At 35.7% G+C, this 62,357-nt stretch overlaps 5 protein-coding genes and 4 pseudogenes across 6 annotated transcripts; 4 read left to right on the top strand and 5 right to left on the bottom strand.

The window, feature by feature from the left end:
- Positions 1-3,211: 3,211 nt before the first annotated feature.
- LOC147291059 (uncharacterized) lies at positions 3,212-7,388 on the bottom strand. Its single transcript, XM_086235495.1, has 3 exons — positions 4,706-7,388; positions 4,469-4,566; positions 3,212-3,649 (listed from the first exon to the last, which is right to left on the bottom strand). The coding sequence occupies exons 1-3, from the start codon at positions 7,386-7,388 to the stop codon at positions 3,347-3,349; spliced, it is 3,084 nt and encodes a 1,027-aa protein (XP_086091621.1). The 3' UTR covers positions 3,212-3,346.
- A 6,480-nt stretch (positions 7,389-13,868) lies between these two features.
- On the top strand, positions 13,869-14,792 carry LOC147291058 ((-)-germacrene D synthase-like; annotated as a pseudogene).
- Positions 14,793-16,083: 1,291 nt separating this feature from the next.
- On the top strand, positions 16,084-17,239 carry LOC147291057 (3-hydroxyisobutyryl-CoA hydrolase 1 pseudogene; annotated as a pseudogene).
- A 1,233-nt stretch (positions 17,240-18,472) lies between these two features.
- LOC147291056 (uncharacterized) lies at positions 18,473-21,693 on the bottom strand. Its single transcript, XM_086237651.1, has 2 exons — positions 19,008-21,693; positions 18,473-18,873 (listed from the first exon to the last, which is right to left on the bottom strand). The coding sequence occupies exons 1-2, from the start codon at positions 21,691-21,693 to the stop codon at positions 18,473-18,475; spliced, it is 3,087 nt and encodes a 1,028-aa protein (XP_086093777.1).
- A 2,881-nt stretch (positions 21,694-24,574) lies between these two features.
- On the bottom strand, positions 24,575-28,068 carry LOC147291055 (10 kDa chaperonin 1, chloroplastic-like). The gene is made up of 7 exons (XM_086237130.1): positions 27,831-28,068; positions 27,659-27,717; positions 27,396-27,446; positions 25,942-26,007; positions 25,798-25,845; positions 25,572-25,601; positions 24,575-24,898 (listed from the first exon to the last, which is right to left on the bottom strand). The coding sequence occupies exons 1-7, from the start codon at positions 27,913-27,915 to the stop codon at positions 24,830-24,832; spliced, it is 408 nt and encodes a 135-aa protein (XP_086093256.1). The 5' UTR covers positions 27,916-28,068; the 3' UTR covers positions 24,575-24,829.
- A 915-nt stretch (positions 28,069-28,983) lies between these two features.
- On the top strand, positions 28,984-31,569 carry LOC147291054 (uncharacterized). The gene is made up of 2 exons (XM_086238367.1): positions 28,984-29,267; positions 30,781-31,569. Exons 1-2 carry the CDS (start codon positions 29,186-29,188, stop codon positions 31,389-31,391), a joined length of 693 nt encoding a protein of 230 aa, XP_086094493.1. The 5' UTR covers positions 28,984-29,185; the 3' UTR covers positions 31,392-31,569.
- A 9,006-nt stretch (positions 31,570-40,575) lies between these two features.
- On the top strand, positions 40,576-42,107 carry ATL4 (TOXICOS EN LEVADURA 4). Its single transcript, XM_086237848.1, has one exon. The coding sequence runs from the start codon at positions 40,591-40,593 to the stop codon at positions 41,641-41,643; it is 1,053 nt and encodes a 350-aa protein (XP_086093974.1). The 5' UTR covers positions 40,576-40,590; the 3' UTR covers positions 41,644-42,107.
- A 9,417-nt stretch (positions 42,108-51,524) lies between these two features.
- On the bottom strand, positions 51,525-58,242 carry LOC147291052 (putative disease resistance RPP8-like protein 2; annotated as a pseudogene). The gene is made up of 2 exons (XR_015121095.1): positions 57,099-58,242; positions 51,525-53,265 (listed from the first exon to the last, which is right to left on the bottom strand). The product of XR_015121095.1 is annotated as a putative disease resistance RPP8-like protein 2 (transcript).
- A 3,860-nt stretch (positions 58,243-62,102) lies between these two features.
- LOC147291051 (putative disease resistance protein At1g50180 pseudogene) overlaps positions 62,103-62,357 on the bottom strand; it is a 932-nt pseudogene continuing 677 nt past the window's right edge.

The raw sequence follows: 62,357 nt of genomic DNA, 5'->3' as shown, positions 1-62,357 counted from the left end.
GAATTAGTTTGAGAATTTCTAATTTTCTGAAAAATCAATTTATAATTTGACTTTATATAAAAATAGTAGTAATCTAGACGAGTCCGTAGGAATTTTTGAAATTTTTTTTCGTATCCCGAGCTATTTTTGGCGAATTTTCAAAGTGTGTTTATGGACCAAATTGATGTTCGATGGCAAATATAAGGGATTAAATTGATTGAAAATGCACTTTATGGACCAATTTGATGTTTGAGTAAAAGTAAATGGACTATTGGTGATAAAAAGCTTTTAAATAATTAATTAAATCTGAAGATTAGCTAAAATATAAAACATTACTGGGGTAAGATTTTAAAAATAGTTAGCTAAAATAGATTTCTAATTTTTTTTGCACAAATTTAGCTAGAATATAGGTAAACTTGTTGGAGTTGCTCTAAAGACTTAAGTAGCAGTTTAGAACTATTATCTCTATTAAGTTGACTAACATAATTAGAATTTTGACTGACGGAATTAAAATTTGGTACTTATTAGATACAAAATAAAAGATTTGATATGCAATGTGGATAAATTAAAGTTTAGGTATCAACTTGGGACATAGCCTAAATTCCGGCACCAAATTTGAAAAAAACCCAAAAAAAAAAAAAAAAATTATAAATGAGATGAGTAACAAGACCCAAGTGGCAAGTGCTGTACATGATGGTTCATTGCCTCATCGGTGCTTTACTCACGGCATCAGATGACCCACTGACTGACTAAAGAAAACTTAGTCCATGGACTGGGCAAGGGTAGCAAGAATTCGGGCTGTTTATAATGGCCTTCATGATTACTTAGTCTCACAAATGGAGAAGCAAGGAGTATAGATTTCTAATTTTTTTTTTGCACAAATTTAGCAAGAATATAGGTAAACTTGTTAGAATTGCTCTAAACGACTTAATTTGCACTATCGTTTATCCGTATTAAGTTGACTAACAGAATTAGAATTTTGACTGACGGAATTAAAATTTGGTATTTATTAGATACAAAATAAAAGATTTGATATGCAATGTGAATAAATTAAAGTTTATGTATTAACTTGGGACATAGCCTAAAATTCTGGCACCAAATTTGAAAAAAATCCAAAAAAAAAAAAAAAAGAAATGAGATGAGTAACAAGACCCAAGTGGCAAGTGCTGTACATGATGGTTCATTGCCTCATCGGTGCTTTACTCACGGCATCAGATGACCCACTGACTGACTAAAGAAAACTTAGTCCATGGACTGGGCAAGGGTAGCAAGATTTCAAGCTGTTTATAATGGCCTTCATGATTACTTAGTCTCACAAATGGAGAAGCAAGGAGTATAGATTTCTAATTTTTTTTTTGCACAAATTTAGCAAGAATATAGGTAAACTTGTTGGAATTGCTCTAAAAGACTTAATTTGCACTATCTTTTATCCGTATTAAATTGACTAACAGAATTAGAATTTTGACGGACGGAATTAAAATTTGGTATTTATTAGATACAAAATAAAAGATTTGATATGCAATGTGAATAAATTAAAGTTTATGTATTAACTTGGGACATAGCCTAAAATTCTGGCACCAAATTTGAAAAAAATTCGAAAAAAAAAAAAAAATAGAAATGAGATGAGTAACAAGACCCAAGTGGCAAGTGCTGTACATGATGGTTCATTGCCTCATTGGTGCTTTTCTCACGGCATCAGATGACCCACTGACTGACTAAAGCAAACTTAGTCCATGGACTGGGCAAGGGTAGCAAGAATTCGGGCTGTTTATAATGGCCTTCATGATTACTTAGTCTCACAAATGGAGAAGCAAGGAGTATAGATTTCTAATTTTTTTTTTTTGCACAAATTTAGCTAGAATATAGGTAAACTTGTTGGAATTGCTCTAAAAGACTTAATTAGCACTATCATTTATCCGTATTAAGTTGACTAACAGAATTAGAATTTTGACTGACGGAATTAAAATTTGGTACTTATTAGATACAAAATAAAAGATTTGATATGCAATGTGAATAAATTAAAGTTTAGGTATTAACTTGGACATAGCCTAAAATTCCGGCACCAAATTTGAAAAAAATCCAAAAAAAAAAAAAAAAATTTAGAAATGAGATAGTAACAAGATCCAAGTGGCAAGTGCTGTGCATGATGGTTCATTGCCTCATTGGTGCTTTACTCACGGCATCAGATGACCCACTGACTGACTAAAGCAAACCTAGTCTATGGACTGGGCAAGGGTAGCAAGAATTCGGGCTGTTCATAATGGCCTTCATGATTACTTAGTCTCACAAATGGAGAAGCAAGGAGTCTTCTTATTCTTCAATCCCTAGGGACCACAACAAGAAGAAAAATATAAACAAATCCGTACAGGGAATCGAGAAAATGAGGCTTTTTGTTTGTTTTTGTTTTTTCTCTTTTCTTTTCTCTATGGTCGCTGTGAAGAAGCCAAGAAAAGTTGAAGCAATTTCCTGAAGCCAATTTTGAAAACTCAATGTGAGCCCACAGGTGAGGAGGGTTGAAGAAAAGGGGTTGTCTTTTCTTTTTCTTGGAATGCGGCAGAAGACAGTCCTAATTAATGCTTGGTCCCCTGGATTCAATCAGGGCCCAGTGTAGGAAATGCCCACATACACATTTCCATTGATATATTCATCAGATTCGGGCAAGCTGTATTTAATTTATAACAGTACAACCAGCCAAAGTAACTTTAACTGTTTCTAACAGCGGAATGATTCCTAATTTCCTATCCATTCTCTCGAATTGCTGACGTGCATGGGAGGCTGATCTGGAATCTCATCTGGCAGTTTTGCAGTCACTATGTCATCCCCACTCCAGATCACGCCAGGGGATCCAAGCATGAAATTGTTAATTTGGAAGTAAAAAGAAGTGAGTGGAAGGAAGACCTTTTGGTGAGAATATAAGGTACTTACTCACCACTTGACACAAACTGAACCAACAGATCACCTCTGAATAGCACTAAAACCTAGTGGTACTGTGGTAGCTATAAGTAAAAACTTACGGATATTTGCTGGAACTAAATAGAACTTTTAGTTACAATATCCCTTTGGGGTTAGTTCAAATGGTCAGGGAGGGTGGGGAAATGGATTAAGAGTTAAGCTTCATTCTAATGATTCTATACCCCAATATATTGAACCTTGTCAAAAATAGAATAAAAAATGACAAAAGTCATAAAAAAGTCCATGTCGTTATTTATTTAGAATGTCTTACATACATAAAAATTATATATATATATATATATTTACTGATAGCGAGATCACTTACAACACCAATATCAGATTGTAGATAGGGCTCCAACCAAGGAGGAGCCGCTTCTACGACCCAAAGTCCCAAACAACAAGCTAGCTCGATCATCTAGGCAATTATTCTATCATCTTGAAGTTTGTTTCTGATCATGCACATCTCAGCCACAACATCACTTATGTCCATCCGTTCTCTAGGCAATTCTGCAGAGCAAGCAACTCCAATTTCCAAAACCGCAATCAAGCTTTCTTGAATTTTGATGCAAATCCTTTTGTTATCCTCATTAAAACCATTATTTGTGCTCATCTCTCCTTCCAAGTTTTCTTGAACAAGAATTGGATCGACAATCTCTACCACTTTCTCAGGCAGAGCTTCCTTCACAAAGTTATGAACGTTTGAAGTTCCTTGAAACATGTTATCTGTTGGTCTTTTTCCAGTAAACACTAGTATATTGCCCGCGCGATGCTGCGGGTATAAATAATTATTGAAATTGAGTGAACAATTAAGATATGTAAGTGCAAGTGTTGGCAGAACTTGAAAACAAAAACACAGTTTTTAAACATAGTACTTTTTGTACGCATACATGACTTACCCAGGCAATATAAAACATTTGTAGCCATGGTTTAATTCCAAAAGCCAAACTGATGAGGCAATTTTTATGCTGATTAGAATGTTAAGATATTGTTAATATCTTAATATACCAAGCATCATTCAAAAGAGGGTTAAACAACAAAAAGGATTAAACAACTTAGTAGTAAATTTGTTTGTGTTCATAACGAAAAGACTTGCAGAACCTAGTTGCTAATGAAAACATTTTGGGACAGGTGTTATAGGGAGGTCAGTAAACATCGTCGTCCAGACTGTCAGTGGGGTCTTCAACTGGTTTTGCAGCAGATGAAGTGGTATTCTTGCCTTCCTCACTTTGTGCAGCGGTGGGATTATCTTGTAGAGTGGTGTTGTGCTATTGTTGGCTGCAAGTTAACAAAATGTTAATTTGTAAATGAAAAGAGTAGTTTAATTGATATTGATGAGATGGGGAAAAATGGGGGCAGGGAATTAGGCAACTGTATGGAATTTGAAGTTATGTGTTCAAAAGAAGGGCATGCTATAATAATTTTATAGTTGTGCGGTTGTACTTTATTGAATTGGTTTGCCATTTATAAAAATTGGAATAAATTATATTTGTCTAGCCAACCATCAGTATTTTCCTAATAGTTCCTGCCCAGTATACATGTTATCCGTTGGTCTTTTCCCAGTATACATTTCCAACAGGAGGATGCCATAACTGTACACGTCACCTTGTGTCCAGACTTCATGTCCCATTCCATACTCTGCAATTGGAAAATTCAAAACACCAGATTCTAATTTTTAATCAAGTGCTCAAAAGCCCCACTTTCATGTTTGAAACTATTAATAAATATCAAGAAAAATTAAATTGAATTAATAATATATGTTAATGAAATTATTCACCTGGTGGAGCATAACCAATTGTTCCTTTTACTCCGACGGAGCTTGATTGGTTAACAGAATGACTTTCAGAAGCTTTGGGAAGGAATCTTACCAACCCAAAGTCACCAACATGTCCAATCATATCATCATTGAGAAGAACATTGCTTGGCTTCAGATCGCAGTGAACTATTGACTTATGGCAATGGTTATGGAGATAATCCAATGCCATAGCAACATCAATGCCAATATTCAACCTTTGAGAAAAAGTTAAACTCCTTGGTCTCTCATTCATCTCAGCAATTGTCTGCGGTGGATGCAACCATTCCTCTAAGCTCCCATTAACCATGAACTCGTAAATTAAGGCCTTGAAATCAGTACCTTCATAATCCACACCGGAACATGCAGAGAGTACCTTCAGAAGATTACGGTGTCTGATGTTTTTCAAGGCCTCGCACTCAGCAGCGAAACTTTTGGAAGCTCCACGATGAACGAGGTTGAGTACCTTGACAGCAATAGTCGTTTCACCTTGGTCAAGTACACCTTTATAGACAGACCCAAAACTGCCCGCACCAATCAAATTAGAAGAGGAGAATCCATCAGTTGCTTTTAGAAGAATTTGGTAAGACACCTTAAGAAAGTTTTCTGATGAATCACTTGAAGTACGCTCCTTTCTCTTCCTCCGTAAGCAACAAAGGAAGAAGAAGGAGAATGCAAAAATGACTCCAAGAAGACCACAAACTAGAGATATTATCAATTTCAAGGTTGGCCTCAATCCTCCCTCTTTGCGATGTTCAGATTTGCATTTTGGCAAATGAAACCCAGGTATGCCCCCACAAAGTTTACTATTTCCTTGGATTGATGTGGCAGTTGCATTCTTGAAAACTCCTTCGATTGGTACCTTGCCCTCAAAATTGTTATCGGATAGATTCAAAACTTGCAGAAATTCAAAATGCTCCAAGAATTCAGGAATTGTGCCTGACAAGTTGTTGTGAGAGAGAGACAATTGTTGAATACCTCTTAGTGAACCCAAAGACGATGGAATTGTCCCTTGGAAGAAATTTCCATCCATGTATAGATATTCCATTCTCACACAACTGCCAAGGCTTGCTGGAATTTCGCCAAATAACATGTTTCCAGAAACAATTAATAGTTCTAGATTTATTAAGTTTCCTAATTCTTTGGGGAGGAAACCGGTAAAATGGTTTTGAGATAAATATACTTGAGTATATGAAGCCGACAAACCAATGACTTGGGGGGAAATGGTACCACTGAGATTGTTATTTTCAAGAATTAAGACTTCCAACTTGTGACAGTCACCTAAACTTAGAGGGATATTGCCTTGAAGGCTGTTGTTATGTAAATATAATTGAGTTAACCAACTGAAATTTCCAAAAGACGATGGAATGTTGCCAGAAAGAGAGTTTTCATACAAACCGAGTCTGTATAACTTCTCAAGTTTGCCTATATCAGGGGGGATTTGACCTGAAAATTGGTTGGATGACAGAACTAGGCTCTGCAAGTTAACCAGATTTCCAATCCCATTTGGGATTTGACCTGATAATTTATTTTGGTAGGCATGGAAGTATACAAGAGAAGATAAGTTAGCTGTGCACTGAGGTAGCATACCCCCAAAATTGTTTTCCATAATATATATTTCGCTTAAATGGGTGGCATTCATCAAATCACAAAGAAAGGTCAAGTCACCAACTCCCCCACTTCCTAGATGGTTGACACCAAGAACTAATTTCTCAAGCCTATGTAAATTTAGCAAAGAAGGGACCTTTCCATCTAGTTTGTTTTCAATCATCCAAAGACCTTGTAGATTTGAGGCATTAGATATTGAAACAGGAATATGTCCAGTAAAATAGTTAGCTTGAATACTAAAGAATTCAATCTTTGGAAAGACAATACCAAGGTTTGAGGGCAAAGTCCCTTGGAGTTTGTTACCTATCACAGAAAAGCGAATAATAGAAGAGAGATTGAAGATTGATGGAGGGAGCGGACCGGAAAACCTATTTCCACCCAACTTAAGATACGATAAATTGATCATTTGGCCAAAAATATCCGGAATACTCCCACTCAAATTATTAATAAATACAGAAAGCAGTTGAAGAGATGATAAGTTACTAAAAGAGGATGGGATACTTCCTGTAAGGCTGTTGTTGTCAGTATCAATTTCTCTTAGCTTCGACAAGGAGCCAAGCTCCTTAGGAATTCTTCCTACCAAAACATTGAAAGGAAGAGAAAGTTTGAGAAGTTGAGAGCAAGCTGATAAGTTAGAAGGGATTTCACCACTCAGTAAATTATTGTTCAATAGTAGAACTCGCAATCTGCGCAGACGGCCAATTTCTGGAGGGATTTCATGGCTGAAGCTGTTGTTTTGGAGACGAATCTCTCTCAGAAAACTCAAATTTCCAACATGTGGTGATATAGAGCCCGCAAGTTTCAAGGACTGCAGGTGCAACACCGTGACCCTCTGGTGGCGGCGACCACATGTAACTCCATGCCAATGGCAAAAGTGGATGGTTTCATTCCATGAAATCATGACTCCGAAAGGGTCAGTTATCCTGGCCTTGACTTCAAGCAAGGCCAGTCGATCTGTCTCATTTCCGGAGAGAGGCAAACAAAAGCATGAGTGAAGAATAAGAGTATGCATGGAAAAATATGAGAAGAATAGAGGCAAAATGAACTTGTAAAGCACCATGATATCAGATTATCAGGTTTGTGAAGCTTAATTTTTCAGTTAAACCAGTGACCCTTTAAGAACAAGTTGAGGAGGATCTAATTTATAAGCACTATTCTGCATAATGAGTGTGGACCCACACGCACCCCGTGAAGAATGTAAACGCATAATTTGGAGGGTCACTTATTATAATAAATTACTTATAAACTTAGTTTTTGAAATATTTTTAACTGGAAATCCAGTCAAATAAAAAATTAAGTTTTAGTCCAATCTGTCCGTATATATATAAGCGGAGAGGAAAAATTGCACTACCGAAGGCTCGGCAGCCTACTGAGAGTTCGGTGCTTACAGATGCAATTTTTTTACTTGTAGATACATTTTTTTGCTTGCAAATACATCTTTTTTGTTTGCAGATGCTCTGCAAGCCGCCGAGCACTCAGCAAGGCCCACTGAGCGCTCGATGGACAGTTTGAGTTTCTATTTAAGTTTTTGACCGGTTGAGATTTGGCTTAACTTTATTTCTCATTTTAGGCTGCTAATTAAAGGACCCCATTTATTAATTCTTTCAACAATATAGTCTAGCTTCTAAAAATGTAATTCAGAGAAATGCATCTAGTATCAGACAAAAATTCTTGACGAAATTTGGCAGCAAATTTTTAGATTTTTTCCGAGTCTCCTTCTATGTTCTATCAAAGTTAGAATCCTATTGGTAAAGTTGAGAAGTCTGGAAAATTAGTGAAATGGGAACGAAAGAGACTGGGGGAAGATAAAGACTGCAATAGACATTTCAAAGAATACTTTTCATTCAGTAATATCAATGAGGTCGTATGGTGTACAAATATCTACAAAATGCAAATAGAATTTTTCTACAGAGACGTCCCATAGAGTATAATTACGTACTGTCACAAGTTTTTTTTTTTCACAGAATGCTCAAAGTTCAGCCATGGTGGCAGGTTGTTACTACGCACACTACATACAAGAAATTTGGGACGGAAAAAAGGCATCGCAAGCCGTGTCGTATGCCCCCCCACAAAGTTTACTATTTCCTTGGACTGATGTGGCAGTTGCATTCTTGATCAAAACTCCTTCGATTGGTACCTTGCCCTCAAAATGGTTATAGGATAGATTCAAAACTTGCAGAAATTCAAAATGCTTCAAGAATTCAGGAATTGTGCCTGACAAGTTGTTGTGATAAATATATATACTTCAGTATATAAAGCAGTCAAATTAACCAATGACTTGGGGGAAAATGGTACCACTAAGATTGCTATTTTCAAGACTTAAGACTTCCAACTTGTGACAGTCACCTAAACTTGGAGGGATATTGCCTTGAAGGTCACTGTTATCTTGGTATTATAGAAGAGAAGAAGATAAGTTAGCCGTGCGTTGAGGTAACATACCCCCAAAATTGTTTAGACTAATTTCCAGTATATTTCCAAACGGGGGGCACTAGTCAAATCGCAGAGAAAGCACAAGCCACCAATTCCCCCACTTCCAAGATAGATGGAACCAAGAAAGACGCTCAAGCCTATGTAAATTTTCCAATGAAGGGACTTTCGCATGTAGTTGGTTTCTTGTCATTCCAAGTTGAATTAGATTTGAGGCATTGGATATTGAAAAAGGAATAGGTCCACTAAATTGGTTACCATCAAAACCAAAGAACTCAATATTTGGAAAAGCAATCCCAAGGTTTGAGGGCAAAGTCCCTTGGAGTTTTGCTATCTCTCACAGAAAAGACTCTAATAGTGTTGGATTTGATTCCTAACTTACAAGTAATATCACACACACACAATGAATGAAAGATTCAAGTTAAGCACAACACGCACAAGAGAAGAGCAAAAGGTAGAGAGAGTTGAGAGAGAATTTTCTAATGTGAGTAGTGAAATCTATATTTGATCTCATCTACAACTTGTGATATATATCAAGTTACATAAAATATCTTAATACAAAATATCTAAGGTAATGATCTCAGCCATCAATTGTGAGCTTGAGTGTACGTCAAACCTTCCAATATATAAGTCATAATATTTAAGTTAAAGCATAAAGCAAAAAATAAAGATATTTTCTGATATTCTGCCAAAGTTGGCTTGACGATTGATTGTTCTCCTACGTCCAAATTTCTGATGAAGTTGGCTTGAGCCACAATTTTCAGAAATTTTGCCTTTGAGCAAAAGTAGGTAGAATTTTCTGAAAATGTTGGCTTGAGCCACATTTTTTAGAACTTTTATCTTATGCATAAATCAACTTAGATATTAACTTCAACAAATAGATGTGGGTGGACATAGTTACTTTGTTCATTTTTACTGAAAAATAGACTCTAATAGTAATAGAGGAAAGATTGAAGATTGAGGGAGGGATCAGACCGGACAACCTATAATTTCCACCCAAAGAAAGAAATGTAAGATTGGTCAGTCAGCCAAAAATATCTGGAATACTCCCATTTAAATTATTAGAACGTGCAGAAAGCGTTTGAAGAAATGATAAGTTACTAAAAGAGTATGGGATGCTTCCTGTAAGGGTGTTTTTGTCGATATTAATGATTCGTAGTCTTGACAAAGAGCCAAGCTCTTTACATTTACCACCCAGACTTAGCACTATTTGTGCAAATACCATCCATATAAAAAAAAAAAAAAAAAATTGGCCAATTGCTGGGCAAGACAATAGACATTGACTAATGTTTGACGTACATCAAATACTTTTAAGAAAATAACTAGCTTGATGCTTGCCCTTGTTGCTCCTTCATTGAAGCATTTCAACAAACAAGTTGCCCCCATCTTGAAAGCAAAACAAGAAATTCATGAACCATAGTCCATATTATGTTTATAGCACAATTAACACTATTATAGGCTATGTATGATAGTATAACCAACAAACATATATAACTTAGCTATTTCTAGCAGAATGATTCCTATCCATTCTCTTGAATTGCTGACGTGTGAGGCTGATCTGGAATCTGATGTGGCAGTTTTGCAGTCGTTGTCATCCAAGCATGAGACTGTTTGGAAGTAAAAAGAACTGAGTGGAAGAAATTACCTTTGGTGAGAATATCAGGTAGTTACTCACCACTTGACACAAACTAAACGAACAGATCACCTCTTGTACCCCTCTTTTTCGAATGAGGTGAAAATCTGAGTTTGGAGTCTTTGGACCCACGTACCCAACCCCATGAAAACGTAAACACATAATTTGGGGGACATTTATTAATTCTTTAATTTAACAATATATACTAGCTAGCTGCTAAAAATGTAAACGCCAATAGTGGTTGTACTCGAGACTTTAGAGAACAAAAAATATATACCTTCTCTCAAAGAAATGCATCTTGAAAAAGTTCTTGACTTATACCTTCTCTCACATGATCTTTTAGACGGAAAATTTGGATGAAATCTTAGAAAATTGGGCCACATTTGCCTATTTTAAAAAGTTTAATTGAGAGGCAATTTGACACACCAGTTATAGTTAAGGGGACAAAATAACTATAAAGCCTTTATTAATGTTTTTATGACATGCCGAGCTTTGAGCAAACAGACACTACATCAGTATACACCTGCCCTTGACAAAGCTCAACATGTCCTCAGTACGCACACTAACAACTGAAGGGGGAGGGGTATGTATGAAAAACATGAAGGCCCAAACTACAGCTATAACTAAGCCTGGCAAGAGCATCATGCTATCTGTCAGGCCACCATAGACAATTAGACATGGCTAAGAGTTCCCTACAACTCAGGATAAGGTTGTAAAGCGGGTGAAGATAAGGCTAACCACAGAGGCAGAGACAGATCAGTCAGCCTCTATTAATTCTTTCAACAAAATGTATATTAGCTGCTAAAGACATAAAAACCAATATTAGCACTGTGACAGTACTTGAGAGTTTAGAGATAAAATATATTACCTTATCACAAAAATGCATCTAGAATCAGACAAAAGTTCTTGACTCATATTTTCAGATTTTTTCCGAGTCTCCTTGTATGTTCCATCAAATTTAGAATCCCAAGTTGAAAAGTCTGGAAAATGAGTGATGAAATGGAAAAGAAAGAGACACTAGCTAGGAAAAATAAGACTGACAGACTGTAATAGATCGATATATCAAAAGAAGACTTTTCATTCAATTCGAAAAAAAAAAAGACTTTTCAGTCAATAATATCAATGAGGTTGTGTGGTGTACAAATATAACGACCACAAGATACTTTACATGTCTCAATGCTCAAAGTTCAGCCATGGTAGTTGGTACGTAACAGGTTCTTACGCATACGGGTGTGGAGATCAGTATCGATCAGCTGGCTGAGCATCTTTTCATTCTTTGAAATATTGTCACAAGTGACAAAGAATTAAAGATCAATTTTTTTAGTCGATATATGTATATAATCAATTTTGAACTGTTTTTTTAACTGTGTGGCAGAGATATCTAGAACATGTAGTACATACTGCATCTTCTCTACTTACTGTTTTTTTTTTTTTTTTTTTTTTTCAGCAAAATAAAACTTACACTCCTGAAGTTTGGGGTGTTTCACAATTTGCACCTTATCGTTTCAATTTTTTTAATTTAATACCTAATATTTCGATTTACTTACAATATATTGACTAATATCGCTTGTCTGACTATCTAATTAGACATTAATTGATAACCTGGCAGTTGAGAGTCCCACATTTTTGCTGACTTGTAAGGCCAAACGACCTCTCAGGTTGCCCCATAAGAATGCTTCAGTTATTAGATATGGATTTTTGGTTTTGAATGACCTCGTAAAATTCATATCAAACGACATACTGAAAATATACACCACGTAGAGAGGTCATTCGCCCTTACAGACTGACAAAAATGAGGGACCCACAACTGCCAATTCATCAATTAATGTATAATTAGACAGTTGTCAGTAGTCAATTGATATATTCATCAGATTGGGGCAAGCTGTATTTAATTTATAACAGTACAACCAACCAAAGTAACTTTAACTGTTTCTAACAGAATGATTCCTAATTTCCTATCCATTCTCTCGAATTGCTGACGTGCATGGGAGGCTGATCTGGAATCTCATCTGGCAGTTTTGCAGTCACTATGTCATCCCCACTCCAGATCAAGCCAGGGGATCCAAGCATGAAATTGTTTGGAAGTAAAAAGAAGTGAGTGGAAGCTAGGAAGACCTTTTGGTGAGAATATAAGGTACTTACTCACCACTTGACACAAACTGAACCAACAGATCACCTGTAAATAGCACTTGAACCTTTAGTGGTACTGTGGTAGTGATGTAGAACAAATGACAGAACGGTTCATGCAACGTACAACGTCTCGAACGCCAGAAGGCCAAGAAAAGAAATAAGCTTCAGCTCGGCCCAGTGTCAGAAATGGGCCCATGATATACCGATTCGAAGGGAACGACGAGACAAATTCAAATCATCGCCTACAGCGATGAATGAGGGCCTATTTTGGCCAAATTCCTTCGTTTAGGGCTTCAAATAAGCAATTTAGTGTTTTTGAATAAGTTTTCTAAATTGCACTTTATTTCCATTTTTATTTCCGTTTTGAATTTCGAACATCTAGGGTTCTGAACGTATTTAAACAACCTTTTTGGCTGTTTGTAACATTCATTATTATTATTATTTTCAATCAGAAAACCTTGAGATTTCTCTCATTTCTCTGGTGGCCGGATTCCAGATTCTTTCTTAGGGTTAACGCTGGTTTTCCCTAATCTCTTTTAATTGCATGTTACGCTGCATCAGGTAGCTATAAGTAAAAACTTACGGATATTTGCTGGAACTAAATAGAACTTTTAGTTACAATATCCCTTTGGGGTTAGTTCAAATGGTCAGGGAGGGTGGGGAAATGGATTAAGAGTTAAGCTTCATTCTATACCCCAAAATATTGAACCTTGTCAAAAATAGAATAAAAAATGACAAAAGTCATAAAAAAGTCCATGTCGTTATTTATTTAGAATGTCTTACATACATAAAAATTATATATATATATATAATATACAAAAATGCTCTAAAACTAACTAGTTAGTAAGTTAATACAAAACTAACCACCATGTTGGGCCCACTGCACAATGTAATCTCAAAATCCGAACCATTTATTTTTTAGACCCTACTTCAAAGATCATTCCTGTAAAAAATTTCCAAAATCAGAAGTCATTTAGCCATTTGATTATAATAACAACTATTTCGATGTTTTTATCGAAAATACTGATCGTCTATTTATTTGATTTTAATAAGATAACTATATGATTTTTGATTTAGTTAATTTTTTGCAATGATGATCTTTGAAGTAGGGTCTAAATAATTGATGATTCAGATTATGAAATTAATGATGTGGTGGGCCCAAAAACATGGTTGACTTCGTATTAACTTGCTAACTGGTTAACTTTAGAGCACTCCTCTATATACATATATATATATATATAGACCCATCATTGATAATCATTCTCAAACCTTACTGAAATTTTTTTGCTAATTAATTGATCAAGTAACTTGACATAGTCTAGTTTATTATTTTGATGATTAATTAGGTGGGACATCTCCGCCATGGATCAACTGCCCGAGTATATGAAAGTCTGTTATCAAACATTGTTGGATGTCTACAGTGAAATTGAGGAATAGCTTGCAAATGAGGGAAAATCATATCGCATCCATTATGCGAGAGAATCAGTAAGCCTCAGTTTTGAGTCTCTCTGTAGTTGTCAATTATTTTGTACTAAGTGACATTTTTAATAATTTATCATCAAGCTTAGAAGTACGTAATGATTAAAAATGATTAATTGGCTTAATTAATTTGTGTCTTAGATGAAAAGACAAGTGAGAGCTTACCACGATGAAGCCAAATGGTTCCACCAGAAACACGTACCAACACTGGGAGAGCTAGTACATGCCCCTATCACTTGTGACAAATGGGTACCCTTTGGCAATAACAACATCCTTTGTAGGAATAGGAGATGTTGTCACAAAAGACTCCTTTGAGTGGTTGTTGAGTACGTGACCCCCAGGTTGTGAAGGCTGCATCAGCAATCTACAGACTCATGGATGACATAGTGTCCCGCAAGGTACGTATATATAACTACTAAAATTATGTTAATCAATTAATTAATTATGAAATTAATGATGTTTAATTAACCTTAATTTCATGTTTGATTATGTACGTAGTTTGAGCAAGAGAGAGGACATGTTGCCTCAGCTGTAGACTGCCACATGAAACAATATGGTGCCACAGAAGAAGAAGCAATAAGAGAATTTCGCAGACAAGTGAATGATGCTTGGAAGGACATTAACGAAGCGTGCATGCGCCCCACCGCTGTCCCGATGCCCCTCCTAACTCGAATTCTCAATTTCGCACGTGCCATGGATGTAGTTTACAAGTATGAAGATGGCTACAGTACTCATGATTCAAAAGTGCTTAAGGATTTCATAGTTTCTGTACTCGTGGAACCTGTGCCTCTCTAAGACTTAAATTATAACTCACTCCCTTTGTTTCTTATATAAATACGGGCTCGCAGCGAGTCCTTTAAAAGTGTATGGGAAAGTAATCTGGATTGGTGCCTTTTATTTTTCTTATTATTATAAAAGGGACGGATTTATGATATCTTATTTTTGACACAAGTTTTTAATAGGATCTATTATATATATGATTTCAACGATTCAAACCGTCTATATTTTAGGTTTTCATTAAATGATCATCCTTACAAAAAAATTAAATAAATCAGAAATCATTTACCTACAAAGATTGGATCGTTAAACTCCTACATATGGAGTGAGTCCTACTAAAAATTTGTGTCAAAACTTGTATAAAAAATAAAATGTCATAGATCCATCTCCTACTATAAATAAAAGAATTTGTATTTGGTGGGAGGTTATATACAAATCTCCTTCTATATATTATAGGCTTTATCACTATTATATATTTTTTTTTAGTGTTACATTAATTCATATCAAGTTGATCAATAATACAAACTATATTGGAAATGTTAATTTCGGTTTTAAATATTAATGAATGTACACATGTTGTAATTTAAATGAATATATTACACTGTCATGTGGTATTAGAGTTACACTAAAAATTTGTAATCATTGACTCCATTGTTGGCCAATCTAAGAGCATATGCGAGTCAAATTCAACTACCACCTGCCTGAAAGCTTCATTCCAAGCCATCTTCGATCAGGCCCTGCAAAATACGCCATAGCTATTAAGCTTCATTAATGGTGTTCTCAACTCCCAAGTTCATTATAAAACCCTTGATCCAATTGCCCAAATCATATATATATCTCTGAGAGAAGGCCACCAGACACGTCTACAATTGCCCAAATCATTATGTAAAGCCACCACACTTCTGCACTAAAATTTACCAAACACTTTGACATTACTTTTTACACTCAGCAATTTTACAACCACAATTTACCAAACACTTTTTTTTGATTATATATAATATCATCAATCCTGTCTAGTTATAACTAGTTTATCATTTTGATGATGATCGGTGGGACATCTCTGCCATGGATCAACTGCCAGAGTATATGAAACTCTATTATAGCTTAGTAATACTAATTATACCTTTGTTGAGTCTATGTTTTTGCCCTAAACCCTAAACCCGATGTTGTATATATGTCTCTATGCATATTTAAAAACCTTCCAGTTAATTGCTCTGCCTCTTACTACCACAAGGTCCACAACCACATTGCACGGGTTTTATCCTATCAATATTTTTTTCGATCACTACTAAAATCTTTCTATTTATATATGGCTTCTAATTTGAAGTCATCAGATGATGAGATTCTGGTACAAGAGAATTTGCTTGCGAGGACATTGACACTAAACAGGCCTCAGAAACTGAATGCCCTTTCCCATGAAATGCTCTCTCCGCTGTTGGAACTCTTCCGTGCCTACGGGAAAGATGCCAATGTCAATTTGGTCATTGTCAAGGGTAAAGGAAGAGCATTCTGTGCCGGCGGTGATGCCACCACTGTGTATCGCAATATCCATGAAGGCAACAATTGGACATTTGCCGTAAAATTCCGTCAAGTGCTGTATACTTTTAACTACTTGTTGGCAACATACACAAAACCCCAGGTTTCCATTCTGAATGGGATTGTCATGGAGGCGGGGCAGGTGCTTCGGTACACGGTGCATTTCGTGTTGCAACAGAGAACTCTGTTTTTGCAATGCCAGAGACAGCTCTGGGGTTGTTTCCTGATGTGGGTGCCTCTTAATTTTTGTCAAGGCTTCCTGGCTTCTTTGGAGAGTATGTTAGTCTTACAGGTGCCAAATTGGATGGTGCAGAAATGCTTGCTTGTGGTCTAGCAACTCTCTTTTAGAACAAGCTCTAATATGGAGAGTAGCTTCATCCCCAAGCTGTGATTTTGCATTTATTTCGGGGGTTATAGATGAATACTCGCAGCAGCCAGCTCTGAAAGAGAAAAGTGCTTACCATTTTATGGATGTTATTGACAAGTGCTTTTCTAGAAGCACAATGGAAGAAATTTTAAGTGCCCTTGAGAAGGAGGCTGCAAATGCAAACAGAGTGGATGGTCATGAACATGAATGGTTGTCTTCAGCAATTCGGTCACTGAAGAAGGCATCCCCGATGAGTTTGAAGATTTCGTTGAGGTCGATTAGAGAAGGCAGAGTGCAGGGAGTTGGTGAGTGCCTTGTTCGTGAATACAGAACGGTTTTTCATGTTCTGCGAGGGGAAGTCAGCAAGGATTTCAGAGAGGGTTGCAGAGCAATATTGTTGGACAAGGATAGGAACCCAAAGTGGGAGCCTTGTAAATTGGAGCTTGTGACTGACCAAATGGTGGACCACTACTTCTCCAAGTTGGATGGTGAAGAATGGGAAGAATTAAAGCTTCCTGCAAGGTCTGACGACTGCCCTGTAGCTGCCATTGCCAAGCTTTGAGATTGAGATGTTGTGGTGTTTCTACACACTCTTATATGTATAATATACAGTTTAGAATAAAAGTCCAGTAAATGGCCACCAAAAAAAGAATAAAAGTCCAGTTAAAAAAAATTGAGAATCTAGATTCTGTAATTTATGCTGGCTATTAAGTTTGAGATCTTTTATTAGTAGGGTACATAGAGAAGGATTTGTATTCGTTGTTTTCCTTATTTTTATATATGTTTATCCTAACCCAAATAATTTAAAGGGTTTATGTAACTCACGCACACACAAAAACTGTTGTGAAGACCGTCCACCTATAATGCCGCTACTTATCATATATATCATCTGTTGCTCTTTACCCTTGCTCAAAATAAGGAAATAAATCAGTCATTAGAATAAAACTATTGGATTTTGAACTATTTGCTATTTATGACAGCTGTTTCTCCAGTAAATAACCTTTTTTTTTAGTATGGATCTCACATCTATTAGAGAAATGGTCCTTAAGATAGTCAGGTGAGATAGTTCCAATAACATTACTCCATCTTAATAGATATAAGATTATAAGACTCTCCCATAATTTTCGTGGTGGCCCCTTCTCAACACAGAATGAGACTAATGATGGCCGCATGGCATAAATTTACCTAACAAAGAAATTTGATGGATGGCTAACATTGTTATGACTTAAACTGAAGCAAGGTTGAGGTGCTTCAACTGGAAGTGGCCAGATAGAAACTGAAACTGAAATTGGATTCTGAAAAGAAGAATGAGAAATAGGATTTAAAGAGAGTGGATGGAGGCCCAAAATTGAATCTGAAGGAGTAGAATTAGACATCCACTGTAATATCGGAGCAGAAGAAGTGTTGGAAGCGGATTTGGCGAAAGGAAAACAGTTTTCATCAAAAATAAAATGCCTGGAAAAATTGCGTGCTAGAGATTAATTAATGGCAAGACAAATCAAGTAGAAACTGGTTATAAAGTTGCTGCATATCCTAATATGAACTAGCATGCATCACATATTTTGCAGTACATTCTGCTAGACTGCTGGACAAGTCAAATTCAACTATGCTAGCATGATTTTGAAGGCACAAACTTACAATGTGTTTATTGATCAAAAAAGTATGAAAACTGATCTCATTTCAACTGAGCATACCTCCAAAATTCCACTACTAGATGCAGATCAAAAATGTAATTCTGGATATAGGGAAACAATATTACAGGCTATATATGTGACATATTAACAGTATGCATATTCTATTCACATATTCTATTTGCTCGAAGAAGGTTTCTGATTAGACTCATCTTAGCCACAACATCACTAATGTCCAACCGTTCTCTAGGAAGTTCTGCAGAGCAAGCAACTCCAATTTCAAAAATTGAAATCAAGCTTTCTTCAACACACATGCGAACCCTTATGCTATCCTCATTAAGATGATTTTTTACGCTCATCTCCCCTTCTAACTTTTCTTGAACAAGAACGGGATCAACAATCTCTACCAATTGCTCAGGCAGAGCTTCCTTGACAAAGTTACGGAGGTTTGAAGTTTCTTGGAACATGTTGTCAGTTGGTCTTTTTCCTGTGAACATTTCCAATAAGAGGATGCCATAACTGTACATATCACCTTGTGTCCACACTTCATGTCCCATGCCATACTCTGCATTTGCACAATTCAAAACACCAATTTCTAATTCTTATATAATAAAGTGTCAAAGTCCAACTTTCATGTTTCAAACTATTAAAACAAATATCAAGAAAAGTTCTTTTAAATGTATGAAATTAGTAATTCACCTGGAGGAGCATAACCAATTGTGCCTTTTACTCCAACCGAGCTTGCTTGATTACCTGAACAATTTTCAGAAGCCTCGGGAAGGAATCTTACCAACCCAAAGTCACCTACATGTCCAATCATATCATGATTGAGAAGAATGTTGCTTGGCTTGAGATCGCAATGAACTATTGGGGTCTCACAATGGTGATGGAGATAATCCAATGCCATAGCAACGTCAATGGAAATGTTGAACCTCTGAGAAAAAGTTAAGCTCCTTGCTCTCTCATTCATCTCACCAATTCTCTGAGTTGCATGCAACCATTCCTCTAAGCTCCCATTAACCATAAACTCATAAATTAAGGCCTTAAAATCCAGACCTTGATAATCGAAACCCGAACATGCAGAGATTACCTTCACAAGATTCCGGTGTCTTATGTTTTTCAAGGCCTCACACTCAGCGGTGAAACTTTTGGAAGCTCTGGGATTAACAAGGTTGAGTACCTTGATAGCGATTGGCGTTTCACTTTCTTCAAGTACTCCTTTATACACAGACCCAAAACTGCCTACACCAATCAAGTTGGCAGAGGAGAATCCATCAGTAGCTTTTAGAAGACTTTGGTAAGACACCTTAAGAAATCTTTCTGAAACACTTGAAGGTTGCTCCTTTCTTTCCCTTCGTGAGGAACAAAGGTACAAAAACAAGAGTGCAAAAGTGATTCCAAGAAGCCCACAAACTAAAGTGATTATCAGTTTCAAGGTTAGGCTCAATCCTCCCTTTTTTGGATGTCGAACTTTGCATTTTGGCAATTGAAACTCAGGTATGCCCCCACAAAGTTTACTATTTCCTTGGACTGATGTAGCTGTGGCATTCTTGAAAACTCCTTTGATTGGAACCATGCCCTCAAAATTGTTATAAGAGAGATTCAAAGAGTGCAGAAATTCGAAATGCGCCAAGAATTCTGGAATCACTCCAGAAAAATTGTTGTGAGAAAGATATAATTTTTGAATACCTTTTAGTGAAGCCAAAGATGATGGAATTGTCCCTTGGAAGAAGTTTCCTTGCATGTCTAGAGCTTCTAATTTTACACAACTACCCATAGTAGCCGGAATTTCACCAAATAACATGTTCTCAGAAACATTTAAATACTCCAGATTTATTAGCTTTCCTACTTCTTTAGGAAGGGATCCAGTCAAATGATTTTGAGATAAATCCAGAAAAACATATGAAGCTGACAAACCAATGACTTGTGGGGAAATGATACCACTCAGATTGTTATCACTGACATCCAAGACTGCCAAATTTTGACACTCTGCTAAACTTGAAGGGATATCTCCTTGGAGGTTATTTCCAAATAAAGATAATTTATTCAATCGACTTAAATTTCCAAAAGAGGATGGTATATTGAGAGACAGAGAGTTTTCAGCAAAATATAATTCAACTACATTCTGAAGCTTTCCTATATCATGGGGGATTTGACCTGAAAATTTGTTCATCTGCAGAGCTAGGATCTGCAAGTTAACCAGATTTCCAATCCCATTTGGGATGCTTCCTAATATTTTATTGCCATTGGCATAGAAGTATAGGAGAGAAGAAGATAGGTTAGCTGTGCACAGAGGTAGCATACCCCCAAAATTGTTTTCACTAATAGTCAGTATTTGTAAACGGGTGGCATTATTCAAATGGCAGAGAAAGCTCAAGTCACCAATTCCCTCACTTCCAAGATGGTTGAAACCAAGAAATAATCGTTCAAGCTTATGTAAATTTTCCAAAGAAGGGACTTTTCCAATTAGTTGGTTTCCTGAAATTCCAAGTTGAACTAGATTTGAGGCATTAGAGATTGAAGCAGGAATAGGTCCAGTAAATTGGTTGTGAAAAATACCAAAATATTCGAGACTTGGAAAGACAGTACCTAAGTTTGAGGGCAAAGTTCCTTGGATATTGTTTGCTGCCACAGAAATTACTCTAATGGAAGAGAGATTGAAGATTGAGGGAGGGATCATACCAGACAACCTATTTCCATCCAAAATAAGTTCAATAAAACTGTTGAGTTGGCCAAAGATATCTGGAATACTCCCATTCAAATTATTAGAAAATGCATAAAGAATTTCAAGAGATGATAAGTTGCTAAAAGAGTAAGGGACACTTCCTGTAAGGTTGTTGTAGGGAACTGCAAGTCTTATTAGCTTGGACAAAGTGCCCAGCTCCTCGGGAATTCTTCCTACAAGCTTATTGTAAGAAAGATCAATTTCAAGGAGTTGAGTGCAAGCTGATAAATTAGAGGGAATTTCACCGCTCAGTGAATTATTTTCCAACCGTAAGATTTGCAATCTGTGCAGACGATTGATTTCTGTGGGGATTTCATGGCTGAAGCTGTTGTTGTAGAGATAAATTTCTCTCAAGAAACTCAAATTTCCAACATGTGGTGATATAGAGCCTGCAAGATTCAAGGAATCCAGGCCCAACCTGGTGACCTTCTGGTGGCGGCGACTACATGTGACACCATGCCAATGGCAAAAGTGGATGGTTTCATTCCATGAAGTCATGACTCCAAAAGGGTCATCAATTATCCTGGCCTTGACTTCAAGCAAGGCCAGTCTATCAATCTCATCTCCAGTGAGGCCAAAACAAAGGCACGAGTGAAGAATGAGAGCATGCATGCAAAAATATGAGAAAAACACAAATGAAATGAAAATGTAAATCCCCATATATGCTATCAGTTTTTGGGAACTTAATTTGGCTAAGCCTCTTTAGGAGATTCTAATTTATAAGCAGCATGCTGCATAATACAACTTTGGACCCTCAGCAGTGGTTGAATAGCAGCTTTTGGGTCATTATCTGAGGCCGGCCTGTGAGAGAATTAAGAATATTGAAAGGACAACATCAGACAAATCAGTGGCCAGTAAGAGGAAATTCTTCAAAGTCATGCATCCAGAATCAGACAAAATTTCTTGACTAGATTTCTGCAGCATATTGTAAGATTTTGTTCTATTTGCTGATCAAAGTTAGTCATATTGGCCATGCATTGTCAAATGAGAAGGAAGGCTCAATTTTTTCCTTCAAATACAACAGATTTTGTGGATTTTTCTACTAAATTAATATATGAGATGTGCACATAAGACTAGTATTTTGTTGGATTCCAACTTCAGCCTTCAAGGACATATCCCTGTATCCAAGCTCAGACCAAGATGTGAACCATTCATGATATACATGATGCACTGGTAGTTTAAGATGCATGCAACTCCTACAAGAAACTTATGCAGCATGACCCAAAATTTAAAAATATATATCATAACCATGAAAAGGATGATTCAGTTTTATACCTAATCTAATACATACTGTATAACTTCTGAAGCTTTCCTACATAAGGAGGATTTGACCTGAAATTGGTTTGTATAAAGAAATATATAGGTTCTCCAAGTTGACCATATATATTTCCAATCTCACTTGGAAAGATGCTTCCCAAAATTTTGTTTGCACTTACATGGAAGTTGGCAAGAGAAGAAGATTAGTTAACTATGCATTGAGGTAACATACCCCAAAATTGTTTGGCTCCTTAGAGCATCTCAAGAGTATTAGCTAAATTTGAGCCAAAATAATTAGAACTTTTAAAAATTTACTCCAACAAATGTTCTTTATATTTTAACTAACATTGAATAATTTACATTTTCTTGAACCAAATTCTGAACAAAAGCAAAAAACAAAGCAAATTCTATTAATTACCTATTTTCTCTCTCCTCTAAGCCACATTTAGCTAACCAAAAAGTAAACGCTATAATAGCTAAAGTGATAGCTAATCTGTTGGAGGCTTGGAGCACGATTTTAAAGATAAAATGAGCTAAAATAGCCAAGAATAATAGTTTAGGTAATCTCTTGGAGATGCTCTTACATATATGCAAGAAGTCATTTTTTCCTTAAAAGCAATCACAACACATGTTGACTGTTCTTTTTTATTCTTTTTTTCCTCCTAATGACCAATTCCTCCTTGTAAGTCAACACATGTCATGATTGGTTAGTAATAGAAATTGTTCCCCAAAAGGCAAAATTGTTTTTATTAATGGTCAGTACTTGAAAGGAATTTGAATTATTGTTAGCTTTGACAAGGTGCCAAGCTTCTCAGGAATTCTTCCTACCAGCAAATTGAAACCAAGAGCAATTCCTCATAATTGAGAGCAACCTGATAAGTTAGAGGGAATTTGACCGCCAAGTGAATTATTTGACAAGATTAAATCTTCCAATCTGCAAAGATGGCCGATTTCTAGACAGATTTCATGAATGAAGCTGTTGTTTTATAGATGAATTCTTTCAAAAAAACTAAAATTTTCTACATGCATGTATGGTGATATAGACCCTGCAAGTTTCAAAGAATGCAGGCCCAGCCTGGTGGCCTTCCAGTGGTGGCAACCACATATAGGTCCATGCCAATGGAAAAAGTAGATGGTTTCATTCCATGAAAGGGTCATCAGTTATCCTAGCCTTGATTTAAAGAAAAAGGCCAGTCTATCTGTCTCATTTCCTATGAATCCCAAACCAAGGCATGAGTGAAAAATAACAGCCATCCATATGCATCCTTATCAGAAACTTTGGTACCTAATTAACCAGTGGCTCTGTGGCTGTCCAGCAGCTTAGTGACATCTTATTTATAAGCAGCATGCTGCATCTGTCTTATTCTTTCAAAGCTCTCTGAGGCTGGAGAGAAAAATTATGAATATAACCTTGGCAGCATGTTTTCAGATTTTGTTTTTCCTTTGTGTTGGTCTGGACTCTGGAATTCTAATCTTGTTGGTTGCAGAACCACAGGTTCTTCTTAGGGTGAAGGCCAATGATCCAATTCTTTCTATTTGAAGGCTTGTTGGCACAAGCTGGAAACTCTTCACCGCAACTTTCATAAAAACTTATTTTGATTTGTACAAACTGATTAATATTAAAAATTTTGGAAAACTAACCCAAATTTAAGTTAATTAAAGACTTTTTTAAAAAAAAAAATTTGATCCTCCAGTAATGCTCAAGCTTCCCTTAAAGTGCTCGAACATCCCTCAAGAGAGGTTCAAGCACTTCTCAATGGGAGCTCAAGTACTATTTGAAGGTCAAAATTCTAAAAATTAAAAAATAGTTAAAAGTCTTCAATAAAAATCAAAATGAGCTAGTTTTCCAAATTTCTCATTAATATTCTTTTCTGCATAAATCTTAAAGATTTTGGTTTAGAGTAAGAATTTTCTTGGTGGGTCTTGACATGTATATTCGCAAATTTGTTTTCTTTGCCCCAAGCATTCTTCAGCTTTCATTGATGTTTAAAAGGTGCTGTCATGGGCTTCGTAAGCAGCCATGACTCTGAGAGGGGTAGGGGAGTTAGGGAAAGTTGAAAGGAGTAAGGGGTGGGCCAGGGCGGATCTGCACTATTGCAGGTGAAGAGAAGCGACGGGAACTGATGGTGAGACCAGGTACTAGTGGTCTCACATACGATTTTGTCTGGCAGAGGATCCTTGTCCAGAAAGTATGTGCGTTTGCATCATATTCAATGTCTGCACTGTAGATGTTCTCTTATAATTTACACTCTACTTCCAATTTTCCATCATTCCATCCAACATATTGTAAGAGTGTCATATAGCTTTCATTCCAAGGTACAATGCTTATTATCGACCAAAAGAAGTATTATGATGACTAAATAATACAAAATCTATGCAACCAATGCAGAAAGAGTACATACTATGCAGTTAACAAATTTGAACTGAATATATAGTTTTGGGAGTTGGTGACAATGTGACATTGCAAGGAAATGACAATGAAAAGTTTCAGAAAAATAATCCTCTAAAACATTGTGCCTACCACTGCCCTTAGCTGAATTTATTCAACCACGGCTAACAGTTCACTCTCTTTGCAAAAGCAGTGCCTACCATCTGTTCCCAAATCCACCTGAGACACCAAAAATTCATTATCAGTCAAAGAAAATGTCAATAATCCATGGTGCAAACGGCCATATGCCAATTGCATGGAACAATCTGCAGACTATTTGCGAAAATAGACTTCAGTTTATACAGATGATAATCTGTCTGTTCCTTGTTTAATTGTTTTACAATTTACCCTACACATGAAGGCGTGGCAAATGTTTCAGCAGTACTCAGCAATACAAATAGTGCATGTCTTGGACCAATCACAAGATCAGTTATGATTGTATCACAAGCCCACAGAATTGAAGTGGTTTTCTACAACAACTAGAAACTGAAGCACTTGGCCTTAACTCGCAAACCAAAGAAAAAAAAGGGAGGGGGGGGGGGGGGGATGTTGGGGGGAATTGGTAACAACAATCATGCTAGCCAACTGGGATTAGATATTTGATAATTTTGAGGTCAGAGCAAAGCAAGATATAATTGTTAAGTAGAACATTTTTTTATATGCCCTATATAAGTTATCCGGAAGTTAAAAAGCACAGATAAATAATGTAATGGAAATACATACTTTTGATTTAATCACAGGAACCATAAGCGTGGATAATTATATAGAATAATGAAAGTTTATTGTCAGGTTTATTTTAGGCTATTAATATCAGGGCTGTATGATATTTTCAACATAAACTAATTATACTCACCTCATATGCGTTTATGTCTGAGAAAAGAACCTGCAAACAAATAAGAATTTCCCCATTTAGATGACAAAATAAGCACCTAAATCAGTATTTCGAACTAAAACAGTAAACAATGGAAAAGTTCATCCGCTCATAAACTTATCATGTAAGCACCAATATAAATCAAAAATCAACATTAATTCATGCCAGAAAAAAGTTGCCATAATTTGACAACAATTTAATTACTCACCTTCTTTCCAGCCTTCACTTCCCCAACCTCAGCTCCAACAGAAAGAATCTGAGGTAAATAAAAAATGCTTGTAAAATTATCCTAAGATTCAACTTGTTACTTTAAAAAACAAATGACTTAACAAGACAGAAACAGTTAGCATACTTCTCCCATAAGATACCGCTCAAATTTAACAGCTGATTTGGGCAGCAAAACTCCTCCAGCTGATCTCTGTGACATAGGACATTTTATCATCATGCTGATGTCTTATAACAGATAAGGTATGCAAACATATATTTCTAAAATGCGGAATTTCAAATCTAAATAGATATTTCTCCATGTGATAATAGAGAGAGAAGAAAAGTAGACAATGAAATCATTTTTAAAACCCACTGTATATGAAACAACTACATGGTCGTCAATGGCACCATCGTTCTGATGAAACAATTCATATAATTACCAATTTATCTTTGACAAGCACCCTGATCAAATGATACTAAAAAAAAAAAAATTCAATCGCTAGTTTTTCTATTCTACCTTTTCTCATAGGTAAGGATAATTTAGAGAAACAAAACACCGACTGGGCATCCCCCATGCACACAAGTTGTGTACAACAATGTAAATGCATAAAGAAAATAGAACATCTAAAAACAAATGAAAAGTGAGGGGTATAGAAAAACTAGCTTAACAATCCCAGCAGCTTGGCAACTGAGGAGGCTAAGGGGCCTGCAAAACAATCCCAGAAGAAGGTGCCATTGTACGAAGAAGCTCGAGAACCTAAAACACCAAAATTGAGAACCTAAAGTTCCACTTTTCCCAGCGGCTTGTAACTTCTCCCTAGTCTTGGTTTATTGAAAGTTTCAGGGTTTAATTGGTTCTTTACTTTTTACATGGTAATTTTTTATATGGCATTTTAGGTTATTAAAAGCCTAATAAGGAGCCTTGGAAATTATCTCTGTATCTTCTGGCGTTTGTGATTTGAGAGAAGTAGTACAGTTTTTGAAGGAGTGGGATTGTTCAGGTGGTTTTTGTGAAAAGGGAGAATAGAAAAACAAATGAAAAAGTAGAATTTTAGGTTCTCAAGCTTCCTCCAAATACATTCTCTTCTGTTTTTCAGGCCCTCGTATAATGGTTCTATTCGACAGTAGAATTCTACATCTACAGAGACAATAATTCAAAATAGATAGCATACTACGTTGTTCAAAACACCATAACATGACATCACTAAGATATGATAACGCCAGGAGTATCTAATACGTAATATATACCCGAAATAACCATAAAATTTTAGGTTTTCTGTGGAGTGATATTCACTATGAAGATTGAAAGATCCAACAAAAATTCAAAATTCACTCTTTCGAAAATTACTCTGATATCTTATACTTGAAAAGAAAATTCAAAATGGGCAGGGAACTTGCATTGAAGATCCAATTTGTAAGTGCATCAAGTCTTTTGAAAATGTTATGCATCTTCATAAGTTCAGAATACTAAAAGCTCAAACACTCAACCAAAATAGCCATTGACACAGATGTTTGGCATTCTGGAAAGTAAGAAATAATCACATTATGTTACCAATTAAGATATTCAAACACAATTGGTATGACTGAAAACCAGCATACCTCAGGGAGTTCCTCAAGACGAATAAGCACTCTGTCAGCTTGTGGAACCACCTGTCACTCACAAATTACCACCTCTAAGCATAAAAATCAAAACCCAGATAATTCATTTCCCAAAAGAAAAACAAATAAAACAAAAATTAAAACTAGCATGGTAATCATTGAATGTGTAGAAAGTTAGAAACCCATAAATATTTTCTGACCAAACAAAACCCAGAAATATTCTGAAATTACTTCTCCAAAAAAGTATAGATAAGAAAAGAAACCTTGGTGGGTTCCCATTTCTTGGTAATTGCGTTGACTCTCAATGAGTTTCTTCGCAGACCTGAAACAGAACCCATGAACAATTCAAACAAAAGAAACAAAATTTATAATAAAGTAGAGAGATTTAAGAAAGAGATAATAAAGGGGTTTAGAAAAGAGAAAACTTCAACATACCTGGAAGTAGTTTCTGGTTCGACAGAGAAGCAGTATTGGGTTTGTATAGCAAAGGGCTTGGTAGTGTGACGAAAGTGGAGGCCATTATAAAGCTCCAACAAAGATGGGGAAAAACGATGCAACGGTTTAGTAGAGCTGCTGAAAGGCTTGGAAGAAATTGGCAGATATCTTAAACCCTCCTGTGAGATAAGGAGTGTAGTTGAAGAGTTGAAGCAGCAGAGTTCTAGATGGTTCGGCTCCTCGACGTTTTCTGTTGTAGTGTTGTGTGTTGCAAGCTTGCAATGAGTAGCCCAAGCCCAAGATAATTGGCCCAAATTAAAGGTGTCAAGCCATGCCAGTCGGTCCATATAAGTTGGACTAATTCGTACTTCACATCATGTCCGTGCTCATTTAATAGTCATGTCGGACTCACGTCGTGTCTTAAACAAGCTCACTTATGAGTTCTATTTTATGTTTGTATTTTGGGATTAGAAAACTTATGTTATGTTATTTTTTCTCTTATAATTAAATGTTAATATTGTTTACTTAGAAAGTTGAATATTTTGTACAAAATTTCTTTAAAAAGTAAAAAATAATGTTAAACGAGTCATATCTAATTTATACTCATTTCATGCTTATGTTCGGCCTATATCATGTCATGTTTGATGGGCTAATTTTCAACCTAACTCAATTCATTTACTTATGTCGTGCCCGTACCGACGACCTAGTTTGTTTGACACCTCTGGTCTAAATCCAAAAGTAATTGTCCAAAAGCCTTTTCCATTACTAATCCCAGTGAAACATTCGTCAATATTGGGTCCCACCCTATTTCGAGCTTTTGAAATTCACTCCATTTCTTGAAAAGGAAAAAATATGTTACACAACTCATGTCTAATGAGTGGCCCAAGACCAAGAATAACCAGTCCAAAGATTCCAAACCCATGAGTAATTGGCCCAAACCCTCCTCTTCCATTACTAATCCCAAGCAAAACATCCGTCAACATTGGGCCCCACCCAATTCCGGGTTTTTGAAATCCGCTCCATTTCTTAACGAAAAGAAATTTATGCACAGAACACACAACGGCTACCTGGGTCCACCACCTCCAACCTTTTTGTCCTTAAACTCTGCAACACTTCATCACTACTCAAGCACTTTCCTCCCTACACTTTTTTTTCCTGGAAAATCTCTGCTTTCACTCCCATTTTCCCTTCCCACCAAGCAAACACCTCTCTGATATTGTTTATGGATAACAATAATCAATAGTCCAATACCCTTTTCTTATCTTTAGCTTTCCTTTCCTTCTCTCTTTCTTTTTCTTTGTTTTTCCCACTCAGGTTCCTTGTAAAGCAAAACCCATTTTTGCTCACAAGTGAATATGGTGAAGCTTCTTTGTTGCTGTGGGTGGTTCATTTTTGGTCATCTACTACTAGCAACTCTTGTTTGCTCCAAGAACCATGGTACTATACATAACTATGCTTTTTCATTTTTTTTCCCCTCTTCGTGGTTTCTGAAGCTACTAACATATTGCAGATTCCTTGCCATCTTTCCAAAAATTATTAACCTTTTTAGCTTTTTCTTTTTTCTTTAGTTTCTGCTACTGAATATGCATATACATTTTCTCTTTGTGCGCTTCTTGAAACTGTAGTATACCAGCACAATAATTTCAATAATATGTGGTATGTTGGTAAATCAAAATGAATAATTCTTCTTTTTATCAGTGCTTTGTTGTATTGGTTTTAAGTGCTGGGGAAGATTAGTTATTAATTAGTTGAATCTTACCTCTTTCTAATCAGAGTTGAGAGACATACTACTTTCTGGCTTCTCAACTCACAAAATTACTTTTTGAAAAAAAAAAAAAAAAAAAAAAAGAAACATTCTGCACTTAAATTCTTGGCCAGAGATGGATGGGTTAATTAGAAGGTCTTGTTAAGAAATCATATATACTTTAAATTTTTTTTTTTTATATATATATTGGCATATTGCCAATATAAGGTGCTAGTAAGATCCTATGACAGTCACTAAAATCCCTATTTAGACCCAAGAGGAACACAATAAGCACAACAGGCAGTTAGTAGAGAATTGAAGTGTTCTAGAGAGATCAGATGATCATTAGGTTCTTCTCCTGATTCATTTTACTCCTTGATTTGGGAGCTACATTTGCATCTTCAAAGAGCTTGTTTCTTCTGCACCTGGTTTTTTTTTACAGAAAAATCACATTTGTTTTATGTATGACCTCAACCATTCACACACAAAGAAAGTACTAGTCCATCTAAAATCCAAATTCAAAATGTCAGAGGCAATTCGTCATCTGCCTCAATCTTAAGGTTGTTTATCAGTGTATTCTCAGTGGTTCCTTTCTCCATAAGATAACACAGCAGAGTCCCAGCAGAACTAGAGAGAAGGCCCACTGAATGGCGTCCCAATCATAGAATTTGGTTCTGTGCATTTGGTGAACACAAGTTGGTTATTGTGATATGTCATAATTTGATTCTCTACACTAGGAAACATGGCTCACAATTTGACCTTTTCCTTGACATTTTTCTGAAAATTGAAATTGATGTGATTAATATTAACTTGTAGGACAGATTGGTGAGGGTAGGGAACATTGGCATCATTAATGACCTTGTCCCCTCAGGCATTCAATTCTGAACTATCAAAATTAATGTGGGTGGGATTAACTTGGCAAATATCAACATTCCCATTCTTCACATTCTTATTTAGGTAGTGTTTGCCTTACATGTAGCCAGGTTAACAAATAAGTGGGGATAGGATTGGAGGTTACGAACCAAGGCCTAAAAATAGAACTTTGATATCATGTTACACAACTATTAGACCCCAAAAGTTTATACAGTTACCAAATATTCAACAATTCATATCAAACCTAGCATGTAAAAACATATTGCTTGTGGTGTTTTGGAGATAGTTAACACATTATGATTTTATGACATTGGATACTGGTTTGATCCTCAGGAAACCCTGCAAATGATCTTGTTGAGATTATCAACAACAATCGAACAGCCCATAAACTTTCAAAATTAGATGACAGTCCTGGACTTGGTTGCATGGCTCTGCAATATGCTGAATTATGCAAGGGCAACTGCACTAGCAACAACACCCTAAACTGCAAACCATCTGAAGATGACTTCACAGAGGTTTTTGCTCCGAATTGCGGCGTGGAACTACCCACTTTCGGCACCATAACTGGCCACATTGTGGGTTGTCAATCCAAGTATCTTGAGCCATCACTAGCCTTTTCACATGTTCTTATTGGAGACGCCAAGGCTTTGTCAATTCTGAGAAATAAGTCACATACTGAGGTGGGAGTAGGCATGGTTGGGGTTCATAAAGGGCCCTTCTTTTGGAGTGTTCTCTTCAGCAGTGGGAAGACAAACTCTACTTTTGTTCTTGAAAATCGCGGTGCAGGGATCCAGCAAAAGAAAGGGTGCTACAGTGGAAGCAGCATGCCATGCAGTGCAGGACACAAGAATTCTTCTGTGATTTTGAACAATGTTGTGATCATGGGTTTCCTGTGTGTTTATCTTTTGAAACAGTTGCACTTCAATTTATTCATGGTAATGTGAAAGTTTCACAGAGACAATGCCACTCAAAATTTTTGTTACAGATTGAGTTAAGAAGAGGGTGAGAGAGACACAGAGACATACAAACAGGCAGACAAAAAATGTTGGATTAGAATTTATATTTCTGCATTTATCCCCTTGATTCTTGTTAGATTTTCTTCATGAGTTTGTATGGTATATATAAATATTTGGCAATTTCTAGCTAACTTAGTTTGCACATGGTGATACATGGAACAGTTACATTTAATCTAAATGTTCAGACTTTGCAAACTCAAATCAGCTTTGGTAATCTGGTCACCATTTCTTTAGTGTGATACAAAATTGAGAAATTGCTTCTTTTGTTTCTAAATGTTTATGCCAGGAACAAAAAGACAAACTGCAATTAGAGGTTCAAGCTCAATGTCCAAGATCTGGACTCTGACCTTGAATATCAAGTCACCAATATTTTGCAAACTATTGAATTGTTAATCATTATTTCTTTTCCAGGCATCCTCATAGTTACAAAGTCACAAGGATATTACACTTCATATTTCCTGTGTACTCTTTCTTCCCCGGACAATAGAAGGCCCTAAACCCTGAAAAACGATTCTCTGTGTGAGGTACTAAACCCAACATTATAAAACCACTAAGACAAGAGGGCACTTATATTGTAGATTTTGTAACCATGCTAATTGCTAGATGATTAATGAGAGTTACTCATGCTAGAGTAGTTTATTTAGGCCCATTGGGCTAGCTAGTTCTGTTTGTTCTTGTTTGGTTGTTTGGGCCTCGGGCCCCCAGTCTAACCCAAAAGACAAACTTTGCCATGGCCGATATCAATTATTGCATTTTTGTTCAAGCATAGAATTTGATTCATAAGTTCATTTCCTAATGTGAATGAATAAGAGTCTTCATAAGAGACAAAATAAGAGTCTTCTTAATTGTCTTTATCATTATACTTAAAATTGATAGTCTTCGTAAAAGTCATATACAAGTATCTATCTATCTACATTTTCGTGGACATTGTAGAGACAAGTATCTCAGAAAAAGAAAGAATTGACACATAAAATTGTCTAGCTATGTAATATATATATATATATATATATATATATTTTTTTTTTTTTTATTCAGATGTAATATTATATACAATACAGTATGCATTATGCATGCTTTCAAAATTGTGTATGTAATGCAAGACAGTGATTACTGTGAGTTCAAGCCAACATGAGAAAGAGTCAGAAATTATAAGGATCCGAGGACCCAAAAAGATAAGGACAGAGACTGTTTCTTGATCTTTTGATTTGTACATAAAAACTAGAAAGAGGAGAAAAAAAAAAAAAAAAAACTAATAAGGACAAGAAGAAGTCGATAAAAAAAATATAGTGAAAGAGATGCAAAAATATACACAATATATGATTATACTTATACCCATCTATCATTCTAATAACAGTCCAAGTTATAAAATTGCAATATTAGTCGCCTGATTAAATAAACATTTGAGATATATCTCACTCATTTTTCGCATATTGTGCATCTCATTCTTCCATAATGTGATTTATTAACAAGTTTAATTTCAACTTGATCAATTAAGTCTCTTACATACTGAGGAACTAAGTTGATGATACAATTAAGACTTGTATTAGTTGCGAGATCAAATATGAATGATTCAGAGATAATTCACTATGAAAGCAATAATCTAATATATGACAGAAAACTAAATCGATTGGCAACTTGTTTTTAGACGATCATTTAATTAAAAAAATTATATATAAACTGTGAGGAAATAAGTTAATATGTATATATGGTTAATGGTTTCTCTCACATGCAACTCCAGCTTACATGTGAAGTGAAGAAAAATGAAGACAGTTTAAGTACAGCCATGGCCGGCCCAGAGGGTAGGCGAGCTAGGCGACCGCCTTGGGCCCACCCACCCAAACGGCCTCCAATTTCTAAGTTGGGCTTTTTAATTAAAAAAACAAAACAAAACCTTTTTTACTATTACTGTGTAGGTCTCGTTTATCTATTGACTATTCCTCTAATCATCTTTCTTTTCTAACTATTCCTTGTTGACAATTCATTCCTCTTCATCACTCTCAGTCTCACAGTCCAGGGTCTCCTTCATCCATTTGACTATTCCTCTTAGTTGTTTTACACTTTGCCTCATTTAATTAATATCGAGGAGTAAGAAAGCTCTCTAATTTGGTAACAAAGGTTTGTTAGTAGAAAATTTGGAATATAGATTGCCAAGAAGCTTGCTACTTACAGCTTAAACCTTGCTACATGTATTAGTTATCTTTAAAACTGACTCCAGCTTTTGTGTACTTAAAGATTTTCAATTAATTCAAATCAGTTCTATTTTTTTAATTTCTCTTACTAAATTGATGGGTATCAAGTTAGAAATTGTTTATTGATTTTTTGGGCAATTAATTTTAGTTATTGAATGGGCAAAGAGCCTCAAATTTTTTTCTCTCCCAGGGCCACATAAATCCTCGGACCGGCCTTGAGTACAGCCACATCATGCATATAAATAAAATGATGGTTGAAGATTTTGAACTCATGACAACCTAAAATTTAGGCTTTCATAACATATTAAACAAACATTTAATTTATAAAAGTTAAAGCTATTAGAAAATAAGTACGATGCATGTTAACAATTGCCAAGCACAGAATCTACTAAGACCTCCATGGATTCCACCATTGCACCACAAGATGGAATCCACAAACTGTCGGCCTAAATTTATAGACCACTATTGCACAAAAGATAGAAGTGTGTACACCAAAGTGTGGGTTTTCTTAACAAAAATTGGTTCCTAGACGCATGGGGCTAGATCTAGCTGGGACAAACAAGAGTCAATTAATGCACATTAAACACCTATCTACCACCTGGGAACTCTAACTAAATCTCATCACATTTATAGAGTATTTATGATCAAATCAACCCCCAAGAGCTCTAATAATGGGACAATTAAAGACCGAAGACTTAGAGAAAAGACTTAGAGCGAAGACTTAGACATGACCTAATGGACATAAACACTTAGCAGTTAGCACTCACCTAGCAACACCAAGATAGCCATCAAGAATATATGATTCAATTAAGTTAGCAACCACCACAAATCGGATTCTCACTAGAGGTTGAGGGTGGTAATTAATAAAGAAAAAATCTAGTAATTAAAGCTATTAAAGAATAATGAAAAGTGTGGCTTAGGAGCACACATTACCACTTGTCAAGTGAATCATGTAGTACTATTTATTACAATAATACTATTGACAAACTATTATCCTAATTTTTGTTTACTAGCTAGCTAATATAACACATGATACATTAATTTCATATTTGTTATAAATGAGGTTTCATATATAATAGGCCCAATAATAAACAAATAAAATATTGCCACATCAGTTTAGGTCTAAAAAGTTAGAAAGATGTTATTTGCCTTAATTTTTTTTTTCAATTTTTATTTCTCAACTTACATATCATTTATACATTGAATTTTATATAATAAAAAAACACCGAACAAACAAAAGAGATAAACCTTGTTAAATGGATTGATATCAAGTACGTTGAGAAATAAAATTTGAAAAAAAATAGTTGAGTCATTAAACATTTTTAAAAAATTAAGATAATACCTTGTACGTTGAGAAATAAAATTTGAGAAAAATAGTTGAGTCATTAAACATTTTTTAAAAATTAAGATAATAACTTGTACGTACTTCTAATAGAGTTAATTACACTTACACCCCCTGAGGTTTATCGACTTTTCACATACACCCCCTGGGGTTTCAATAATTACACATACACCCCCTGATGTTTTAAAACTGTTGCATATAACCCCCTACAAGAAAAATAAATAAATAAATAAAAAAGAAAATATTTGTATTCAGGTTGGACCTTATACCTTGAATAATCTTATTAGGCTATTTAATCCTTTAGCATGCTTTTTTGCATAATTTCTCATCATTTTCGTCTCACTATAGGGGGTTATATGTAACAGTTTTAAAACCTCAGGGGGTGTATGTGTAATTATTGAAACCCCAGGGGGTGTATGTGAAAAGCCGATAAACCTCAGGGGGTGTAAGTGTAATTAACTCACTTCTAATACTACTCTATTTATTATCTCTTATTTGAAGTATATGAATTCCGACTTGAAAAATCCATCTGTATGATTATCCATAATGTGATAAAAAAAAAATGTAATACTTTTTTTCTTGGTCAATAAAAAAAAATGTAAACCTCTCGATCGCTTGGAATTGGATTACCCTCACGAAAAGGTCCAAAGGGGAGCTAACTGAAAATTTTGAAAGAGTGTTGCTATTTGCACACCCTCAAATTTTAATTTGTGAATTTACCAAATTGACATAAGGAAAAAAAACCTTAAAGGACAACCTTACACACTCAGAGAAAAAAAAAAAAAAAACACACACACATACCCCTTCACCCGACCCACCACCCCCTCCCCCTCCCCCCTCACCAGACCACCTCTCTCCTTCCCTCACTCGACCCACCCAGCCCCTCCCCCCTCACCCGACCACCTCTCTCCCTGCCCCACCCTCCCTGCACCACTCTCATCTCTCTCTCTCTTCCCAGCCCATGCAGCACACCCTCCTATCTCTCTCTCTTCTCCCCGCTGCATGCACCACTCTCCTCCACCTCTCTCCTCCTAGCGCATGCAGCACCAGCCTCCTCTATCTCTCCTCCCAGCGCAGCAGTGTAGCACCACCCTCTCTCTCTCTCCCCTCCTCGCAGCACCACCTCCCCATCACGGTTCGTTCGGCAGACAGCCATCGAATATCCAAAAGAGAGAGAGAGATGAGGGTGGTGCTGCACTACTGCGCTGGGAGGAGATCGAGAGAGAGAGGAGGGTGGTGCATGCTGCGGGGAGAAGAGAGAGAGAGAGAAGGGTGGGGCGGGGAGATAGGTGGTTGAGTGAGGGGGGAGGGGCTGGGTGGGTCGGGTGAGGGAATGAGGGAGGTGGTCCGGTGAGGGTGAGGGAGGGAGCTGGGTGGGTGGGTCGGGTGAAGAGGTGTGTGTGTGTGTTTTTTTTAGTTAATGGGGTGTATTGGGTGAAGGGTTGTCGTGAGAAATTTTTTGAAATTGATAAAATAGGGATATTATGGTAATTAGGAGAGGTGTGTGTTTGAAAAAATTCAATTATGGGAGAAGTATGAGCGTGAAATGAGAAAAAGTGAAAAACTGGTGTGCAAAAAGAAAAAAAGGGTGTGCAAATAGCAACACTTATTTAAAAAGGCAGGTAACTTCCCACCTTGGAAATTACATATTTAGCAGGTATTTGGGTCAAACTCAACGATACGACAAAGCTTGAGAAACCAAGAACATTGTCCCTACCTTCCTTGCGTGTTATCCATTTTGTGTGTGTGATTGGGCTTGGTCGTTTTGGTCAATGTCAAGCGCAGCCATATTGCTGTCGTGTGCATATAAACTTTCTTGGGCCAAACTACAAGAAATTAATTAGAGCCTAATTGACTATTGCTTAATTACTTGTCGTCAATGCTTATTACTTTATATACAAGTAATCAAATTTGGAATTAAGATATGCATTACACATCACCAAAATATATCCATCAATGCTATGTCAGCCATTACATGAAATTTTGTGTGAATTTCTTAGTAAGTTCGTGATTAATTGACCATTAATTTTGCCCAAATTAATAGTCACATATATCATGCCTGATTATTAAAATATGTTATCCCCATCAAATTCTCAACTTCCTTTTACTTTCCCAAAGTCTTGGGCGTGTATAAAATCTTACTTGAGCTTTAACTCATTGTATCATCAACTAATCATGTACAATAATTTGATTGTAAATGTTTATATCATTAATTGACTTGTCTTGTGTGTACTCGAGAAAATAATAAAATAAAATCATGGATTTGCTTTTCCATGAGAAGCATAATGCTTAACATGATTTTTCAAACTTTCATTGTATGAAATATAAGATATAATCGAAAAAAGTATTCTATTATTGGATAATTTCACATATTATATTCTCTAGATGTTAATTAGGATCATTGATTGAATAAAATCATATCTAAATGCGAAAATATTATTATAGACACGTAATGCGTTGGGGGTTTGAGTACTCGATCACTAAATAACTTATCGGGCCCACTTTTGTGTGATGGACCCCATGTCTTTTACTAATGCTTAGGTGACTTATACAAAAGCAACATTGTGTGATTGTGATTAACAATCTAAAACATAACATCATCCAAATATTGTAGTACTCATTTATTTATTTACTTTTAAATTTACTTTTAATTTTTACCAAACAATAACTAAAATTATATACAAAGTATGCTAAAGAAGAGAGTGCGAGTTTGAACTCATGAGTCTCTGAGTTTGGGTTTAAAAAATAGACAATATAATTTAATACTGCATCAATACATTATACAATTAAATTCCTTGGGATTTGGTTTGGTTCGCAAAATGGAATCTATACTCATGCTCATTCTAAGAAAACGAGAATGAATTTTCATTTCATTGTTTGAAAATAATAAATACTGGAATGGTAACCTATAGGAAATTAATTATTACTATTCCATTAATGTTTTATTTGTACAGTAATATGAATTAAAACTCATTTTTTAATAATTCACTTATTTATTATGTTTAAAATTATTTATAGTAGAAATAAAACAAATAAATTCTTAATTCATAGTGGGGTAATCTGTGTTAAGAGAAAAATTTCACATTAGAATTGTAAATGGCACAATGATTTATAAGGTCTTAGACATCTCTATCTATTTCTAGTTGATTTTTGAGTTGGATGCTCTAATTTTCATTATGATCAAAGTATGCAATACACATGTTCGGCTAAATAGCCACACGTGCTTTTATATCATCCAATATGATCAAGTTGTCTACGTGTTTGGTTTGAGTGACGTCACATGTGAAAAAAAGATTTCACATCGTGTAATTATTTATAAGGTCTTGAGCTTCTTCACTAATTGCTAATTAATTTTAAATTTCCTCTTTATGAGTATCTTATTTGTGTAAAAAATAATTGGATATCCATTTCCAAGCCCCATACCGGACCGAATCAATAATATGCATTATACAAATATACAATACAATATAATACAAAGCTAATTAATGTTCTTGTCTAATGCTAACATTAATACAACCACATTCTTTTCCAGAGAATAATGCTATTTCATCGGGAAGAGAATTGTATCTGTATATATATCTCTAGATTTCAGAAGCATGTATATATATGATGCATGCGAAGAGTGTGAAAGAAGTAATTTCATGCCACAGAGAGAGAGAGAGAGAGAGAGAGAGAGAGAGAGAGAGAGAGAGAGAGAGAGAGAGAGAGAGAGAGAGGCAATATACTATGAATCAATGGAAGTGCTACAGTTAGATGTGGGATAATTATATTATATATATAAGATATAATATTAATTATTAAAAAGGATAATGCCATGGTTATGCTATTACAATAGTATAGTATAGGAGCAGAGTGAGAGTGTCATATATGTTTATTTTGCTGCTCTCTTCTTTGTAGTTTATTATTTGCATCATTCCATATATATATATCAGAAGCGTACCAGTTCATGTTTCTGCAAATCGAATTATTTAATAAGGAGTTATGTATGTTTTATTATTTTTTAAGTAACCAAAAGAATGTCAAATACTAATATATTTAATTAGTCAATTGATTAAACCACTAATAACATGCTCCACCAGACCCATTAATCAGTGGTTAAGCTTACATGAAAAACTGATTTAACGATCCAGATCATTTGGAAATATGACACATTTATACTGATCCACTCATTTCTATAAGTGAATTTCCTAAGTTCCTAACTCTATTAGAAATATAATTTTATTTGTAAAATGTGAGAGATAAAATTTTATTCTATTTTGTTAGCAACTTTTAGCTCTTTGCCGACTAAATGCCTAAAATTCCAATTTTGCCCTTTTTGGGACTACATGGGGCAAGAGGCCCAAAGAAACACAACAGCAAAAACTAATTATGAGGAAACCACAAGAGAAAAGAGTCAAATCCACCACAATAGGAAACCAATGCCACAATCTCAGGCCATTCTAAGACCTAAACGCATAGGCTAAAGCAACCACCATTCACCAACAGTAAATTTGAGATACACATTGGGAGGGGGGTAATTTTGTCTTTTGCATAAGCATGGGCCGCATGGCCATTTTCAGACCCATTGGAGATTCCCAAGTGAGCTAGTGGAAAGTGGCTTCATGTTTACATCCAAGTAATTGGTTTAATTATTATTATCATTTTTTCGACTGGCAATTGGTTTCGCTTGTAAAACGAACTTTGCTATCTTCAGACAAGCCTATACAAATATACAATCGAGGGGGTGTGGTTTTTCTAATTTTGGATGTTGTTGTTTTCTTTCCCTTTATAGGAAGAAGTTGAAGTATTGTGTGCTATGTTGCTGACGTGGACAAATAAACCACATGGCACGTTAACATTCGGAGAGCACCCAATTCTCAGTACAACAGTAAGTACCAGAATTATTTTCCTTTGCCCAGAAATTGAGAGCTGTAAAGTTACAAACCAAGGGCAAGGAGCCCAAGGTACCTATCATCATAAGCAAAATTAGGAGGTCACAAATCTCTAATTGACTAATTGCATATAAAATCTTATTAAATATGGAAAATTTATTAATCTTCAGTGAAACTTCCATATGGGTTTTGACTGAAACCTTCATGCTAATTAATTAAGAAGAATATTCGTCAGTGAAATTTAGTACCTTCTAATATGCACAAAAGAAATATATATATATATTTTTTTCTAAAACAAGAGAGATTTTAATAATCGAAATATATTATCTATTATGACTTTATGATTATCACATGGAGGGGCATAATCGTAACTTGACAGTGTACCCTCCCTGAATCCCTGAGTCCCCTGCGTTCCTTCAAAACCTGCGCGCATTTACTCCTCCTCATTGAATTGGCAGGTCCCCTAAAATCAATACGTACTGCAGAGTCCCCTCCCACCACCACCACCACCACCATTAACCATTCAGTAACAGTAACAGTAAAACTGAGTAACACACTCCTCTTCCCTCTCACGTGCGACTCACGTGTCATCACACCCTCCCCCAATTTTCCCTCTTTTTCATTTTCGTTCCTTTCCGCGACTCTACTACTAAAACCGATCGAAACCAACCAAAACAAACATTAACCAACCCCTCTCTCTCTCTCTCTCTCTCCCCATCACAACAATGTCACAACCCACACCACCACCACCGCCATTACAGTCTTTACAGACTGTACTGGGAGGAACCACAACAACAACCACCTCCTCGCCTCCCCGCCATTCGTCCTCCTCCTTCAAAACCCTAAGCCCAAGCCTCCTCATCATCATCCTCATCCTTGCCATCACCGTCGCCGCCTCAATCTCCCTCTGCCTTCTCCTCCGCCACCTCAACCGCCGCTGCCTCCGCCACCTCACTCCCTCCTCCTCCGCCTCCGCAGCCGTCTCCGACTCTCGCCGCTTCTCGAGTCGCCGAGTCTCGCCCGAAACTCCTCCAACCTCCGTCTCCTTCCTCCCTCTCTTCACCTTCTCCTCCATCACCCGCCGCTCCTCCACCACCGTAGCCGCCGACTGCGCCGTCTGCCTGTCCAAGTTCGACCCCGACGACCAGCTCCGCCTCCTCCCTCTCTGCTGCCACGCCTTCCACGCCCTCTGCGTCGACACGTGGCTCCAATCGCACCAGACCTGTCCGCTCTGTCGCTCGCCGATTTACGCTTCCGATTCCGAGCTCATGACCTTGGTCGCGAATGCGGCTAATTCCGGCGTCGGAAACGGCGATAGTTTCCGGCTCGAGATTGGCAACGTCAGCCGCCGCCGCGAAACGGTGTCGTCGAATTCAGGTGACGCGCAGCAGCGGCGGTCCTACTCGATAGGATCCTTCGACTATCTCGTCGACGATGACTCGGAGGTTCGCCTGAGCAATGCGCACCGGAGAAACGCCTCCGATTACAAGGACGACGCGGTGGTGGCGGTTATCACCGAGGCTCAGCCGCCGCTTCCGCCGTCAGAGACAAACCTCGCCGCTGACGTGGCCTCCGGAGGGAGGAGCTGGCTCAAGGACTACATCGACAGGCTCTCGAACTCTCTCTCCTCGCGCGAGGTGTCGTTTCGGAGCTCCGGCAGGTTCTTCACCGGGAGCAGCCGTCGGAGCGAAGCCTCCAGTGCCGGAGATTGGAACTTGGAAGCCGGCCGAGTCGGCGAGGAGATCACCGAGATGTTCCGGTGGCTGTCAGGGGTATGATCGGTAAATAAAGCCACTTCTCATGGTCTCTCATACTGATTCTTTTTGGTTTTGCTATCTCCACTACCACTTTTGCTACATCCGCTTGGCCAATCAGCCACAAACAGCTGACGTGGACAAAAAGAAAAAGAAAAATTGGAGTGGATGCAGCAAAATTTGGAGTGGAAATAAAGCTATCTCCTCCGGGTCTTATCTGTATATACAAACATAGAAACATAGGGATAGCAATTTTCCAGTGGCTTGATGACAAGGATACTCTTTGCTCTTTTCTCTGAGATTTTTTTGTTCTTTTATGTTTGTGTTTTGTGGTTGTATGATCGTATGATCAACGGCTGAGATTGAAAGCTGAGACACTCCATAGCTACAGTTACACTATGGTTTTAGTATATTTTAGTTAAATATATGTTACTGTTTTTGGTAGAGGTTTAAAAAAAACAGAGAAATAAAGAATGTGCATTTTGTGATCTGCTGGTAATAAATGGTCTAGATAGAGTTAGATCACCTCTCTATTAATGAAAGAAAGCTGACATTTGGGGCAATTCATTTTTTTACATATGGTTGAAGTTATTATATGGATCGGTAAACTTGTATCAATGACAAGTATGAGATGAGTCATAAATTTATATGTTGAGGTTTAAATCCGAACATTCATATTTTCTTCGGGATTTAATTTTTTATGTGTATATGATCATGGGTTAATTTCTGATGTTATTATTCTTGTGTTGAAGAGTTGTTAAGATTGACTTTGGTCCTATTTGTTCATTGTTTTATATTTGTATTGGGATTCAGCAAAGGGAAAAAAAGGCAACCAAATATGTATAGAAACAAATGGTACGTTCCCTACTTTTGGAATCCTTGCTTTACTTGCTTATTACATTGTCACCGAAAAAGAACAACAAAGGGAGGTAAATTGGTGAAATAAAGAGGCCAAGAAATATTGGGTGTGCTAGAGCTTTCCAAGATTCTAAGGATAGGTTACAAGTGCCTTGAAAACTGTTTTCTTTGTTTCCTTCTTTTTGTCCTTTGAAATGAAAAATTGTAATCTTCAAATAACAGTTGGATGTTATCTAAATGAAGTTGGACCAGCTGGAATTGCAACATTTGTGTGCAAAATAATTATTGAGGAGTTGTAGTTTTTGCATATCAAATTGATCGAGTGGTCCAAGAAAAAAGCTCCTAAGTTGTTCTAAAAAGAGATTTGTAATTGTCCCATAAGGTTGATTGTATGACAGAGAAGGTTCAAACTTTACACTCGTTTGACTTTAAACATTTGTTTTCTTTTTATTGTCTTCTATGTGATAAAACAAAACATTGCTTTGATGTGGGGTTTTAGTTTTAGTGAAGCACTCAACGGATAAAGCTCAATTCCTGTCATTTCTATCTCAAAATTAATTTTAAAAAAAGAACTTTTGATGTGTTAAATACACAAATTTCATGGAAGGGAACCGACAAATCAGACATTTATAAGTAAATATGAGGTTGATTTAAATTTTTCTGAATTTGAATATCTTGATTTACAAGATAACCAATTAAGGATATTTTACCATTCTCTTTGGACCTTGATTTGATTTGATTTGGTGTAATTTATCTGAGTGAAAGACTTGATTTTCATTGAGCTATTATGTGTAGGCATATATCACCTGCTATGACACAATTTTGGTGAGTCCCATGTCATGTGTCTTCTGTTTGAGACCCACAATTCACGTCAGTCGCTAATAAACGTCTTAAATTTTATGAGTTAACTTAAACATATGGTTTAAACTTTTTCACCACTCACATATCACTCAAAACTATGTCTACACATGCATACTTCAATATACAACACATGGCAAAGATTAAATATACTTCAATATACAACACATGGCAACACATGTTTTCACCAAAATATAGACTGTAGCCCAAATCGTAAATTCAGTATTTAGTTCAATTTTTATAATTCCAAAATGATTGATATAATGATTTATGGTCATGCCTCCTGTATATGGTGAGCTATTAAGGCAGTTCTTCTCCTTCTTCTCACAAATCCCCTACTAGATTTTTTTTTTGAATAATAACAAACTTTACAAATAGAAATCCTTATTAAATAAAAGGATAGGACACATATATCCACTAACTAAACAAAAAAGGTACTCAAGAAGGCAGTTCTTTATCCATAGTTTTGTGCTCTAAGTACAACAAGGGAATTGGAATTCCTTTTAGTAGTTTCCAATTCCTTGTAGCCCAAGAAGGTCTGGTACCATACATTCACATTTCTTTTTGTATGATTACTATTAATGGAGTCAACCTCCAATTTGAGCAAAAGCCAATGGCTCTAAGCTATGTGACTCATATAGTTGAAATGGCAATAACTGCAATTTATTTTATTTTACATCATGTTGGTGAAGAGGCCTAATCCAAATTGATTACTATTTAAAGAGAAAAGAAAAAAGTTGATAAATTTCTTTTGTGAAAAGAAAAAGGTGATGAATAATGAGTCGGATTTAAGAATTTTTAGGTTTAGCCAAGTGAGCTCTTAACAAATCAAATTTACCAAATTTAAGTGACTTCTTCTCATCGCACAAAAAAAAACATGAATATATGTTTCAGTCTTCATTTTGAAAGTCAGAATCTCTCTCTCTCTTTGTAAATTTTCTGAGAATTCTTCACTTTTAAGATTAAGTTTTATCCCATTTTTTAGGTAGTAAAATTTGGTTCATTGGAATGAAATTAGTATTATTAAAGTCATAGAGCACATTATGTTGTACCTTGGCAGAGTAGATACTAAGAAGCAATTTTGTTTTTTCTATTTTATTAACTAATGTACTGATAATCATATTTTTCTCCTAACCAAAAAGACGAAGAAATCATGAATATCAAGGATATAAGACAATATGAGAGACACCATGTTCTTAGAAAGTAAATGAAGGACAAAAATATTCTTAGATACAGAACAAATTATTAAATTGGGAGTAAATTCTTATTAAAGAACTTAAAGATTACTCCAAGTATATATGCCAAGCTATAACCTTTTGTCAACAAGATAACCGTACTAGAATCCATTGAAATTCACTTAATTAATCAAATTTAATAATGAAAAAAATATGGGTTTCAGAATTTTGGTCAATAGCTAGGAGGGAAAGGTACCCTTAACTTCTTCCACTGTTTGTTTAATTAGGGAACTTAATCTGAAAGCAAACAATGTTAAAAGTACCAAAAGTAATGCCTGACAAGACAATGTATGTCAGTGTAGTGAAAAGTTTTCATCTTAAGAATTTTCTCAAACTGTTTGGTCCTTAGAAAGTTTATACCTTATATAATTAAGAATTTAAGATGATGCAATATTATAGGCTGAAAATTCTGGATATAAAGGCAACACTCAAATATTGATCTGCTCAGTCATTTACCTATTCAATTGGACATGATGTCTCAAAGGACTGGTCATGTTAGAGAGAGAGAGAGAGAGAGAGAGAGAGAGAGAGAGAGAGAGAGAGAGAGAGAGAGAGAGAGTAATTGAAATCAGGTGTGCTGCACCCTCTAGCCCAGCAACACATTAAAGTTTGGGGATTGAAAGCCTGCAACCACCTCATTAAAGATGGAAATGTAAATGAGGAGCTAGCCATCTGGGCATAGATGGTTATAGAAAAAGGGTAAAAAGTTGAACCCATCTATATTTATGGTATAGAAACTTTGTCCAAAAATAAGATATAGCAGCAACAGTTAGTAGTTTAAATATATATTTGCTTGACTGGCATGAGTTTGCTCTCTCTCTCTCTCTCTCTCTCTCTCTCTCTCTCTCTCTCTCTCTCTCTCTCTCATGTTTGCTTGAGTGGGACTCCTGGCATGCTTCTTAAAACCATAATGTTGGTGTATATTAAATGAGAAGCTTTTGCTTGTCATATTGTTCATGGCCCTTTGAGTTTGAGGACATACACAAGAAGCATGACAGACACCTAAAAGGGATGGATGGATGGAGCAGTTACAACTTGTACAACAGGAATCACTTTATGTGGCCTGGGCGTCTCCCTTTGTTTAGGGAAAAAGCCTTCTCTACAACTGAAAGACATTATTTAAGGTAAATTCTATTAATAGCACCCTTATATTTTACTCATTATGCCCAAATTAATTTGGTCTAGTGCCATTTCTCTCATAGTAAAGGAATGTTTAGGGAGCATGGAGTAACAGAGTAAAGGAAATTCTCTATTGCGGAATGTTATTCATGAATTGTGAGAACGAAAGGCTCTTTTACATTTTGCACGAATTCCGCAACAGAGAAAAGCCCATAGAGCAAAACCAATGTTACTACATATATACAATAAGTGCCCTAGAGAAGCAGCCAATAATTAATTCCAATTTAATACATAGCAATGCAATAAAAAAGCTAACTTGTAACCCTTTCCGACAAAAGAAGAAAACCTTGTAATTATACCGCTTTTTTCAATTTTAGACCCAAAGTTATGACGATAGTCTTCCTGCAAAAAGGACTGTTTACCCAATACACTCTTCTTCATTGTTTCCCCTTTGCTTTCTTGGGTTTTTGGAAAATGACATTCTTGCGTTTTTGGTAAATACAATGGTGCTTGCAGCTCATGGATGAAGTAGTTGCCTCCAATCGAGGGTGTAAGGTGCACACGTTTCCATGTCTTCCGGTGACACCGCGAGGGATGGTTTTAAACTTCAGAGCATGGCCAAGAAGGTTTAACACTTATGGCTTCTACAAATGAGGCTAAATTCTTAAGCATACACAATTTTACCTAAGTAGAAAAGCCAAAATCTTCCTACATTTTTGTCACAAAATAAAGTGTTATGGCAGTATTTTACTACTTGTTATCAAATAAATAAATTTAGATCTCTAAATATGAACAAATAGTGGAATTTGTTTTGGAATCTGTAGCATTACACTTTCTGATAAAGTATAATTTCATATATATATATGAACCAAAAATAGTAAAACAGCGACCAAATGAGTGTAAGTTTTGGCCATACTAACAATATCAGGCCTCAGTATCTTTTCCCAGAGAAGCTTTTTCCTGTCCCCATTCCCAACTTTGATTCCTATTTCTAAACTGTGAGGAGCTCATCTAAACTGCCTCTAAATTGATGTTGATGATCAACAATGTATATTTCTTGGTTTTTCTTAATTAGTTTGAGTTAAAATTTTTGAAATAGAATCCAAAATCAACCAGCACGAAAGATTCAAACAGTAGAAAATAACGAATAACAATTTTGAGAACCCATTTAGCTCTCCCATGCTTGAATAATTTTTCACTGTGACACCACAATTAACATAATGACAGTAACAATGGAAGCAATTACTGATGATATACAATACATATCATCTTTATGGCTGTACATTGTTGTTCTACAGTAACTAAAACTACGGTGACGACCATAACTAAAAAGTAATTGATCACACAAGAGGGAGAGAGATCTGTAAATGATAGACATCAGACATTCAAACTTATACAGTTCCATCAGAAGGATGGGATTTCTGGACTTACTCAGAACCCTCAGCAATGCCGTTACAAACATCTGCTCTACAAGTATCTGGCATACACTGTATGTAGCATATGAAGTACAAAAGAGATTGTCATATATAAGAATAGAATTAATCAAAGTAAGCACTCAGTAAAATGGGAGAAGGTAAGTAATGAAAGTAATCAATATACCCTAGGTTTTCTTTTAGCCATTTGTCAACACATTCCATATGAAATTCATGACAAGGAAGAACACTTATTTTATCTCCTTCACCGTACTCGGCCAAGCAAATGTAACACCTGTTGAAAGAACCAACATCAGAAAAAAGTCTATTGAACCATAACACATTTTATTAGGATTAAAGATTGCTCCATAAATCCTAAATCCATCAATGTCAAAAAGAAATCATGTAACATTGACGATTCAATTTGTATGAAAAGGTATTTTAAACTTGGAATGAGCACCAAGAAATGATGCAACACAATATTTGCAGTTGTTTTTCCATTTAATTTGAGTTAAGCTACATTTAAGTAATTCAAGAAAAAAGTTCATACATTTTTCTTAGATTCTCACCGTCCTAACTACTTGTGCATTTGGGTAGTATCCAGTGTGAACATGTTCAAAATGTTAACTATTAGTATTTTCAGCTGACCAACATCAAGTCCAATCAACAGAGGCAGCTGGGGTGAAGTAAACGGTCTTAAGTTATGTCTATATGCACGGATGCACCCCACCCTAACATATGTCATGAAATTTCAACAACACTAACATTGAAAACATTCACATATATGCTACAACTCACTAGATTGCCAAATTCTAGAGTTTATCCCTTCAAAACTAAGCATGTAAGCTACAAATATAAATGAATGCATTTTAAATTAAAACTCAAACAAGAAACCGTACTCTTGCGGATCTTGGTCCCTGCTCTCAGTGGTCGCTGACTTCTTACGATATTTGAGAGGAAATGAGTTTACAACATTCTCGGGAGCTGGCAGTAAGACCACAGATTGTGAAAGTGACTATGGAATGTGGCGTATTTCATCCATGATCTGCACAGAAAGAAGTGAGGAGTACAATTTAATGATAAATAATAGTAAAAATCAAATTGACCAAAGCACAGAGAGAGAGAGAGAGAGAGAGAGAGAGAGAGAGAGAGAGAGAGAGTCATAAAGCATTTTAAAACTGAGTATCTAACTTCAAAAGAACACCAGCGCACACACACAGATGGGGGAGGGTGATATGTACTGCTTCTTTTTATTTTTCTTCCTTTTTTCGTTTTTGTAATGCAGCTTAGAAAGCAAATTTTGTAAAAGGAAGAAAGGGTTGTTCAAGAGGGGGAAACAGGAAACTTATAACCATAAACATAGAAAGAACATTAATGTTCTAATACATGAAGATTGAGTTAGAACCTAAACCTCATAAACTTTTACAACAGAACTTTTATGACTTCTATGCAAAATTTCAATGAGATCAACTATATTCTCTATAACTAAGTTCAAGAATTTCACAGACGAAAAAATGGATTCATTGACCTCACTAGAACACCAGATAAACATTTAAATTTGGCGCCTTATCATAAATAAGTAGGGTCAATTTGCCACCTGCACTCTGGCTCGAACAGTAAAGACTGAAATGGGGAAAATAAAGGTCGACTTAAATTAATTTTGAAGGAAAATTGCTGGTGAAATAATTCCACAAAATATAATCCAACCAGGACACCCTATAGAAAATCATTTGAAAGGAATTCACCTCATTTAGTGCCTCAGTAGGCATGATTATTCGCAAAATAGTTGCATGAATGCTGGACATTTCAGCCATCAAGATGATTTACAGGAGCATGTACGAGCGTGGCCTAGATGTGCAGAAAGACCTCCCTGGAACTCTCTCTTCAAGACCACCATGTAGCCTTTCTGAAAGCTGTAAAAATAAAAAATTGAAATTACAAGAGGCATGCACAGGTGAAAGTAGTAAAATCTGCACAGCATGCCACAGAAAAACAAGACAAAGAAGAAAATTTGAAATGAAAACGTTTTCTTGTTTGTTGAAAAGAAACAGATACTTTATTAAATGGAAAACTAATACATATATGCAATCATTGCATCACCAATAGTGCTTCAGAAGCAGTTACATTTGATAGATAAGTCAACTTTATAATTAATAACCTGGAATACAACTAGGAGAATGGGTTACTAGTTCCCTTTGCAATGAACTGTATGCTCAGAAGTCACAAGCAATTATCAGCATAAAATCATCTTATAAAGAATGGAAAATGCACATTCACAATGCCAGGTATATATTTGATTATGAACAGCTTTTAAAAAGTGCTAGTCCACTGCCTAACGCTTGCTGACGGGCCAAAATGATATGCTAGAACTACTCCATCATGAATTTTAGAATCTGAAATTTATTAGATTCTCATGCCATTACTTGAGAACTACCAGCACATAATTCTCAAGAAGATGCTTTAGGTGAAAAAGTGGTGGGCATATTAAGTATGTTACCTCATATATATCTTGATTGCCAATGGCATCCACTTGTGTAATTATTTCTTGAGTGAGAGTATCAAGAATCATGTTCAACTCGATAATGAGATTGCCATTAAAATCAGTACATCGGTCATGGAAACTTGAGATCCAGTTTTACCAAACAGTTTTAATCTACTTTTAATTTCATTCATTATCCAGAAAATAGAATACAAGACTGGCCCAATATTGAAATCCAGAAAATATTTAGCAGTCTAATTAAATTTGAGAAATAAAAAACCTTGACATTAAACTATTCTATCAGAACAAAAAATTTTGTGATTGTTCGTACCAGAAAGGAAATTTTAGAAGCAGAGCTGCCGCCACATGTGAGGAAGGGGGAAAGCAGTGTTGAGCCTCGCACGTGTCTTGCATCTAATAAATATATAAAAAAACAAAATGAAATGAGATCAAATAAAATATAATAAAATAATTCTACTTTAGAATTAAGATATAAAAAAATTCTATATTATATTGACCAAAAAAAACCTCATTAACAAGAGAGGGAGGGTTTTCACCTAATCATAGGGGTGTGTTTCGGCCGGATCGGATCGGAAATAGGGTGTTCCAATTCCAATCTAAAAAATTTTGGAATGGAATTTATGTTCCAATTTCCATTCCAAAAAATCGGAATTTCAACATCTCATTCCGATTCGGAATTTTCGGATTTTTTGAAATTTTCGGAATTTTTCGGAATATAACATTTTCGGAACTTTCGGATAAACATTTGAAATTTTTGAATAAAAAATCGGAATTTTCACATTTTCATAATATTTTTTAGAACATGTTCGGATTTTTTTTTAGAATAATGATGAAATTAACAAACAAAAAAAATTAAAAGACAATAGATTATGATGCATTTCAATATTTATATTAAAATGTAATTAAAATATATGTCCAATTTAAAAAGAAAATTCAAAATATTAATTTAAATAACATTTAGAACCATACCATCCCATACCATTACCATAAAAAAAATTCTAGAAAAGAAGGGAAAAAAAAAGGATGCAATCTAGCAAGGTTTTCATTGCTACATTATGTATGTTATAAGAGAAATAAATTATGTATGATATATATATTGTGTATGTTTAATGGTATATATTATATATTATAACATACATAATATATAAGAGAAATAAATGTCACTATGAATGTATAATAGACTTAATAGCACATATCTTAGAGGTGGGGGATTAATCTTTAGAGCTCATCCAACATTGTTAGAATAAATGTCACTAGTAGATACATGTTACTCACACACACACACATATATGTGTATATAAATACATGTTACTCATATATATATGTGTATATAAATACATGTTACTCAAATAATATATATATATATCTCATGTTTGAAATTTTGAATATAATAAGCTTAAATATTTAGTAATTAGTAATTACAATTGGTGGGATATTCCAGTCGGAACAACTGTAGAATTGCCTCATATCTTTAATTCCCCTCCCTAATAAAAAAAAATAGTAATTACAGGTACAGAAAAATGTGGGTGTTTGTGTTACCAACTTACCATTTATGTTATTATGATACACATATATTTATAATATACATATGTTTATATTAATATATAGTATTAGTCATCTTTTTAAAAATATATGTTATATGTATCATACTAAATAAATGATAAAATATATAATATGGAATAAATTGGCATAATTTCGGAAATATCGGATCGGAATGCCTTCGGAACATTTCGGAATTTTTTGGATCGGAATTCGGATCGGAATCGGAATTTACATAAACATTCCAATTCCAATCCAATTTTTTTCGGAATTTTCGGATTTCGGCATTTTCGGATTCGGCATTTTCGGATTCGGAATAAAAATGGAAATTTTCGGATAGGAATCGGTTGGATTCGGATTTTCCAATCCAAATCACACCCCTACCTAATCATCATCCCTGTGATGGGATATAATTAGAGAAGGCACGTGTTTGATTTTGTAAGAATCCTCTCCTCCTTCCCCAAGCCTACTGCAGAATGTACGAGGCATCCTTCTGATGGTTAATTCCTTGAGGGTCGTAACATTCTGAAGCCCATCTGGAACTTCCGTCAGTTCTTTACAATATCGAATGTTCAATCTGCAGAGACTAGGCATGGCTCCTTTCTCCACCCTCCACTCCTTTAATTCATACAAATGTTCAAGGGAAAGAAATTCAAGATGAGGAAAGCCTCCTTGGGAGCAAACCAATGAATGGATACCATCAATATTACTCCAAAGGTGAAGCATTCTTAAGTGTGGCAGCTTCTCCAGTATTTCTATCTGCTCTTCCTTGAGACGAGTTCTAATCAGCTTTATCTTGGTCAGGTTTGGATAGCGTAGGAGGTCTTCTGGTAACTCCTTGATTGGCCCGCACAGTTTCAGCTTGTATATATGAGGACAGCTTAATACCATCCTTTGTAATACCTCTGCATTCCGAGACTGGACAGATAGAGACCGAAGACTCTTAAATGTGATGCTCGTAGATTCCAAGACTTCCTCCACCTTTTCCAAGGGTGTGTCTGCTGCCACTTCCATGTCCAATTTTCTAAGATTGCTTAGTCCAGCAACATCTTTCAAATCCCAATTGGAGCTCTTAACATTTACTAACGTCTGCAAATTGCCAAGAGTACCCAATCGCAACACTACTTTACCTTTGACACTGTAACGCCAGGGTAAATATAAATGTCTCAATTGCTCCAGCTTCCATATCACATTTGGGATGACCCCCGATCCCTGACAACCACAACGTAAATCTAGAGTTTGCATACATACCAAGTTACCTACAGATGATGGTAACCCTTTTATACCATAAGTATTCTTTAGACTGAGAAATCGTAAGTGGACTAGACTCCCAATTTCACTTGGTAGCCATATTTTTCCCTGCATACCTTCAAACTTCAAAACTCGAATCAATTTGAAGTACTTGAACAGTGATCTTAATTGTTTATTCAACTTTGGGGAAAAGTTTGGTGAAGTAAAGTATAGAAGAGACCTAACGTGACCATCTCTTGTCATGGGAACTAATTTGTTAACTTCTTCGTCCAAGTAGACGGCAAGCCTTCGGACTTTACCAATTATTGGTGCTGCCTTGGTTACTGCGGCAGAAAATTGACAATATGGAGAAAATTCTCCTCTTCCGCTTTTAACAAGCACAAGTCTCGCATAAGGTCATGAAGACGACATGTTTTTATCCTCTTAGTCCAACCATATTTCCCAACTTGAACCATACACCTTTCCACCAACTCACTTAAGCAATTGTATGCTGTATCTTCCATTAATTCCACTGAACCATGTCTTTTTGATGTCAAAGATATAAAACCTTCTGCCATCCATAATTGAGTTAATCTTTTCACTGGTATCTCATGATCTTCAGGAAAATTGCCTAAATACAAAAAGCATAATTTTAAGTGATATGGTAAGTCATCATAGCTCAATGCCAACACCCATGATACACCTTGATACTCTTCACCTTTGTATTCTTGTTCAAGGTTTGTGCCTCTATTTATATATGCTTTAGCATTGTCATGCACCTTCTGCCACTCATCAATAGTGTCCTTTAGAGCTAGAATTCCAGCGAGCACAGTAATGGCTAATGGCAAACCTGCACAATGTTGAATCATCTTCTTTCCTAGATCTTTCTTCTCATCTGTATAAATTTTGAGAAAATAAATAATTGTTTTTATAGTGAGAAAAATTTACCATCACATTTTTGTTCACCACAAAAAGGTGGTGGTGAACATCACCATTATAGTGGATAGGTGACGACCACCTTTTTGTGACATGTGTCACCCATCTATTATAGTAATGTTCACCACCACCTTTTAAAGGCCACGATGATTTTTGGCCATTACACATTTGATTAAAAGGTTCAAAATTCTTTTAATTATTTTTTCAATTTCATGAAAAAATAAGTATCTTATTACCTAATAAAATGGTAAAACTGTCAGACATCTGTACTGTTATAAAACAAAGTTCCACTTTTTTATGCTACAAGCTTTACTAAAATGGGCTCATTAAAAGTTTGCTGTCATGCCCTTTTGCGTGTGGGCCATTTTGTCCAAAGCCTTTTTATTTAGGCTTTAAACAAAACCCAATTGTGATTCCAAATATGAACTTTAATTTAAATTTTGATCATAATTTCAATTAAAGTCCCTATAATAAGATATAGATAAGAATATAATGCTAGCCAACTATTCCTAGAAATTATGATTGAGAAGAATATCTTCGTCCAAAAAAAAAGAAGAGAAGAATATCGTGTGCTTGTTGGTCAAGCAAAATTAGGGGTGGGCACGGTCCAGTCCAATTCAGTTCTCCCCCCAAACTGTGCACTGGACTGTGGAGGTTATCTAGTCCGGTCCGGTGCTGAGAACTGTACATTTTGCACCAGAACTGGACCAAACTGAACTGTAACAAATTCAGTTTGGTCCGGTGCACTGTTTGGGGCTGGACCAAAAATTGTACTGCTACAAGCCACCAACAGATTCACAATCACAGATTCACAACCCCAAATCAACCAAGAAATTAAGAAACAAACCATTGTGAAATTCGACACTGAACACCATTTGATTGAATACATACATCCCAGCTAGAGAAAAATTTCTAATGAAAAACAAAACCCAAATTGGATTTGACAACAACAATCGTTTGACTTTACTGTAAAATCAGTAAATCCCTAACCCCTAACCCAAAATCAGTAAATCCCTAACCCAAAATCAGTAATCCCTAACCCCAAATCCCCAAATCAAACCCCAAATCAAACCCTAAATAAAACCCCTAACACAAAATCAAGCCTAAGCATACAAACAACAAATGAATATTGGAGCTTAACATGTGCAAGATATAATTCAGTTTCCCATCTATTAAAAGCAGTACACATAACTGAAAGAGTGTGAGAGAGTGAGAGATCGAGATAGTTGAGAGGCGCTGAGAGAGTGAGAGATCGAGCTAGATTGAGAGGCGCTGAGAGAGTGAGAGATCGAGAGAGGAAGATCGCGACGGCGACGGGAAGAGAGGAAGATGGCTGGGGTGACTCGGTGACGGACACAGCGTGAGGAAGACCGCGACGGCGAGAAGAAGACCGCGACAGCGTGAGGAAGACCGAGTCGGCGTGAGGTCTGGACTGCGGGCTCGGGTTGCGGCGTGAGGGCTGAGGGTTTCACACTTTCAGACTTTGATATTTGATAATTTTGAAACTTTGACTGTTTAGTGTTTACTTGTTTAATGTTTAGTGTTTTAGTGAATACTGAATAGTGACTTGAGTACTTGACTAGTTGACTTCAGTTGTTTACTTGTTTGTCTGTTTGAGTTTTGTAATTAAATTGGGATTTTAATTTTTTAAACACTTAAGTCACTTAAACACTTGTAATTAAATTGGGGTTTTAATTTTCATTGGGGTTTCAATTGTGGTTATATAGTTATACTTATATAGTTAATTAGTTATGTATGTTAAATATGTATAGAGTAATTAATATAATTTAGGGTATATGGTTATAGTTGACTATGAGTCTAATTGGGGTTTCAATTGGTTTTATATACTTATATAATTATATATGTTATATACTTATATACTTATTACTTATATATAATATATGTATAGAGTAATTAACTAATATATAGTTTAGGGTATATGGTTGTAATGTATTAGGATATAGGGTTATAGTTGACTATGAGTCTAATTGGGGTTTCATTAGGGTTTCAATTGGGTTTATATACTTATATAATTATATACTTATATACTTATTACTTATATATAATATATGTATAGAGTAATTAACTAATTAATATAGTTTAGGGTATATGGCTATAATTGTATTGGGTATAGGGTTATAGTTGACTATGAGTCTAATTGGGATTTCAATTGGTTTTATATACTTATATAATTATATATGTTATATAGTTATATACTTATTACTTATATATAATATATGTATAGAGACTATAGAGTAATTAACTAATTAATATAGTTTAGAGTATATAGTTATAATTTTATTAGGGGATAGGGTTATAGTTGACTATGAGTCTAATTGGGGTTTCAATTGGTTTTATATACTTATTACTTATATATAATATATGTATAGAGTAATTAAGATATAGGGTATAATATATGTATAGAGTAATTATGTATAGAGACTATAGAGTAATTAACTACTTAATATAGTTTAGGGTATATAGTTATAATTTTATTAGGATATAGGGTTATAGTTGACTATGAGTCTAATTGGGGTTTCAATTGGGTATATAGTTATATATGTTATATACTTATATACTTATTACTTATATATAATATATGTATAGAGTAATTAACTAATTAATATAGTTTAGGGTATATGGTTATAATTGTATTAGGGTATAGGGTTATAGTTGACTATGAGTCTAATTGAGGTTTCATTGGGGTTTCAATTGGGTATATAGTCATATATGTTATATACTTATATACTTATTAGATTATAGGGTTTCTTTTAAACTTTAAACCCTAAACTCTAATACATAATTTCCTCTATTAGAAGTTTATAACTAATTAACTATATACTATAAGTCTATATCCTATAACTATAATAATTTTAGTATATACTATATAGGGTTTAGTATATAGATTATAGAGTATAAAAAATATATTAATTTTATTATAAAAGGTATAACTAAAATTATATACTAAAACATTATTATATATATAGAATAATATGCCATATGGTTATATAAAATATATTTTAGGATCTAAAATATAGCTAAGTTAATATTAATTTTATTATTTAAAATGTGTAAAATGTGTGTAAAAATGTATGTAAAAATGTGTGTAAAAATGTGTATAAAAATGTTTATAAAGTGTTTAAAAATTGTATAAAAATTAAATATATATAAAAATTAAAAATACATATTAATTAAACGGTCCAATCCAGTCCAGTCCAGTTCTGGGAAGTGAAAAATCGGATCGGAACTGGATTGGACCGGTCCAGTCCAATTTTGACCCGGTGTTGACCAGTTTTGGTCAAAACGGTATTTTACGGTTTTTTTCCCCCGGTTCGGTACGGTGCACCCGGTTTCCGGTTTAAATGCCCACCCCTAAGCAAAAGAGGCCCATTGCACTAGAGTCTTTCTACGTCAATCTTTCCCACAAGATTAATAGAAAAATTTGAAAAAAAAAAAACCCATTTTTGAAGCTTTTAAAAACTTTTATCCCACTTTTAAAATTTGTAGATATTTAATCAAACTGTAGGTGAAAAAGACTTACTTGTATGAGATTTGACATTTCAAACGTGCATAATATATTGTATATCGTAAAAAGAAGTTAGTAAGACTTTAACAAACAGTAAAATTTCATATACAAGATTTTTTAAAAAGATGTAATATTGTCTTTTTTTTTTGGCCAAGAAAAAGATGTAATATTGTCAAATATTGGAATGTGGTAGTTTTTATTTAGGCTCAATATATTGATGAATAAGAAAAGTACGATGTATGTAAAAAATTTGGATGAGACAATACCTGCATAATCCTTTCCATTGTTTGCTATCTTTATAAAGAGTTCCCAACTTTCATCCTCATTTAGACGTCGGGGTTCAAAGAGACCATTTTCTCCGGCTGCATGCCCATTTTCTCTGGCTGCATGCGATGCTACATATTTTTTGCGAGTGGTGACTATTATTCTGCTCTCTCCTTCCTTATGAACTGGAAATCCAGCTTCTAAAGAGTTCCACGCATTGCGGGTCCAAATGTCATCAAGCACCACCAAACATTTCCGTTGTTGTTGGATATTACAAAGCTCTTTTGCTATGTCTGCCTTATTGAGGTTTGCAATTTTTTCCCTTTCCTCTTTAGTAGGAGAAATAATTTGAACATAAATCTCTTCCAAAACATCTCTGCCTTGAAATTGTTGGGATATACACACCCAAGCAAAACAATCAAAATGACGTTTAACTTTATCATGATGATAAACTTGTTTTGCAAGAGTGGTCTTTCCGGAACCACCCATCCCCCAAACTGAAACAACCTGGTGGCATTTTTCTTGATTCAGCAACTGCGTAACCATCTTTTCTATGTCGTCCTTTAACCCAACAACATCACGGTCAATAACATGAGCATAAGTTTGTCTCCGTTCCTGTTGCCTCTGAAAAGAGGAAGTGGCACCTCCACTCCCCTTTATTTCTTTGATGTCATAACTTTGCATACTCAATCTCAACTTAGACAGTCTGTTGGTAATGTACTCAATTTCTGACCCAATCTTGTAAAAATAAACTCCTTTTTTGAAGAAGCAAGCAAACCTTTTCAGGACAATCTTCATACTTCCTTTCCTCTTGTCAGTCACCTTCATGGCAAAAGTTTGAATGACATCCTCCAAATCATAAGCAGCATCTCTAATAATGTTAACCCAAAAGCGTACTAGTTCATCGTCTCCTTGTCTTATATCTGCATCTTTGAGGAAGCCCCGCATCAAGAGTAGCTCCATCTGAGCAAGTTCAACTTGATCACTCACTCCATTCAAGAATTTGGCTTGCTGTATGAAGAAGCTTCCGAGCGGCTTGAGCCCTTCGATCACAACTGAAACAACAGCCTCAGCCATATTCTCTGATAGTCTAGCTTCTGATTTCTTTGAGATCAATGAAATCTTGTTACAAGCAGTGGAGTTAGAATGAAATTGTCTTCTGTTTATATATCAAGTCCCGTCAACAAAGTCTCTTCACTTTACATATTCTTTAATTAATTAATTTGATATATATCTACAAGACTACTTGCCGACAATGAGAGTGGGTACGGAACATGTGGCAGTTAGTGGCAGAAAATCCAGAGAGTGGGATAAGATAAGAATACTGACCATGTCACGTGCTTATAATAATTTCATTGACTGAGTCATGGGTTAGACTGATGGGTCTGTTATCCATTTGGCTGTTTAGATAATAAACTTATCTAATAATTGTGTAGTGGATTAGTGTAGTACTGGGCTGCTTGGGTTGTTTGGTTGTTGCTATTTTATTGGGTAGTTTAAGTTATGGATTTTCAGAGTCTTAATTTCCTGCTGTAAGTTGTTTGGCTATGATTAATGCTGACAGTGAGAGTGAGAGTAATTGTGAGCTAAACACAAACTATCATTTGTTAATTAATGGGTTGGAATATGAGTGTGAGTGTAAATGTGGATAAAATTTGAGAGTGATCTATGTAAAAATTGAGAGTGAGAGCTTGAGTGAGAGTGGGGCCCACTTTGTAAAATCACATGCAGATGGTTTAATTAAGAGAAAGTGAGGGTGTTGAAATGACTTCTTCGTCTTTTTGCTTTTATTTGGGCTGGTTACTTTTTGTTAGAATAAAAATATTATTTAAGGGAGAAATGGGAAAGCAAAAAAAAAACTGTTAGCAACTTTACTGTAGCCAAACAGATAGTGCGCCACTCTCTTGTTGAGCACATATAGTGCACCAACGATCTAAATTAAAAGACCATGGTAGATCAACGATACCCTTTAATCGACCTTTACTTAAAAAAAAAAAAAATTGATCTAAACGTGTGGCGCGATCTGAGCCTTCCTTTTCATTTGACCATTGGTGATCAACGGCTCCCATTTAATTATCGTTATAATTATAATAAAAATACTTAAAAATACATAAAAAAGAAAAGAAAAATTAACTTAAAAATTCCAACGACTATTTCATCATTTTTCTATAAATTGAGCATTTACACCCCATTTTTTCACACATTTATCTATCTTTTGTATACTAAATTGTTATAGAAAATTTTTCTTTTCACACTCTCTTTCAAGATGTATTTCACTAACGAAACAAGTTGAAAGACAATTTGGTGGAGAAAAAAATATATAAATTATAATTTGTGTCATAAAATGAAATATTCAAATATATTCAATATTGACCTTAAATTAAAGATCTCATTCAAATAAAACTAATGGTATAAATTGTATAAATATTTAAGTTATAAATTATAACTTAGCCATCATATAATCTCAATTAGACTTAATTTAATTAGGTACAATTGTATTACTCTTAACTATTACTCTCAGCACCATTGCAACTTCAACATATATTACTATCACTCTCAACTCACAAAATCACTTTTCAGGCCACAGAATCACTTTTCAGGCCATGTATTATTCTCATTCTCACTCTCACTCTCACCATTGTGGATAGCCTTAGCTCACCTCTACTATTTTCCTGCTGTAACGTTGTTAGCTCACATCTATTTAAGATGGAGTCATGAAGTCAACAAGGGGGCAGAAAAAAATATACATTTGTTCTCTTTAACGGAGTGCTCAATCAGCCTTATTTGAGGTCATAGGCTCCTCAATTAGCCTAATCTACCCAATTATTTATTTCTATTATCCAAATACCTCAAAATAGGTAAAGGAAACTTGTACGTACCAGCTTGGTATCAGAGCTTGGCAATGGACCAGCGAGTGGAGAAGATTGAGATCGCCATGGAATCCTTCTCGGACGATCAAAAGGATATCTTGGATCAGATGGCAGAGATGTTCTCCAAACTCAATGCTCGTATAGATCAGATTGTCGGTAAATCTAATACCGAAGGTGCTGAGAATTCTGCTAACAATCTGCGTTTTCAAGAAAGGCATTCTAATGGCAGTGGTAATTTCCTGCACACCAGCTTTTTTGTTCCTAGAACTGTGAAGTTGGACTTTCCACGTTATGGCGGCGGAGAAGATCCAACTAGCTGGTTGTGTAGGGCCGAGCAGTTCTTCCAACTTCACGAGACACCACTCGAAGATCAAGTTTCTTTGGCATCGTTCCACCTCGAGAGCAACGCACATCTATGGTATCTCTTGCTGAAACAAGAGATGGTTCTTGTCTCTTGGGATGATTTCAAAGAGGGACTTGACTTCTGTTATGGTCCTAATCAGTTCGTTGATTTTTTTGGAGAACTTACCAAATTATAGCAGACTGGGGCTGTACAAGAATATCAAAACCATTTTGAGAAACTACTTGCCAAAGTAGGCTCTCTACCCCAAGCACGACAAGTGAGCTGCTTCATCAGTGGGTTAAGGGAGTCAATTCGCACCGATGTGCAGGCCAATCGGCCTAACACTCTATCATCAGCCATTGGGCTCGCTCGTTTGTATGAAGCGAGAGATTTGCCTCAATCACAAGAGAACATGTCACCAAACAAGATGGCGTCACCCCTGCCATCGGTTCAAGTGAAGCAACTCACTGCGACTGAGTTACAAGAGTGAAGAAGAAAAGGGTTATATTTCAATTGTGACGAACTATTCAAGTCGAGACATCGGTGTAAAATTTGTTCATGATATCACCTTGTTGGGAGGAAGAAGATGGCGACGTGGTTATGGAACGAGACATGTGTTGAAGTCGTAGCCTTGAGGACAAGGCGCCATTTTGAAGGGGGAAGGAATTGTTACGTGCTTATAATAATTTCATTGACTGATTCATGGGTCTATTAGCCTTAGTCATGAGTCTGTTATCTATTTGGCTGTTTAGATAATAAACTTATCTAATAAGTTAGTGTAGTACGTGGATTAGTGTAGTACTGTAGTGGGTTGTTTGGGTTGTTGCTATTTTATTGGGTAGTTTAAGTCATGGGTTTTCAGAGTCCTATTTTCCTGCTGTAACGTTGTTAGCTCACATCTATTTAAGATGGAGTCATGAAGTCAATAAGGGGGCAGAAGAAAATATACATTTCTTCTCTTTAACAGAGTGCTAGAGGTCAAAGGCTCATCAATCAGCCTTATCTAAGGTCATAGGCTCCTCAATTAGCCTAATCTACCTAATTATTTATTTATTTCTGTTATCCAAATACCTCAAAATAGGTAAAGGAAACTTGTACGTACCACAACACCTCAATCAAAGAAGATGGGGTGAAAAATGGTGCTTCACCCAGCCCCCTGTTTAAAATAGCACTTAATTACAATTTTTCACACTTGTAAAACAGAGTTGCTCAACCAGGGATGGTTAAGAGTGAGGTTCTTTTTGCGGGTCCTAATGAGATTAGCAAGAGGCAAATTTTGTTGACCCAAAGATTAATGAAGGGAAGGGAAGCTTAAGCTTATAAAAAATTTTGAAGATCCAGTAGAATCAATAAAGCAAGTCATCTGATCCCAGATATAATCACTGCTAATATTCAGTCTGCTTTATGGTTTTCTATGGAGAACAAGATATATGCCAGAAAGGCATATGGTTAGAAAGAGGTTTACTGGCTGCTAATTGGTTTTCTGTAGAAATGCTATGGATAATAGGAATCACCTACATTAATTCCCATGCTATGGTTCACTTGGTTCTCATGTTATTCCTACATCATGTTTGAGCCAATTAATAAGCTAATTATGTGAATAGAAGTTTGAACTTCCTCTAAACCCAACAGAATTTGCACTGCACTCAGATTCTACTGCTTTTCATTTCCAAGAGGCTTAGAAAATACAAAGCAAATCATCTGAAGTAGTTTCTGACTAAACCACAAACTAAGCATACAAAACCCAAAAAGTCCTTTAAACATAATTAGATGAGAAAATACCTGCATAATCCCTAGCTTCCAATGCTTGCTATTTTCTCAAACAGTTTCCAGCTTTCATCTTTATTTAGAGGTCAAGGTTGGTAGAGGAAACCAACTTTTTCTGCACGCGATGCTACTTGATTTATGTGAGTGGTGAGCAATATTCGACTCTCTGATTCCCCATTGATTGGGAATCCGACTTTTAAAGAGTTCCATGCATCAAGGGTCCAAAAATCATCAAGGACCACTAAACATTTCTTTTCTCGCAGGGTAATACAAAGCATCTC

The sequence above is a fragment of the Dryas octopetala genome, chromosome 3 (genome assembly GCF_963921425.1).
Source record: "Dryas octopetala chromosome 3, drDryOcto1.1, whole genome shotgun sequence".
Classification (NCBI taxonomy): domain Eukaryota; kingdom Viridiplantae; phylum Streptophyta; class Magnoliopsida; order Rosales; family Rosaceae; genus Dryas; species Dryas octopetala.
The sequence above is the reverse complement of the archived record's forward strand: the minus strand, read 5'-3'. Positions and strand labels throughout refer to the sequence as shown.

What these genes read in the sequence shown, in the direction of transcription:
- LOC147291059 (XM_086235495.1), bottom strand. Translation starts at nt 7,388, where the DNA reads ATGGTGCTTTACAAGTTCATTTTGCCTCTATTCTTCTCATATTTTTCC. An exon ending in AATTGGTTATGCTCCACCAG is followed by an intron (nt 4,567 to 4,705) that starts GTGAATAATTTC and finishes TTCCAATTGCAG; the next exon opens with AGTATGGAATGGGACATGAA. An exon ending in GGAAAAGACCAACGGATAAC is followed by an intron (nt 3,650 to 4,468) that starts ATGTATACTGGG and finishes CCAACAGATAAC; the next exon opens with ATGTTTCAAGGAACTTCAAA.
- LOC147291056 (XM_086237651.1), bottom strand. Translation starts at nt 21,693, where the DNA reads ATGGGGATTTACATTTTCATTTCATTTGTGTTTTTCTCATATTTTTGC. An exon ending in AATTGGTTATGCTCCTCCAG is followed by an intron (nt 18,874 to 19,007) that starts GTGAATTACTAA and finishes GTGCAAATGCAG; the next exon opens with AGTATGGCATGGGACATGAA.
- LOC147291055 (XM_086237130.1), bottom strand. Translation starts at nt 27,915, where the DNA reads ATGGCCTCCACTTTCGTCACACTACCAAGCCCTTTGCTATACAAACCC. An exon ending in GTCTTGAGGAACTCCCTGAG is followed by an intron (nt 26,008 to 27,395) that starts GTATGCTGGTTT and finishes CCTATGTCACAG; the next exon opens with AGATCAGCTGGAGGAGTTTT. An exon ending in CAGACATAAACGCATATGAG is followed by an intron (nt 24,899 to 25,571) that starts GTGAGTATAATT and finishes TTGGTGTCTCAG; the next exon opens with GTGGATTTGGGAACAGATGG.
- LOC147291054 (XM_086238367.1), top strand. Translation starts at nt 29,186, where the DNA reads ATGGTGAAGCTTCTTTGTTGCTGTGGGTGGTTCATTTTTGGTCATCTA. An exon ending in TGTTTGCTCCAAGAACCATG is followed by an intron (nt 29,268 to 30,780) that starts GTACTATACATA and finishes TTTGATCCTCAG; the next exon opens with GAAACCCTGCAAATGATCTT.
- ATL4 (XM_086237848.1), top strand. Translation starts at nt 40,591, where the DNA reads ATGTCACAACCCACACCACCACCACCGCCATTACAGTCTTTACAGACT.